The sequence below is a fragment of the Theropithecus gelada genome, chromosome X (genome assembly GCF_003255815.1).
Source record: "Theropithecus gelada isolate Dixy chromosome X, Tgel_1.0, whole genome shotgun sequence".
In the NCBI taxonomy this organism is placed as follows: Eukaryota; Metazoa; Chordata; class Mammalia; order Primates; family Cercopithecidae; genus Theropithecus; species Theropithecus gelada.
The window spans coordinates 23,161,167-23,215,848 of NC_037689.1; the positions used below are offsets into that span (position 1 = coordinate 23,161,167).

The following is a 54,682-nucleotide window of genomic DNA, read 5'->3' on the forward strand; positions in this document are numbered from 1 at the left end:
AGGGCCGGGGTTTTTTTTTTTTTTTTTTTTTTTTTTTTTTTTTTTGAGACAGAGTCTCGCTCTGTTGCCCAGGCTGGACTGCAGTGGTGCTATCTCGGTTCCCTGCAACCTCTGCCTCCCGGGTTCAGGCCATTCTCCCGCCTCAGGCTCCTGAGTAGCTGGGACTACAGGCGCCCGCCACCACCCCCAGCTAATTTTTTATATTTTTAGTAGAGACAGGGTTTCACCGTGTTAGCCAGGATGGTAAAAGAACGAGCTCTCACACGAACTCACAGAGTAGAGCTCACTCACTGTCTCATTACCTTAGGGCCTGAACCAAGCTATTTACTAGGGATTCACCCCGTGACCCAAACACCTACCACCAGACCCCACCCCTCAACGTTGGGGATCCCATTTCAACGTGAGATTTGGAGGGTACAAACATAAAAACTATCACCATCTCAATTTTTTTTTTTTTTTTAGAGGGAATCTCGCTCTGTTGCCAGGTTGGGGTGCAGTGGTGCGATCTCGGCTCGTTGCAACCTCCGCCTCCAGGGTTCAAGCAATTCTCCTGCCTCAGTGTCTTGAGTAGCTGGGACGACAGGGATTACAGCTGCACATCCACGGTGGGCTGTGGGATGGTGATGAAAGTAGGGACAGAGAAGTCTACATTCAGCCAAGGTGGAATCATGGAAACATGCTTTGCCCTTCCATCTGAAACAATCAAGCAAAACATAGAAAAATGCAACAGTGTTAGTTTCTTTTTTTTTTTTCTTATTTATATATTATTATTATTTGATTTTTTTTTTTTTTTTTTTTTTTTGAGATGGAGTCTCAGCCTATTGTCCAGGCTGGAGTGCAGTGGTGGGATCTCAGCTCACTACAACCTCCGCCTCCCAGGTTCAAGTGATCCTCCTGCCTCAGCCCCCCAGCAGCTGGGATTACAGGCGTGTGCCACCACATGTGGCTAATTTTTATATTTTTAGTAGAGACGGGATTTCACCATGTTGGCCAGGCTGGTCTCGAACTCCTGACCTCAGGTGATCCACCCGCCTCAGTCTCCCAAAGTACTGGGATTACAGGTGTGAGCTACCACAAGCGGCCTTATTATTATTATTTGAGACAGAGTTTCACTCTTGTCACCCAGGGTGGAGTGCAGTGGCACAATCTCAGCTCACTGCAACCTCTGTCTCCCGAGTTCAAGTGATTCTCCTGCTTCAGCCTCCCAAGTAGCTGGGATTACAGGCAGGCGCCACCACGCCCGGCTAATTTATTTATTTTTTTTTCCAAGACAGAGTCTCGCTCTGTCGTCCAGTCTGGAGTGCGGTGGTGTGATCTCGGCTCACTGCAAGCTCCGCCTCCTGGGTTCATGCCATTCTCCTGCCTCAGCCTCCCGAGTAGCTGGGACTACCGGCGCTCACCACCACGCCCAGCTAATTTTTTGTATTTTTAGTAGAGACGGGGTTTCACCGTGTTAGCCAGGATGGTCTCGATCACCTGACCTGGTAAGCCGCCCGCCTCAGCCTCCCAAAGTGCTGGGATTACAGGCGTGAGCCACCACATCTGGCCTAATTTTTGTATTTTTAGTACAGATGCGGTTTCCCTATGTTGGCCAGGCTGGTCTTGAACACCTGACCTCGTGATCTGCCCACCTCAGCCTCCCAAAGTGCTGGGATTACAGGCGTGAGCCACTGCGCCCAGCCTGATTTAACCATTTTCACAACACACGGACACTTTTGGAAAGGTTTTGCCTTTGTAAACCAAAAAATATTGTAACTGTCTTTGCAAGAATTCTTAACTGAGAGTCAGGCACGGTGGCTCACACCTAGAATCGCAGCCCTTTGGGAGGCTGAGGCAGGTCTGAGGTCAGGAGTTCGACACCAGCCTGACCAAAGTGGCAAACCCCGTCTCTACTAAGAAGACAAAAATTAGCCAGGCGTGATGGCGCATGCCTGTAATCCCAGCTACTCAGGAGGCTGAGGCCGGGCACAGTGGCTCACGCCTGTCATCCCAGCACGTTGGGAGGCCGAGGAGGGTGGATCACCTGAGGTCTGGAGTTCGAGAGCAGCCTGACCAACATGGTGAAACCCCGTCTCTACTAAAAATACAAAAATTATCCAGGCACAGTGGTGGGCATCTGTCATCCCAGCTATTCAGGAGGCTGAGGCAGGAGAATCATTTGAACCTGGGAGGCGAAGTTGCGGTGAGCTGAGGTTACACTACTGCACTCCAGCCTGGGCAACAGAGTGAGACCCTGTCTCAAAAATAAATAAATAAAGGCCAGGCGTGGTGGCTCATGACTGTCATCCCAGCACTTTGGGAGACCAAGGCGGGTGGATCACCTGAGGTTGGGAGTTCGAGAGCTGCCTGACCAACATGGTGAAACCCCGTCTCTACTAAAAATACAGAAATTAGCCGGGTGTGGTGGCGGGCGTCTGTAATCCCGTCTATTCAGGAGGCTGGGGCAGGAGAATCACTTGAAGCCAGGAGGTGGAGGTTGCAGTGAGCTGAGATTGCATTACTATTACACTCTAGCCTGGGCAACAGAGCAAGACTCTGTCTCAAAATTAATTAATGATCGATTAATAATTAATTAATATAATTAATGATAATCAATAATCAATTCATGATGGGTGGTAATAATAAATTGATATTAATGATAATTAATACTTAAAATCAATTAATAATTGATGGTAATAATAACCAATGGTAATTGATAATTAATATATTTGGCGGGTAGGTGCTTAGGAAGTGGGGAGTGCTGGTCAGTCAGGTCTGAGATGGAATCACAGTAGGTTATGATGGTATAGGGTTGGAGACCCAGGTTTTATCAAGCAGATGAGGCCTCCAGTTAGCAGGCTTGAGAGGGACTAGATTGTAAATGTGTCTCCTTTCTTTTCTTTTTCTCTTTTTTTTTGAAACAGAGTCTCACTCTGTCTCCCAGGCTGGAGTGCAGTGGCGTGATCTTGGCTCACCGCAACCTCCACCTCCCAGGTTCAAGCGATTCTCCTGCCTCAGTCTCCTGAGTAGCTGGGATTACAGGCGCCCGCCACCACACCCAGCCAATTGTAAATATTTCCTATTCCGACTTAAGATCTGTGTTGGGCCAGGCACAGTGGCTCATGCCTGTCATCCCAGCACTTCGGGAGGCCGAGGAGGGTGGATCACCTGAGGTCCGGAGTTCGAGACCGGCCTGGCCAACATGGTGAAACCCTGTCTCTACTAAAAATACAAAAATTAGCCAGGCGTGGTGGACGCCTGTAATCCTAACTACTTGGGAGGCTGAGGCAGGAGAATTGCTTGAACCCGGGAGGCAGAGGTTGCAGTGAGTTGACATCACGCCACTGCACTCCAGCCTGGGTGACAGAGCAACACTCCAGCTCAAAAATAAAATAAAATAAAATAAAATAAAATAAAAATAAATAGGCTGGGCGCGGTGGCTCACGCCTGTAATCCCAGCACTGTGGGAGCCCGAGGCGGGTGGATCACGAGGTCAGCAGATTGAGACCATCCTGGCCAACACGGTGAAACCCCGTCTCTACTAAAAATACAAAAAACTAGCCGGGCGAGGTGGTGGACGCCTGTAGTCCCAGCTACTCAGGAGTCTGAAGCAGGAGAATGGCATGAACCCGGGAGGCGGAGCTTGAAGTGAGCTGAGATCACGTCACTGCACTCCAGCCTGGGCCACAGAGCGAGACTCCGTCTCAATAAATAAATAAATAAATAAAAAGAGGACTCTCATTTTCCTTCCACTTCTCTCTGTAAAAACTGGCCGTAAGGAAATTCGTTCACCTCCCTTGTTCGACTGAAGATCCTAAGATTTCCATTCCTTTCTTCTGCCTCACACTCAGAAGAAGGGAGTTCTGCTCAGAGACACCAAGAAGAATCTAGAAAGACAGGCCTGGCTGGGTTTCCTCACTCATCCATTAGCCTTAGATCCACAGCTTCATCCACAGCCTTTTCCGCCAGTTCTGTTTCTACACAGCCATCCGAACTGTACTAAACGTAAGCTTAAAAATGAACAGTGTCACGCCTGACCCAGTGGCCCACGCTTGTCATTTTAGCACTTTGGGAGGCCGAGGCAGACAGATCGCTGGGGCCCAGGAGTTCGAGGCCAGCCTGGGCAACGTAGCGAGAGTTCGTGTGTACAAATAAGTATTTTAAAAAACTGCCCGGGCGTGGTGTGGTGGCTCACGCCTGTCATCCCAGCACTTTGGGAGGCCGAGGCAGGTGGATCACCTGAGGTCAGGAGATCGAGACCAGCCTGGCCAACATGATGAAACTATCTCTACTACAAATTACAAAAATTGCCAGGCACTGTGGCTCACGCCTGTAATCCCAGCACTTTGGAAGACTGAGGTGGGAGGATCACCTGAGGTCAGAAGTTCAAGACCAGCCTGGCCAACATGGTGAAACTTCCGTTTCTAATCAAAATACAAAAATGAGCCGGTAGTGGTGGCGGGCACCTGTAATCTCAGCTGCTCAGGAGGCTGAGGCAGGAGAATCACTTGAACCCAGAGGTGGAGGTTGCAGTGAGCCGAGATCATGCCACTGCACTCCAGCCTGGGCGACAGAGTGAGAGCCTGTCTCAAAACAAACAAACAAACCAAAAAAAAAAAAACAAGAGAAAAGAAGAGAAAAAACAGAGGTTTACAGCACCTTCACAGGCTCCTGTTATCACTAATGTAAACCACAAATAAAAATCTAATGCCCGCTCAAACATCTGAATGGATCCGTTCCCTCAGCTAAGGATATTCCACACTTATCCTGAAATAGTCTAGTTCAGGCCGTCATAGAGAGCGGGGCCGGACATGCCTCATTACAGCCTCCTGCCTTTAGAATTCAGGCACAGCTGACCAGCATTCACAGGAAAGCCAAGATCGTAAGATTGATGAAACAGGACGGGCACAGTGGCTCACGCCTGTCATCCCAGAACTTCGGGAGGTGGTGGCGGGCGGATCACCTGAGGTCCGGAGTTTGAGACCAGCCTGGCCAACGTGGTGAAACCCCATCTCTACTAAAAATACAAAAAAAAGAAAAAAAAATCATTTGAGTGTGATGGTGCATGCCTGTAATCCCAGCTACTCGGGAGGCTGAGGCAGGAGAATTGCTCGAACCCGGGAGGCGGAGGTTGCAGTGAGCCAAGATCGCGCCATTGCACCCCAGCCTGGGCGTTGCAGTGATACTATCTCAATTAAAAAAAAAAAAAAAAAAAACCAGAGATCATAAGGAAAAAAAAAAGAAAGAAAAAAACAGAGATCATAAGATTGACAAAACAGGTGAGGCATGGTGGCTCACACCTGTAATCCCAGCACTTTGGGAGTCCAAGGCGGACAGTTCGCCTAAGGTCGGGAATTTGAGACCAGCCTGGCCAGCATGGTGAAACCCCATCTCTACTAAAAATACACATATGAGCCAGGTGTGGTGGGTGGGCACCTGTAATCCCAACTACTCAGGAGGATGAGGCAGGAGAATTGCTTGAACCCCAGAGGCGGAGGTTGCAGTGAGCTCAGACCTCACCACTGCAATCCAGTCTGGGCGACAGAGTGAGACTCTGTCTCAAAAAAAAAAAAAAAAAAAAAAAAGACGAAACAGGCCTCTGGGTAGCAGCCTTCAGAGAGAATAGATTGCCAATGGTTTTTGCTCAAGTTAAGGTCATTGTTCATTTTAATGCTGAAGGGGTAGGCAGGCGCGGTGGTTCATGCCTGTCATCCCAGCACTTTGGGAGGCCGAGGCGGCCGGATCACGAGGTCAGGAGATCGAGACCATCCTGGCTAACACAGTGAAACCCCGTATCTACTGAAAATACAAAAAAACTGGCCGGGTGAGGTGGCGGGCACCTGTAGTCCCAGCTACTCAGGAGGCTGAGGCAGGAGAATGGTGTGAACCCGGGAGGTGGAGCTTGCCATGCCACTGCACTCCAGCCTGGGTGACAGGGCAAGACTCCGTCTCAAAAAAAAAAAAAAAAAAAAAAGAATGGTGTGAACCCGGGAGGCAGAGGTTGCGGTGAGCCAAGATTGCACCACTGCACTCCAGTCTGGGTGACAGAGCAAGACTCCGTCTCTAAAATACAAAATAAAATAAAATAAAACTGCTGAAGGGGTATCATGAGGCTTGTCCGACCTTCTCTTCCATCATAGTCTCCACCAGTTTTTCATGTTGTCGATGAAAAGAGTCAAACTCTGTGAAATATTTGAAGACATTTATTCTAAGCCAAATATGAGTGACCATGGCCCGTGACACAGCCCTGAGGAGATCCTGAGAACGTGTGTCCAAGGTGGTCGGGGCACAAACTAGTTTTATACATTTTAGGGAGGCATGAGACATCAATGAAATACATTTAAGAAATGCATTGGTGTGGGTCGGGCACGGTGGCTCACGCCTGTAATCTCAGCACTTTGGAAGGCCGAGGTGGGTGGATCACAAGGTCAGGAGTTCGAGACCAGCCTGGCCAACATGTGAAACCCCGTCTCTACTAAAATACAAAAAATTAGCCAGGCGTGGTGGCAGGTACCTGTAGTCCCAGCTACTGAGGAGGCTGAGACAGGAGAATCGCTTGAACCCAGGAGGCGGAGGTTGCCCTGAGCTGAGATCGCACCACTGCACTCCAGCCTGGGCGACAGAGCAAGACTCCATCTCAAAAAAAAAAAAAAAAAAGCATTGGTTTGGGCTGGGCACGGTAGCTCACGCCTGTAATCTCAGCACTTTGGGAGGCCAAGGCAGGCAGATCGCCTGAGGTCAGGAGTTCGAGACCAGCCTGAACAACATGGCGAAACCCCATCTCTACTAAAAACACAAAAATTAGCCGGGCATGAAGACGCACATCTATAATCCCAGCTACTCAGGAGGCTGAGGTGGGAGAATTTCTTGAACTCAGGAGGCTGAGGTTGCAGTGAGCCGAGATCATGCCATTGCACTCCAGCTCTGGCGAAAAGGCGAGACTGTGTCTCAAAAAAAAAAAAAAAGGTGGGGGTCGGGCACGGTGGCTCACGCCTATAATCCCAGCACTTTGGGAGGCCGAGGCGAACGGATCACCTGAAGTCAGGAGTTCGAGACCAGCCTGACCAACATGGAGAAACCCCGTCTCTACTAAAAATACTAAATTAGTTACGCGTGGTGGCGGGCACCTGTAATCCCAGCCACTCGGGAAGCTGAGGCAGGAGAATGGCTTGAACCCGGGAGGTGGAGGTTGCAGTGAGCTGAGATTGCACCACTGCACTCCAGCCTGGTGACAGAGCGAAACTCCATCTCAAAAAAAGAAAGAAGAAGAAAAAAAAAAAACCCATCTGATAAGAATTTAAGGTTCGTAGGCATGACTCCCCAGACCTCTTAGATAGGAATTTTGGGGAAGATAAAAAAAAAAAAAAAAATCAGAGCTTCATACTCAATGTTAACTCCAAAATGCCCTTGGCAGAGAGGAGGGGTGCAATTCGATGGTTGTGGGGGCTTAGAATTTTATTTTTGTTTAACGATAGTTGGCCGGGCACGGTGGCCCATGTTTGTCATCCCAGCACTTTGGGAGGCTGAGGCAGGTGGATCACCTGAGGTCAGGAGTTTGAGACCATCCTAGCCAACATGGCGAAACCCCGTCTCTGCTAAAAATACAAAAATTAGCCGGGTGTGGTGGTGGACGCCTGTAGTCCCAGCTACTCAGCTACTGAGGCAGGAGAATTGCTCGAACCCGGGAGGCGGAGGTTGCAGTGAGCCGAGATGGCGCCACCGCACTGCAGCCTGGGCGACAGAGCGAGACTCCGTCTCAAAACACAAAAAACAAAAGTAGCTGGTAAGTAGCCCCTGAAAAGGACCTCAGTTTGGGAGGTTTTGGTCCAAACCTGGGAGAAAACTAAGACCTGGGGAATTCTTTCTGTGGGCAGAAGAACATGCAGAGTGGGAAACCCAGAGTCTCATTTTCTTGGAAAGCCTGGTTGTCATCTGTTTCCAGAAGCTTCCCCTCAGCCACTAACCTTTAGGATAAGCTGCCAGACAAGGGAGGTTTGAAATCCTGCAACTCACAGTTTCTGGGTAACCCTCGGTCCTACAGAGCTAGAAACCAACCCCTCTGGGCCATGGGATTTTGGTTGTGGAAGTTCTGTGGGCTCCAGAAGAATGAGGGTTTTTTGGTTTTGGTTTCTGTCTTTGTGTTTTTTGAGACAGAGTCTCGCTCTGTCGCCCAGGCTGGAGCGCAGTGGTGCGATCTCGGCTCACTGTAACCTCCACCTCCCGGGTTCAAGGGATTCTCCTGCCTCAGCCTCCTGAGTAGCTGGGATGATAGGCATGTGCTACCACACCCAGCTAATTTTTGTATTTTTAGTAGAGACGGGGTTTCTCTATGTGGATCAGGCTGGTCTCAAACTCCTGACCTCAGGTGATCCACTCACCTCAGCCTCCCAAAGTGCGGGGATAACTTGTCTACATCAATGTCAACAAGAATGTATGAGCCATTGACAAGAAGATCCACCATGGGCCCAGTTCCAACAGCCTGGGTGAAACATCTTGTTAAGTTTTTGGGAAGATAAACTTCTCTACATCAGTGTCAACCAGAAGATATGAGCCTTTGACAAAAAGATCCAACAGCCTGGGTGAGCCATCTGGTTGAATTCTCGGGAAGATAAACTTCTCTACCTCCATGTCAGCAACAAGGTACAAGTCATTGACAAGTCATTGTCAAGGTACAAGTCATTGACAAGAAGATCCACCATGGTGCCCAGTTCCAGCANCCGTAGTAATGAGTGAGTTCTCATTCTCAGTTTCCAGGAGGACTGGTTGTTGAAAAGAACCTGGCACCTCCACACTTCTCTCTTGCTTCCCTTCTGCCCGTGTGGTCTCCACACACAATGTCTTCCCTTCACCTTCCGTCATGACTGGGAGCAGCCTGACGCCCTCACAACCAGCAGATCCAAACATCATGCTTCCCGGACCACCTGGAGAACCACCATGAGCCGAATAAATGACCTCTCGTTTTTGTTGTCGTTGTTGTTTTTTTGAGAAGCAGTCTGGCTCTGTCGCCAGGCTGGAGTACAGTGGCGTGATCTCAGTTCACTGCAACCTCCGCCTCCCTGGTTCAAGTGATTCTCCTGCCTCAGCTTCCCAAGTAGCTGGGATTACAGGTGCACAGGCCACCACGCCCAGGTAATTTTTGTATTTTTAGTAGAGATGGGGTTTCGCCACGTTGGCTAGGATGGTGTCGATCTCTTGATCTCATGATCCACCTGCCTCGCCCTCCCAACGTTCTGGGATTACAGGCCTGAGCCACAGCGCCCGGTCAATGATCTGTTGTTTATCAATTACCCAACCTCAGGTATTCCTTTACAGCAACATGAATGGACTGAGACACAGCTCCTGCAAGAGCAGGGAGGCTAAGACAGTAGAGGTGCAGCCTGTACAACCGTCTTTCACCTTGGCTGATGTTGCTATTCCAGCTGTCATTTTCCACTGCATTTGCAAGAAGCCCTATGCTTTGTTTAGGTGCCAACTGTTTGTATCGTAACACATCTCTAGTCTGCTTGGTTCTTTTTTTTTTTTTGAGACGGAGTTTTGCTCTTGTTGGCCAGGCTGGAGTGCAATGGCGCGATCTCGGCTCACTGCAACTTCCACCTCCCCGGGTTCAAGCGATTCTCCTGCCTCAGCCTCCTGAGTAGCTGGGATTTCAGGCACTCGCCACCACGCCCGGCTAATTTTTGTTTGTTGTTTTTTTTTTTTAGTGAACCACCGCCCCTGGCCTACTTGGTTTTTCTTATGATTTTGTAGACAGCACAGAAGGCATGTGTGTTTGTGTGTGCGCAAGTGTGTGTGCAGGTGTGTGCACGCCAATATGCTTGTTTGTGCAGAGGCGTGTGCAGATGTGTGTGTAGTTGTGTGTACGCACATGTGCACCGTGTGCAGGTGTGTGGGGATGTGTGTGTGCAGGTCTGTCTGTGCAAACATGCATGTGTACGCAGGTGTGTGCGTGGACACATGTGCATGCAGGGGTGTGTTTGCAGATGTGTGTGCAGATGTACGTGTGTAGTTGTGTGTATGCACATGTGCACTGTGTGCAGGCGTTTGTGTACAGATGTATGTGCAGGTGTGTGTGTGCAGATGTGCTTGTGTACAAATGTGTGTGTTGTGTGTACGTCCATGTGCACTGTGTGCAGGTGCGTGGGGATGTGTGTGTGCAGGTCTCTATGCAGATGTGCTTGTGTGCAGATGTGCATGTGTAGACAAGTGTGTGTGCAGGTGTGTGCCATTGTGCCTGTTTGTGCTGACATGTGTGCAGTTTGTGTGTAGTTGTGTGTACGCACATGGGCACTGTGGGCAAGTGTGTGGGGATGTGTTTGTGCAGGTCTGTGTACAGATGTGTGTGCAGACATGCATGTGTGTGCAGGTGTGTGTGCAGATGTATGTGAAGATGTGCGTAATTGTGTGTATTCACATGTGCACTGTGTGCAGGTGTATGTGTGCAGATATGTGTGCAGGTGTGTGTGGAGATGTATGTGTAGTGTGTACACCCACGTGCACTGTGTGCAGGTGTGTGGGGATGTGTGTGTGTGCAGGTCTCTGTGCAGATGTGCCTGTGTGCAGATGTGCATGTGTAGACAAGTGTGTGTGGAGGTGTGTGTGTGCCATTGTGCTTGTTTGTGCAGACGTGTGTGCAGGTGTGTGCGCATACAGATGTGTGTGTGTAGCTGTGTGTGCTAATGTGTTTGTGCAGATGTGTAGATGTGTGTGTAGCTGTGTGTACCTGCTGTGCACTGTGTGCAGGTGTGTAGGGATGTGTGTGTGCAGACATGCATGTGTGTGCAGGTGTATGTGCAGGTGTGTGTGTAGCTATGTGTATGCACATGTGACTGTGTGCAACTGTGTGGGGATGTGTGTGTGCACGTCTATGCAAACGTGCAGGTGTGTGTGTAGATGTGTATGTGTGTTGCTGTGTGTATGCACATGTGCACTGTGTGCAGGTGTGTGGGGATGTGTGTGTGCACGTCTGTGTGCAGACCTGCAGGTGCATGCAGGTGTGTGTGCAGATGTGTGTGAGGGTGTGTGGGGATGTGTGTGCATGCACGTCTGTGTGAGCAGATATGTGTGCAGACATGCATGTGTGTGCAGGTGTGTGTGTAACTGTGTGTACGCACATGTGCACTGTGTGCAAGTGTGTGAGGATGTGTGTGTGCACGTCTATGCAAACATGCATGTACATGCAGGAGTGTGTGCAGATGTGTGTGCAAGTGTGTGGGGATGTGTGTGCGTGCACGTCTGTGTGTGCAGATGTGTGTGCAGACATGCATGTGTGTGCAGGTGGGTGTGTAACTGTGTGTACGCACATGTGCACTGCATGCAGGTGTGTGGGGATGTGTGTGTGCACGTCTATGCAGACATGCATGTACATGCAGGAGTGTGTGCAGATGTGTGTACAAGTGTGTGCGTGCACGTCTGTATGTGCAGATGTGTGTGCAGATATGCATGTGTGTGCAGGAGTGTGTCTGTGTGCGCAGATGTGTGTGGGACTCACACCTGAGCTGTTCAACGGGGCCACTCTTTGGAGACGAGGTCAGGAGCCAATGAACTCACGGAGTAATTGCAAGTTTCCTAATCCTAAGAAATGAGGAAGCGGAGGAGGGAGGGGCAGGGAGGGCATGAGGAGACAGAGCAGCTCTGAAGGGAGCTACCCAGACACGGGAGTGTCCGAGAGAAGAAAAGCAAGTGAAAGGAAAGGAAGCGGATGCCGCGGGGTAAGCCGAGTTCTCTCATTCTGTGGTCTTTGAACATGTCGAGTCACCAGGGTGCATGTTTCTCCTGTGTCTGTCGATCTGAAAGAAAGAGACGGAGCCACAACCTAAGATTTCAAAGGTTGACTCGAGCCAAACGGGGGACAGGGGCCCGGAAGACCGAGAGACCCGAGGACACTCGGGATCTGAGTTGTATATTCTGCCTTTATTATAAGCAGGTTTTTAAAGGCCAAAAAAAAAAAAGAGGGAGGTGGTGTTGGGGGACAGGGAGGAGGTGTCTGTGAAACTGTGTGCTGGGAATTCTTGTTGGTTTACAGAAAAAAAAAATTGATTAATGACTGGCTATACATTGCTAAGGTCCAGGGAGTCAGGGTGTAGTGAGTACGGAATTATTACATTCATTCATAGCTATTTGTGGCATCCGGAAGCCGTCTCAAGAGATAAACATGGCCAGGCACAGTGGCTCACGCCTGTCATCCCAGCACTTTGGGAGGCTGAGGTGGGTGGATCACCTGAGGTCAGGAGTTCGAGACCAGCTTGGTCAACATGGAGAAACCCCGTCTCTACTAAAAATATAAAAATTAGCCAGGTGTGGTGGTGGTGGGCACCTGTCATCCCAGCTACTCGGGAGGCTGAGGCGGGAGAATCATTTGAACCCAGGAGGCAGATCTTGCAGTGAGCTGAGATTGCACCACTGCACTCCAGCCTGGGCAACAAGAGCGAGACTCTGTCTCGAAAAAAAAAAAAAAAAAAAGAGATGAAAGGAGATTAACATAGAGCTGAAAGCGGGAGGGGAGTGTGATGGTGTCACTGGTTACTAGAATATGGGGTCCTGATCCAGACTCCAAGAGACAGTTCTTCGATCTTGCACCAGAAATAATTTGAGGCAGGTTCATATTGCAAAGTGAAAGCAAAGCTTATAAAGATAGTAAAGGGGGGCCGGGTGTGGTGGCTCATGCCTGTCATCCCAGCACTTTGGGAGGCTGAGGCGGGCAGATCATCTGAACTCAGGAGTTCGAGACCAGCCTGGCCAACACGGCGAAACCACATCTTTATTAAAAATACAAAAAATTAGCCGGGCGTGGTGGCAGGTGCCTGTAGTCCCAGCTACTCGGGAGGCTGAGGCAGGAGAATCGCTTGAACCCAGGAGGTGGAGGTTGCAGTGAGCCAAGATTGTGCCACTGCACTCCAGCCTGGGGGACAGAGCAAGAAATACTCTGCCTCATAAAAAAATAAATAAATAAAAATAAATAAATAAAAATAAAAATAAAAGAAAGAAAGTAAAGGACTGAGAAAATGGCTAGACACTGGACAGACTAGGGGATTCGCTGAAGTCAGAAAAGGAAGGTGGATTTCCTTCTATATCCCAGCTACAATGTTTGTTTAGATATAAGATAAGTAAAAAGGCCAGGCGCAGTGGCTCACGCCTGTCATCCCAGCACTTTGGGAGGCCGAGGTGGGCGGATCACCTGAGGTCAGGAGTTCGAGACCGGCCTGGCCAACGTGGACAAACCCCATCTCTACTAAAAATACAAAATTAGCCAGGCGTGGTGGCTTATACATGCCTGTAATCCCAGCTACTCGGGAGTCTGAGGCAGGAGAATCGCTTGAACCCGGGAGGCGGAGGTTGCAGTGAGCTGAGATCGTACCACTGCGCTCCAGCCCTGGGCCACAAGAGCAAAACTCCATCTCAAAAAAAAAAAAAAAGATAACTAAAGAAAAAAATCACAGGGAGATATGCTCCACTACAAGGGTTTCTGATAAAGGGTTCATTTTTGTCATGTCTATCTTTTGCAATAACCAATATTATCTTTTCTTTTTTTTTTTTTTTTTTTTTTTTTTTTTTGAGGCCGTCTGGCTCTGTCACCCAAGCTGGAGGGCAGTGGTGCAATCACAGCTCACTGCTGTCTCGAATTCCTGGGCTCAAGCAATCCTCCCATCTCCGCCTCCCGAATAGCTGGGACAAAGGCAATGCCACCATTCCTGGCCGATATTTGTATTTTTGTAGGGACGAGGGTTTCACTGTGTTTCCCAGGCTGGTCTTGAACTCCTAGACTCAATCCGTCCTCCTGCCTCAGCCTCCTAAAGTGATGGGATGACTGGCGTGGGCCACCGCGCCTGGCCCAATATTATTATCATTTTTAAAGCGAACCGTATTCTTACACTAGGAAAGCTTTTGTTCTGAAGATACCAAGACATCAGGAGTTTCCTGTGTCGGTTCAGTCCTGGGTCTATTTAGTAAACAGTACTCATCTATTCACATGTCTTGTGTCGGGGAATGGCTGACCTCCGGGGAATGCCGCCCAGCCTGTCCCAGCCGCCTTTTTCCCAGCCCCCATTCAAGATGAAATCCTTCTAAGCCGGTAGGATGTGATCCCAGCACTCTGGGAGGCCGAGGCGGGTGGATCACCTGAGGTCGGGAGTTCGAGACCAGCCTGGCCAATATGGTGAAACCCCACGTCTACTAAAAATACCCAAAATTACCTGGGTGTGGTGGCAGGTGCCTGTCATCCCAGCTACTCGGGAGGCTGAGGCAGGAGAATAGCTTGGACCCGGGAGGTGGAGGTTGCAGTGAGCCGAGATTGCACCACTGCACCCCAGCCTGGGTGACAGAGTGAGACTCCATCTCAAAATAAACAAATAAATATACATTTAAGGCTAGGCATGGTGGCCCACGCCTGTAATCCCAAAATTGTGGAAGGCTGAAGTAAGAGGATTGCTTGAGACCAGGAATTGCAGACCAGCCTGGGCAACATAGTAAGATCCTCCACCCCGCGTGCATAAAAAGATTAAATTATTACACATTTTAAAAAGACAGAAATGAAGCATCTTAGATACCACCGAGATTGGGGTAGTAAGAATCTGGATTTGGACAGCTTGTTGGGTGCTTTATAGGTGTGCTAAATCAGATTTCACGCTTCTTGTTGAGACAGAATCTCGCTGTGTCGCCCAGGCTGGAGTGCAGTGGCGCGATCTCGGCTCACTGCAACCTCCGCTTCCCGGGTTCAAGTGATTCTCCTGCCTCAGCCTCTCCAGTACCTGGGACTACAGGCGTCCACCACCACGCCCGGCTAATTTTTGTATTTTTAGTAGAGACGGGGTTTCCATGTTGGTCAGGCTGGTCTTGAACTCCTGACCTCAGGTGATCCACCTGCCTCGGCCTCCCAATGTGGTGGGATGACAGGCGTGAACCACTGCACCTAGTCAGATTTACACATTTATATAATGTATATACACAAGATTCTTCAGAATGAGGACTCCATCCCACAATGAGGTTCAGAAGCTTGTACACCGCCACGTTGAGGCTACAGAAAGGATAGAGGATTGGATCTTGGTTAAAAAAAAAAAAAAAAGTTATAGGGTTGGGGGGAAAGAAGAATTTCTACTGAGGACTGAACTCTGATTTTTTTTGTTTGTTCTTTTCTTTCTTTTTTGAGATGGAGTCTCACTCTGTCGCCCAGGCTGGAGTGCAGTGGCGCAATCTCGGCTCACTACAACCTACACTTTCTGGGTTCAAGTGACTCTCCTGCCTCAGCCTCCTGAGTAGCTGGGACTACAGGCACCTGCCACCACGCCGCACTTATTTTGTTTGTATTTTTAGTAGAGATGGGGCTTTCGCCATGTTGGCCGGACTGGTCTCGAACTCCTGACCTCGTGATCCACCTGCCTCGGCCTCCCAAAGTGCTGGGATTATAGGCGTGAACCACTGTGCCCGGCTTCTTCTTCTCTGTCTTTTCTTTTCTTTATTTCTTTCCTTTTTTTTTTTTTTTTTTTCTGTGAGATGGAGTCTCACTCTGTCGCCCAGACTGGAGTGCAGCGGCGCAATGTCACCTGACCACAGTCTCCGCCTCCCAGGGTCAAACAGTTCTCCTGCCTCAGCCTCCCGAGTAGCTGAGATTACAGGCGCCCACCACTACTGCCTGGCTAATTTTTGTATTTTTAGTAGAGGCGACGTTTCACCATGTTGGCCAGGCTGGTCTTGAACTCCTGACCTCAAGTGATCCACCTGCCTCAGCCTCCCACAGTGCTGGGATTACAGGGGTGAGCCACCACACCGGGCCTCTGACTTTTTTTTTTTTTTTATGTTGCCCAAATTCGTATCTAAGGGGTCTGGCTGGGGAGGCATGCCCTACAGACCATAAATTCTCATCAAATGGGATTTATTTTACCCTGTATATTATATATATAAATATACCACTATATATATAAATATATTATATATATATATTGTGACTTACCTTCCAATCCCACTCTGGCAAACATTACAAGACAAAGAGAAAAAACAACATATTTTTCCCCAAAACATGTTTCTTACTCGTATTTCTTTTATTTTTTTTCTTTTGAGACAGTCTCATTCTGTTTTCAAGGCTGGAGTGCAGTGGTGCAATCTTGGCTCCCTGCAACCTCCGTCTTCCAGGTTCAAGAAGTTCTTCTGCCTCAGCCTTCCAAACAGCTGGGTTAATAGGCATGAGCCATCGTGCCCAGATAATTTTATTATTATTATTATTGTTATTATTATTTAGTAGAGATGGGATTTCACCGTGATGGCCAGGCTGGTCTCGCACTCCTGACCTCAGGTGATCCACCTGCCTCAACCTCCCAAAGTGCTGGGATTAGGGGCAAGAGCCACCATGCCCAGCCTTCTTTGCCGTACTTTGGAATGACCCCCCAAAGCTGTCCTTTGTTAGAGAAAATTTGCATCTGTAAAGAATCTCTGCTGGGGGTGATGGCTCACGCCTGTAATCCCAGCAGGCTGAGGCTAGCGGGCTACCTGAGGTCAGGCTTTCGAGACCAACCTGGCCAACATGGTGAAAACCCGTCTCTAGTAAAAACACAAAAAATACAAAAAATTAGCTGGACGTGGTGGCACGCGGCTGTAATCCCAGCTACTCAGGAGGCAGAGGCAGGAGAATCGCTTGAACCCAGGAAACAAAGGTTGCAGTGAGCTGAGATCTTGCCATCTTGTCAGAGTGAATCTATGTATAAATAATAATAATAATAATCTGTATTAACATAGCTGGACACAGCTGAATCTTTTTCTTCCAGACCCTCCCAATCCTTAAGAGATTAACTAAGATCTGAATATAAAACATTTGTCAGCCTGGCGCAGTGGCTCACGCCTGTAATCCCAGCACTTTGGGAGGCTGAGGTGGGTGGAGTCACCTGAGGCCAGGAGTTCGAGACCAGCCTCTGCAACATGGTGTAACCCTGTCTCTACTAAAAATACAAAATTAGCTGGGTGCAGTGGTGGGTGCATGTCTTCCCAGCTACGTGGGAGGCTGAGGCAGGAGAATGGCTTGAACCTGGGTGGCGGAAGTTGCAATGAGCCAAGATTGTGCCACTGCACTCCAGCCTGGGCGACAGTCCAAGACTCTGTCTCCAAAAAAAAAAAAAAAAGGAAAAAAGATCTTGGTCTTTTTTTCTATAACAGATAATGAGATAACAGGAAACAAACAAACAAACAAACAAACAAACAAGAACAATTGTTCTCCTTAGAAGGTCCGTCCTATTGTTATGGAGGTAGGAGAAAACGTCTTCCAGAGGTTGTTGATATCAAAGGGGGTTTTTTGTTGTTGTTTTGTTTTGCTCTTGTTTGTTTGTTTGTTTGTTTTGAGACGGAGTCTTGCTCTGTCGCCCAGGCTGGTGTGCAGTGGCGCGATCTCGGCTCACTGCAAGCTCCGCCTCCCGGGTTCAAGCGATTCTCGTGCCTCAGTTTCCCGAGTAGCTGGGAGTACAGGCACCTGCCACCACGCCCGGCTAATTTTTGTATTTTTAGTTATTTTTAGTAGAGACGGGGTTTCACCGTGTTGGCCAGGATAGTCTCGATCTCCTGACCTCGTGATCCACCCGCCCGGGTCTCCCAAAGTGCTGGGATTACAGGCGTGAGCCACTGTGCCCGGCACCAAAGGGTTTTTAATTAAAAATCCTCATTATACCACGGAGCCCTGTTTTGGGGTAAAATATCATGATTTCCCTCACTCTCCATCATTCTTGCTTTGAATCCGAGAAGGAAGCGAGGCAGCCTCTATTTTAGGATCAACCGAAAATTTCCAGAAAGGGGAAAGAAAACCCATTCTGTAAACACAAAAAAGAAGAAGAGAAAAAAAAAAGGATAAGCAGTACATATCAAACGTAAAAATATTGCATAATTTTCCATGAGCGCAAAACGTCCTGTTAAACCAAAAAACAGAAGGCGTATCAGAGACAGGTCTCAGTTCATTTAGAGAGCTTATTTTGCTGAGGTTAAGGACGTGGGCCTATGGCAGAGCCTCAGGAGTTCGTGATGACAGGTGCTCGGGGCACAATTTGCTTTCGTACTTTTTTGGGGGGGGATCCAGTCTTGCTCTGTCACCCCGGCTGCAGTGCAATGGCGCGATCTCGGCTCACTACAACCTCCACCTCCCGGGTTCAAGCGATTCTCCTGCCTCCTGCCTCAGCCTCCAGAGTAGCTGGGATTACAGGTACCTGTCACCACGCCTGGCTAATTTTTGTATTTTTAGCAGAGACAGGCTTTCACCATGTTGGCCAGGCTGGTCTCGAACTCCTGGCTTTAAGTGATCCACCAGCCTCGGCCTCCCAAAATGCTGGGATTATAGGAGTGAGCCACCGCGCCCGGCCCTGGTATGTAATTTTAAAAATCTTTGTAGTACCTTATTTACGAATAAAACGGGAGGCAGGTTTGCCTGAGCCAGTTTCCAGTATGACCTTTCCCTTGCCTTGGTGATGTTGGGGTCCTGAGATTTATTTACCTTTCACAGTTTACAGCAAGAAAAGCCGTGGAAACAGCCGATTCGAGAAGCGGAGATGCTTGCGTAGAACCCTGTACGTGCTTCCTTTGGGCTGTCGGTAATGTGCTTGGGGATTTTTTTTTTTAAGTGAAGTCTAAAGAACTGAAATGTTTGGCTCCGTAATGATGAACCAGGATAGAAGTGAGAACTCAGGGCAGAAGAATCTGAATGAGGAACTGTCTGACCTATGACAAATTTAACGTATCAGCGCACATCCTCCTGACAGTGCACATCCCCCTGAAGCAGCTGGACAGGGGTCTCCAGGCAGAAGAAACACATGAACCCGTCCAAAAAAAAAAAAAAGAGAGAGAGAGAGAGAGAGACGGCCGGGCACGGTGGCTCACGCCTGTCATCCCAGCACTTTGGGAGGCTGAGTTGGGAGGATCATGAGGTTGGGAGTTCGAGACCAGCCTGGCCAACATGGTGAAACCCCGTCTCTGCTAAAAATACAAAAATTAGCTGGGTGTAGTGGCGCGTTCCTCTCGTCCCTGCTACTCGGGAGGCCGAGGCAGGAGAATCGCTTGAACCCGGGAGGCGGAGGTCACAGTGAGCCGAGATCGCGCCACTGCACTCCAGCCTGGGCAACAAGACCGACAGTCCGTCTCAAAAGAATTTAAAAAAAAAAAAAAACCAGCCAAATACTGCAAAATATTTAAAGAGGTTTATTCTGAGCCAAATATGAGTGACCAAGTCCTGGGGAAAATAGTCTGAAGAGATCCTGAGAACACGTATCCAAGCTGGTTGGGCTGCAGCTTGCTTTTATACGTTTTTGTTTGTTTGTTTGTTTACTTATTTTACTTTTTATTTTATTTTATTTTTTTGAGAAGAAGCCTCGCTCAAGCTGTTAGGCTGGAGTGCAGTGGCGTGATCTCAGCTCACTGCAACCTCCGCCTCCCGGTTCAAGCAATTCTCCTGCCTCAGCCTCCCGAGTAGCTGGGACTACAGGCGCCCGCCACCATGCCTGGCTAATTTTTGTATTTTTAGTAGTGACAGGGTTTCACCATATTGGCTAGGATGGTCTGAAACTCGTGACCTCATGTGATCTGCTCACCTCGGCCTCCCAAAGTGCTGGAATTACAGGCGTGAGCCACCGTATCCGGCTATTTTATTTTATTAGTTTTATTTGTTGAGACAGAGCCTCACTCTGTCGCCTAGGCTGGAGTGCAGTGGAGCGATCTCAACTCACTGCAACCTCTGCCTCCGGAGTTGAAGCAATTCTCCTGCCTCAGCCTCCCGAGTAGCTGGGATGACAGAGGTACGCCACCACACCTGGCTAAATTTTGTTTGTCTGTTTTTGTTTTTCAGTGGACACGGGGTTTCACCATGTTGGCCAGGCTGGTCTCGAACTCTTGACCTCACATGATCTGCCTGCCTCAGCCTCCAAAAGTACTGAGATTACAGCTGTGAGCCACCACACCCGGCCAGTAGCTTGGTTTTATGTTTTGTTTTTTGTTTTGTATGTATGTATTTATTTATTTATTTATTTATTTTTAATTTTTGGAGACAGAGTCTCGCTCCGTTGCCCGGGCTGGTGTGCAGTGGCACGATCTCAGCTCACGGCAACCTCTGCCTCCTGGGTTTCAGTGATTCTCCTGCCCCAGCCTCCCGAGTACCTGGGAGTACAGGCACCCGCCACCGCACCCGGCTAAGTTTTGAATTTTTAGTAAAGATGGGGTTTCACCATATTGTCCAGGTTGGTCTTGAACTCCTGGCCTCCAGTGATCTGCCCATCTGAGGGTCTCAAAGTGCTGGGATGACAGGCACGAGCCACCGTGCCCGGCCAAGAGACAGGTCCATTTCAAAATATGTCAAATAAATATATTTTGGGGTGAAATGTATTTTGCGGTGGCATATACTCATCTCCTACAGACTTATTTGGGGAGGCATCTGCTGGCTTCCTAGAAAGCTTACAAGTAGCAGGTGGGTGTGGTGGCTCACGCCTGTAATCCCAGCACTTTGGGAGGCTGAGGCAGGAGGATCACTTGAGATCAGGAGTTTGAGACCAGCCTGGCCAACGTGGTGAAACCCCATCTCTACTAAAAAAACAAAAATAGCTGAGTGTGGTGGCAGGTGCCTGTCATCCCAGCTACTCAGGAGGCTGAGGCAGGAGAATCGCTTGAACCTGGGAGGCGGAGGTTGCAGTGAGCTGATATCGTGCCATTAGCACTCCAGCCTGGGCGACAGAGCAAGACTTTTCCAAAATAATAATAATAATAATAGTAACAATAATAATAATTAGTAGTAGTAGTAGTGGTAGTGCAAGAGAAGTTCGCAAATATCCCAAACATTTAGTGACTCAGCAGAGGGGGCCAGTCTCATAGAACAAGAGTTCTACACCTGTTAACACCACCTGGGGAATTGTATGTGAATCTCAAGGTCAGGCCCCACCCCAACAGAACGTGCATCTCTAAGGTGCCACAGGCGAGTCTGCCCAGCGCCGAGAAACAGTTGCAAGACCCCAGAGCAGGCTCCGAGAAGCGGGGTGCCGCAGTCCACTGGGGGAGGCAGCCACATGCCTATGTCTTGTGGGCTAGACATGAGCCGGGGGCAGGAGAAGAAGAAGCAGGTGCGGTCTCGAAGCTTTTACTTCCCCTTAGCAAGTGAGGTTCCTCTTGCAGAGGAACGGTCTGACACAATCATTTGGGTTTTTTTTTTTTTTTTTAAATTTTTGAGTTGCAATCTCGGCTCACTGCAAACTCCCGCCTCCCGGGATTCCAGCGATTCTTCTGCCTCAGCCTCCTGGGTAGCTGGGATGACAGGCACACGCCACCACGCCCGGCTAGTTTTTGTATTTTTAGTAGAGACGGGGTTTCACCATGTTGGCCAGGCTGGTCTCGAACTCCTGACCTCGTGATCCGCCCGCCTCGGCCTCCCAGAGTGCTGGGATGACAGGCGTGAGCCATTGCACCTGGCCGAGAGATGCAATCTTTGAAAGAGAAGGTTTGGAGCAGGAACCGCAGGATGGCCACGTGGTTTCCACCAGGCGCAGACGCTTGATCTAAAGATGCTACAAAGGCCAGGCGCAGTGGCTCACGCCTGTCATCCCAGCACTTTGAAAAGCTGAGGCAGGTGGATCACCTGAAGTCAGGAGTTCGAGCCCAGCCTGGCCAATATGGCAAAACCCCGTCTCTACTAAAAATACAGAATTAGCTGGGCATGATGGCACGCACCTGTAGTCCCAGCCACTCGGGAGGCTGAAGCAGGAGAATCACTTGAACCCTGGAGGCGGAGGTCGCAGTGAGCCGAGATTGCGCCGCTGCACTCCAGCCTGGAAACAAGAGTGAAAGAAAAAAAAAGAAAGAAAGAAATACATTAGTTTGGTCCATAAAAGGGGAACATCTCAAAATGGGGGCTTCCAGGTTATAAATGAATTTAAATATTTTCTGGTGAGAATTGGTTGAGTTTGTAGCTCCTCCTCCTCCTCCTCCTCTTCCTTCTACTTCTCCTCCTCCTCCTCCTCCTCCTTCTCTTCTTTCTTCTTCTTCTCCTTCCCCTTCTTTCTTCTTCTTCTTCCTCCTCCTCCTCCTCCCTTTTCTTCTTCGTCCTTATGGGCTTGGATAAAAGTATAATGACATGGATCCAACATTTGTAGAATCATACAGAGTAGCTTCTTTTCTCCTCCTTCCCCCCTTCTCCTCCTCCTCCTCCTGCTCCTTCTCCTTCTCCTCCTGCTCCTTCTCCTCCTGCTCCTTCTCTTCCTGCTCCTTCTCCTCCTCCTCCTTCTCCTCCTCCTCCTGCTCCTTCTCCTCCTGCTCCTTCTCCTCCTGCTCCTTCTCCTCCTGCTCCTCCTCCTCCTGCTCCTTCTCCTCCTTCTCCTCCTGCTCCTCCTCCTGCTCCTCCTCCTCCTGCTCCTCCTCCTCCTGCTCCTTCTCCTCCTTCTTCTCCTGCTCCTTCTCCTCCTGCTCCTCCTCCTCCTGCTCCTCCTGCTCCTCCTCCTCCTGCTCCTTCTCCTCCTTCTCCTCCTGCTCCTCCTCCTCCTGCTCCTCCTCCTCCTGCTCCTTCTCCTCCTGCTCCTTCTCCTCCTGCTCCTTCTCCTCCTCCTTCTTCTTCCTCTTATTCTTCTTCTTCTTCCTTTTTCTGCATAAAGAAGTATCAAGACTAGTTTCACTGCCCTAAAAATCCTCTGACGTCCATGTATTCATCCCTCCCTCTCCCCAACGCCTACCAACTCCTGATCTTTTTACTATTTCCATGATTTTGTCTTTTCCACAGTGTCCAAGTGTCAGCATGACTCAGTCTGCAGCCATCTCAACGTGGCTTCTCTCACTTAGTCATAAGTATTTAAAATTCATTCATGTCGTTTTATGTACTCACTCTTTTTTTCTTCCTCTTTTTTTTTCTTTTTTTTTCACTTGCCTTTTATAGCTGTTGCAAAAGCCAAGATTTTTTAAAAAGCATAAAAGAGCAGGGCCGGGCGCGGTGGCTCACGCCTGTCATCCCAGCACTTTGGGGGGCCGAGGCAGGTGGATCATGAGGTCAGGAGAACGAGACCATCCTGGCTAACACGGTGAAACCCCATCTCTAGTAAAAATACAAAAAAAAAAAATTAGCCAGGCGTGGTGGCGGGCACCTGTAGTCCCAGCTACTCGGGAGGCTGAGGCAGGAGAATGGCATGAACCTGGGAGGTGGAGCTTGCAGTGAGCCGAGATCCGGCCACTGCACTCCAGCCTGGGTGACAGAGCATGACTCCGTCTCAAAAAAAAAAAAAAAAAAAAAAAAAGTACAAAAGAGCAAAACAAGAAAAAAAGAGTTATCAAAATGAAAACCTGAGCCATCCTTTCTTGTTTTGTTCCCCCAAATCCACTAATTATTAACAGAAAGTAAAAGCTATGAGAAATGAATAAAAGTCACTGCAATTTCCTTGAAGAGTGTCAGAACCTGCCTTTAGTGTCAGCCGTGGGTTCCCTCGTGAAGGTCAGCTGAGCCATGACCCACGAAACATGGCAGCTTGACACTAGATTGACCCTCTTGAGACACCAAAGATGTCCACATCCTAATCCCCATGTGGGAGACAGAATAATGGCCCCAAAGATGTCCACGTCCTAATCCCATGTGGGAGACAGAATAATGGCCCCAAAGATGTCCACGTCCTAATTCCCATGTGGCAGACGAATAATGACCCCCAAAGATGACCACATCCTAATTCCCATGTGGTAGACAGAATAATAGCCTCAAAGATGTCCACGTCCTAATCCCCATGTGGGGGACAGAATAATGGCCCCAAAGACGTCCACGTCCTAATCCCATGTGGGAGACAGAATAATGGCCCCAAAGACGTCCACGTCCTAATCCCATGTGGTAGACAGAGCAATGGCCCCAAAGATGTCCACATCCTAATCCCATGTGGTAGACAGAGCAATGGCCCCAAAGATGTCCACATCCTAATCCCCATGTGGGAGACAAAATAATGGCCCCAAAGATGTCCATGTCCTAATTCCCATGTGGCAGACGACTAATGACCCCCAAAGATGTCCACATCCTAATCCCATGTGGGAGACAGAATAATGGCCCCAAAGACGTCCACGTCCTAATCCCATGTGGGAGACAGAATAATGGCCCCAAAGGTGTCCACATCCTAATCCCATGTGGGAGACAGAATAATGGCCTCAAAGGTGTCCACATCCTAATCCCATGTGGGAGACAGAATAATGGCCCCAAAGGTGTCCACATCCTAATCCCATGTGGGAGACAGAATAATGGCCCCAAAGACGTCCACATCCTAATCCCATGTGGGAGACAGAACAATGGCCATGCAGACCTTCCACAGCTGGCCACGACCCCCCATTTGACCAGGTCAGCAGCTGGCCACCATCCTGGGTTTGTTTCCCCAGATCACCTCCCTGGGGTCCCCTGCCAGGAATGTCCTGGGAGAGCCACGCTTCTCACTGTGTGACGCTTTCTGTCCTGCAGCTCTTCCCTTCTCTCCGGCCAGCACCATGTTTGTCCTGGTCACAAGCCTTGTACTGTGTGAGCTGCTGCAGCCAGCATTCCTCCTGGTCCCAGAGAAACCGGGTAAGTACGGAAACCTGTGGCTGGACCTTCTCTGCGGCCCTCGTTTAGACGTCTCGCGTCTGGAGACCTACGTGGATACCTGCGCCCATTTGCGTTTCATCTCTAATGTTTATGAGGGACCCAGTAAGCACCAGCCGAGCCACCAGAAACTCAGAATTCCTCTTGTCCTCACCTCCTTTTCCGCTGTTAATGTCCATCCACCCATTCTACAGATGAGAAAACAGAGGCTCAGAGACCTCCACGGTGTAACCCAAAGACCATCCAAGTAGTGATGGGGCCAAGATGAGGACCCAGGTCTCCTCGGGGCCAAAGTGTTTCTTCCTTCCTTCCTTCGTTCTTTGCTTCCTTCCTTCATTCTTTGCTTCCTTCCTTTTTCCTTCCTCCCTTCTTCGCTCTCTTGCTTCCTTCTCTTCCTCCTACCCTCCCTCCTTCCATCCTCCCTTCTCTCCTTCCTTCCATCCTTCTCTCCCTCCTGATTCAATTCTTTTCTTTCTTTCTTTCTTTTTTCTTTCTCTTTCCTTCCTTCCCTCCTTCCCTCTCTCTCTTCCTTCCTTCCATTGTTTCTTTGCTTCCTTCTTTCCTTCCTTCTTTCTTTCCTTCCTTCCTTCATTCCTTCCTTCCCTCCTTCCCTCTCTCTCTTCCTTCCATTGCTTCTTTCTTCCTTCTTTCTTTCCTTCCTTCTTTCCTTCCTTCCTTCTTTTCTTCCTTCCTTCTTTCCTTCCTTCCCTCCCTCCCTCCCTCCTTCCTTCCTTCCTTCATTCCCTCCTTCCCTCTCTCTTTCTTCCTTCCATTGTTTCTTTCTTTCCTTCCTTCTTTCCTTCCTTCCTTCCTTCTCTCCCTCCCTTCTTTCTCTCTCTTTTTCTTTCTTTCTCTCCTTCTTTCTTTCTCTCTTTCTTTCTTTCTCTCTTTCCTTCTTTCTTTCCTTCCTTCTTTCCTTCCTTCCTTCCTTCTCTCCCTCCCTTCTTTCTCTCTCTTTCTTTCTTTCTTTCTCTCCTTCTTTCTTTCTCTCTTTCTTTCTTTCTCTCTTTCCTTCTTTCTTTCCTTCCTTCTTTCCTTCCTTCCTTCCTTCTCTCCCTCCCTTCTTTCTCTCTCTTTTTCTTTCTTTCTCTCTTTCTTTCTTTCTCTCTTTCTTTCTTTCTCTCTTTCCTTCTTTCTTTCCTTCCTTCTTTCCTTCCTTCTTTCCTTCCCTCCCTCCCTTCTTTCTCTCTCTTTCTTTCTTTCCCTTTCTTTCTTTCCCTTTCTTTCTTTCTCTTTCTTTTTCTTTCTTTCTTTCTTTCTTTCTTTCTTTCTTTCTTTCTTTCTTTCCTTCTTTCTTTCTCTCTTCCTTTCTTTCTTTCTTTCTCTTTCTTTTCAGAGTCTCACTCTTGTTGCCCAGGCTGGAGTGCAGTGGCTCAATCTCGGCTCACTGCAAATTCATCCTCCTGGGTTCAAGCGATTCTCCTGCCTCAGCCTCCCGAGTAGCTGGGACTACAGGCGCACACCACCACGCCCAGCTAATTTTTGTATTTTTAGGAGAGATGGGGTTTTGTCATGTTGACCTGGCTGGTCTCAAATTCCTGGCCTCATGTGATCCACCTGCCTCGGCCTCCCAAAGTGCTGGGATTACAGGCGTGAGCCACCGCGCCCGGCCTCTTGTTTTTTGACTTTTTAATAATAGCCATTGTGACTGGTGTGGAATGATATCTCGTTGTGGTTTTGATTTGCATTTCAGAGAGGGACCCTCTGGACTGAGGGTGTCAGGGTCTGCTTCAGGAAAATATTGGCAGATATTTTGTGACCTGGTTCAGGGAAGACAGACAAAGACAGCTTCCTGTGTCTGCAATTTTCTCAAATTCCGTCAGTTTTATTTTAAACTGCCAAGGTTCCATAATTTGGGAACCGTGTTCTGAGCCTCATCACTCTGGATAAAGAGCCTTTGCCTGTTCTCATTCAGGTGGTTTTCTTTCTCTCTCTCTCTCTTTTTTTTTTTTTGTTTTTGTTTTTGTTTTTGTTTTTGTTTTTGTTTTCTTGAGACAAGGTCTCGCTCTGTCACCCAGTCTGGAGTGCAGTGGCGCGATCTCGGCTGGCTGCAGCCTCAACTTTCTGGGATCAAGAGAACCTGCCCCTTCGGCCTCCCGAGTAGCTGGGACTGCAGACATGCACCACCACGCCAAGCTAATTTAATCTTTTATTTTTATTTTTATTCTGTAGAGATGGAGTCTTGCTATGTTGCGAAGACTGGTTTTTTTTTGTTTGTTTGTTTGTTTTTTTTGGGGGGGACGGAGTCTCGCTCTGTCGCCCAGGCTGGAGTGCAATAGCGCGATCTCGGCTCACTGCAAGCTCCGCCTCCCGGGTTCACGCCATTCTCCTGCCTCAGCCTCCCGAGCAGGTGGGACTACAGGCACCTGCTACCACACCCGGCTAATTTTTTTGTATTTTTAGTAGAGACGGGGTTTCACTATGTCGGCCAGGCTGGTCTCGAACTCCTGACCTCAGGTGATCCGCCCACCTCGGCCTCCCAAAGGGCTAGGATTGCGGGTGTGAGCCACCGTGCCCGGCCGGTTTTTGATGATTTCTGCCGTAAACATCTCCATGTGGAAAGACAGCGAGCTGGGACTGCTGATGTGCAGCACCACGCCTGCCTAATTTAAATTTGTAAAAAACTGTGTTTTTTTCAGAGATGCAGTCTTGCTGTGTTGCCCAGGCTGATCTCAATCTACTGGGCTTAAGCCAGTTTTTTGCCTCAGCCTCCCAAAATGCTGGGATTGGAGGCGTGAGCCATCGCCCCCACTGTTCAGGTGGTTTTTGAGTATTTCTGCAGTAAACATCTCCTTTTTTCAGGAACAGCAAAGGGGGCTGAGAAAAGGAGGGAAGATGGACAAGGGAGGAACAGATTCCTGAGGATGTGGGATGTCCTGGGGCCATGTGGGTGACAAAGGAAAGTCAGCAGGCCCCAGCCCTGAACTTCACCTCCTAGAGCCAGGTGGGAAGAGAAAAAACAGGAAATGCCGGGCACGGTGGCTCCCGCCTGTAATCCCGGAATCTTGGGAGGCCGAGGCGGGCGGATCACCTGAGGTCGCGAGTTCGAGACCAGCCTGACCAACATGGTGAAACCCCGTCTCTACTAAAAATACAAAAATTAGCCAGGCATGGTGGTCGGTGCCTGTCATCCCAGCTACTCGGGAGGCTGAGGCAGGAGAATCACTTGAACCCTGGGGGCAGAGGTTGCAGTGAGCAGAGATTGTGCTATTGCACTCCAGCCTGGGTGACAGAGCGCGACTCGGTTGAAAGAAAGAAAAGAGAGACAGAGGCCGGGCGCGGTGGCTCAAGCCTGTAATCCCAGCACTTTGGGAGGCCGAGACGGGCGGATCACGAGGTCAGGAGATCGAGACCATCCTGGCTAACACGGTGAAACCCCGTCTCTACTAAAAAATACAAAAAACTAGCCGGGCGAGGTGGCAGGTGCCTGTAGTCCCAGCTACTCGGGAGGCTGAGGCAGGAGAATGGCGTGAACCCGGGAGGCGGAGCTTGCAGTGAGCCGAGATCCGGCCACTGCACCCCAGCCTGGGTGATAGAGCGAGACTCCATCTCAAAAAAAAAAAAAAAAAAAAAAAAAAAAAAAAAGAAAAGAGAGAGAGAGAGGAGAGAGAGAGAGACCGAGGAGAGAGAGAGAGAGAGAAGAGAAAGAAAGAAAAGAAAGAGAGAAAGAAAAGAAAGAAAGGAGGGAGGGAGGGAGGGAGGGATTGAAGGATGGAAGGGAGGGAGGGAGGGAGGGAGGGAAAAGAAAAAGAAAACAGGAAAAGAGGAAATTCTGAATTCAGGGCCCACTCCTTGTAGCCTCTAGCCTCAATGTGAGGTTCGACGCCAGGACGATGAATTTAACCTGGGACTGCCAAGAAAACACAACCTTCAACAGGTGTTTCCTAACTGACAAGAAGAACAGAGTCGTGGAACCCAGGGTGAGACCAATTTCCCATGCTCAACCCCTGTCCTTTACACAGCCCTTTCTGACTTAAAAGCAACAGGACCGGCCGGGTGCGGTGGCTCACGCCTGTCACCCCAGCACTTTGGGAGGCCGAGGCGGGCGGATCACCTGAGGTCGGGAGCTGGAGACCAGCCTGGCCAACATGGTGAAACCCTGTCTCTACTACAAATACAAAATTAGCCGGGCGTGGTGGTGCGCACCTGTCATCCCAGCTACTCCGGAGGCTGAGGCAGGAGAATCGCTTGAACCTGGGAGGCGGAGGTTGTGGTGAGCCGAGATGGTGCCACAGCACTGCAGCCTGGGCGACAAGAGCGAAACTCATTATGTTTCCATCTCGAAACATAATGATCATAATAAATTAAATTAAATTAAAGCGAGAGGGCCACGGACACAGACAGCACAAGTGCGGTATTTGGAGAAACGTGGGAGCCATAATCTCAAGTAGGCTGGGAAGGTCCTGTTAGTTCACGTCCACAGTGTGTGTCACAGGCTGATTCTCTGGGGTGAACGTGCTCCACCGTATTTTAGCCCGAGAAATCCTGGTAAGTGCAGTTGGAGGTGAGTCTGGGTCTGTGGTCGAAGAAGGTTGGAGAAAAGTAAACTGTCTGGGATTTCGTCAGTGTTTCACCGTCGTGGCCTCCCAAGGGATTAAGGTCAGGGATTTTGAAACACAAGAGACAGAGACAGAAGAGCGGGGAGAGGGGAGGGAAGGAGGGAGAAACACAGAGACAAAAAATAGAGAGGAAGGAGAGGAACAGAGAAATATAGACGATCGATGGGTAGGTGATAGATAATTTTTTGACTAATAGATAGGTGATAATACATGATCGGTAGATTGATAATTGTATACATATTAGACGGATGGATGGTTGATCTTCCTATGTTACCCCAGATGACATATATATATAGATATATAGAGATAGATATAGATAGATATATAGATAGATAGACATAGACAGATATATATAGATATAGATAGATATAGATATAGATAGATATATATAGATAGACATAGACAGATATATATAGATATAGATAGATATAGATATAGATAGATATAGATAGACATAGACAGATATATATAGATATAGATAGATATAGATATAGATAGATATATATAGATAGACATAGACAGATATATATAGATATAGATAGATATATATAGATAGACATAGACAGATATATATAGATATAGATAGATATAGATAGATATAGATATAGATAGATATATATAGATAGACATAGATATATATAGATATAGATAGATATAGATAGATATAGATATATAGATATAGATAGACATATAGATATAGATAGATATAGATAGATATATAGATATATAGATATAGATAGATAGATAGATAGATAGATAGATAGATAGATAGATATTTTTTTGGAGATGGAGTTTCGCTCTGTCACCCAGGCTGGAGTGCAGTGGTGTGATCTCGGCTCACTGCAACCTCCATCTCCTGGGTTCAAGGGATTCTCCTGCCTCAGCCTCCCGAATAACTGTGATTGCAGGCACCCACCACCATGCGTGGCTACTTTTTGTATTTTTAGTAGAGATGGGGTTTCACCATGTTGGTCAGGCTGGTCTCGAACTCCTGACCTCGTGATCCGCGCCCGCCTCAGCCTCCCAAAGTGCTGGCATTACAGGTGTGAGGCACTGCGCGCGGCCTTTTTTTTTGGGGGGTTGGAGTCTTGCTGTATCACCCAGGCTGGAGTGCAGTGGTACAATCTCAGCTCACTGCAACCTGTGCTTCCCGGGTTCAAGAGATTCTCCTGCCTCAGCCTTCCGAGTAGCTGGGATTAAAGGCGTTCGTCACCACGCCCGGCTAATTTTTTTTATTTTTAGTAGAGACCAGGTTTCACCATGTTGGCCAGGGTGGTCTCGAACTCCTGACCTCAGGTGATCCACCTGCCTTGGCCTCCCAAAGTGTGGGATTACAGGCGTGAGCTACCGCACCCAGCCTCTAGTTTGATATTTTCAGCATTACTTGAACATAACATTGAGTTTTCACCTGCAAGACCTCAGAGCCCTCAGAGGAAGCTTAGGCGGACGATTTCACAAAGGGAGGCAGGGGGGTGTCGCCAAATCCAGGTAAAAACCAATACCATGGCCGGGCGCGGCGGCTCACACCTGTCATCCCAGCACTTTGGGAGGCCGAGGCAGGTGGATCATGAGGTCAGGAGTTCGAGACCAGCCTGACCAACATGGTGAAACCCCGTCTCTACTAAAAATCTAAAAATTAGCCGGGCGTGGTGGCAGGTGCCTGTCATCCCAGCTACTCAGGGAGGCTGAGGCAGAGAATGGCTTGAACCCGGGAGGCAGACCTTGCAGTGAGCTGAGATCGTGCCACTGCGCTCCAGCCCGGGCGACAGAGCCAGACTCCGTCTCAAAACAAAGAACTAAAGAGAGAGAGCGTTGTTTGGTCATCGGCTCTGTCTGCTTGCAACTCTTCAGGTCACTAAGAAAGAATGTTCGTGCACGTTTCATGAAGTTTGTCTGCATGGAGGGGTCACGTTTGAGGTTCACGTGAACACCAGCCAGAGAGCGTTTCAACAGAAACTGCTGTATCCAAACTCAGGTAAGGACAACGGTTCAGGGATCGGTTCTCAGCACTAACCCCCCTGACCACCACCACCCTCCCAGCATCAACTGACACATCCCACTGAACTTCATTCTGAACATTATCCTGCTTGTGCCTCTTCCCAGGGAGGGAGGGCACCGCGGCCCAGAATTTCTCCTGCTTCATCTACAATGTGGATTTCATGAACTGCACCTGGGCGAGGGGTCCCACGGCCCCCCGTGACGTCCAGTATTTTCTGTACATACAAAACTCCAAGTAAGTGTTCGCCTCACGTGCGGAATTATGAGGAATGCAGGGATGGGAGGAAAATCATGCTGTTTTCTTTTTTTCTTTCTTTCTTTCTCTTTCTTCTTTCTTTCTTTCCTTCCTTCCTTCCTTCCTTTCTTTCTTTCCTTCCTTCCTTCTTTTCTTCCTTTATTTCTTTCTTTCCTTTCCCTTCCTTTCCCTTCCTTTCCCTTCCTTTCCTTTCCTTTCCCGTCCTTTCCTTTTCCTTCCTTCCTTCCTTCCCTCCCTCCCTCCTTCTTTCTTTCTTTCTTTCTTTCTCTTTCTTTCTTTCTTTCTTTCTTTCTTTCTTTCTTTCTTTCTTTCTTTCTTTCTTCCTTCCTTCCTTCCTTCCTTCCTTCCTTCCTTCCTTTCTTTCTTTCCTTTCCCTTCCTTTCCCTTTCCTTCCTTCCTTCCTTTCTTCCTTCCCTCCCTCCCTCTTTCTTTCTTTCTTTCCTTCCTTCCTTCCTTTCTTTCCTTTCCCTTCCCCCCCGTGACGTCCAGTATTTTCTGTACATACAAAACTCAAAGTAAGTGTTCGCCTCATGTGCAGAATTATGAGGAATGCGGGGATGGGAGAAAAATCATGTTGTTTTCTCTCTCTCTTTCTTTCTTTCTTTCCTTCCTTCCTTCCTTCCCTCTTCCTTCCTTTCCTTCCTTCCTTTCTTTCTTTCCTTTCCCTTCCTTTCCCTTCCTTTCCTTTTCCTTCTTTCTTTCTTTCTTTCTTTCTTTCTTTCTTTCTTTCTTTCTTTCTTTCTTTCCTTCTTTCCTTCCTTTCTTTCTTTCCTTTCCCTCCCTTTCTCCTTCCTTCCTTCCTTTCTTCCTTCCTTCCTTCCTTCCTTCCTTCCTTCCTTCCTTCCTTCCTTCCTTTCTTTCTTTATCTCTTTCTGAGACATGATCTCGCTCTGTTGCCCAGGCTGGAGTGCAACGGTACCAACTCGGGTCACTGCAACCTCGGCCTCCTGGGTTCAAACAATTTTCCTGCCTCAGCTTCCCAAGTAGCTGGGATGACAGGCGCCCGCCGCCACATCCGGCTAATTTTTGTATTTTTAGTAGAGACGGGGTTTCACCATGTTGGCCAGGCTGGTCTCGAACTCCTGACCTCAGGTGATCCGCCCGCCTTGGCCTCCCGAAGTGCTGGGATGACAGGTGCGAGCCAGTGCACTGAGCCTGTTTTTTATTTTGTTTTGTTTTGTGCTGTTTCCTTGTGTTTTCTTTTGTGTTTCTTTTTGTTTTGTTTTGTGGTTTTGTGGTTTTTTTCTTTTGTTTTTTGTGTGTGTTTTTGTGTTTTTCTTTTGTGTTTTTGTGTTTTTTTGTTTCATGTTTTTGTGTGTTTGTTTTGTTTTGTGCTTGTTTCTGTTTTGTGTTTGTGTTTTGTGTTTTTTTGTTTTATGTTTTTGTGTTTTCTTTTGTGTTGTTTTTCTGTTTTGTGTTTTTGTGTTTTGTGTTTGTTTTTGTTTTGTTTTGTGTTTTGTGTTTTGTTTTGTTTCGTGTTTTTGTGTTTTTGTTTTGTGTTTTTGCGTTGTTTTGTGTTGTGTTTGTGTGTTTTTGTTTTGTGCTTGTTTCTGTTTTGTTTTGTGTTTGTGTTTTTGTGTTTTTTTGTTTCACGTTTTGCTCTTTTTGTTTTGTGTTTTTGTTTTGTTTTGTGTTTTTGTTTTGTTTTGTGTTTGTTTTCATTTGTTTTGTGTTTTTGTGTTTCGTGTTTTGCTGTTTTTGTTTTGTGTTGTTGTTTTGTGTTTGTGTTTGTTTTGTTTTGTGTCTTTGTGTTTTGTTTTGTTTTCCTGGTTGCTCTGTGAACACTTTTTAATCTTGCAGGAGAAGGAGGGAGATCCAGTGTCCTTACTACATAGAAGACTCAGGAACCCACGTGGGATGCCACCTGGGTAACCTGTCAGGATTAACGTCTCGCAATTACTTCCTGGTTAACGGAACCAGCCAAGAAATTGGCATCCAATTCTTCGATTCGCTTTTGGACACAAAGAAAATAGGTGAGAATAACACATATGATTTTCCCATTGTTTATAAGTGAAACGGAATTTGCCTGAAAATCTGTGTAACTGAGGCCGGGCGCGATGGCTCACACCTGTCATCCCAGCACTTTGGGAGGCCGAGGCAGGCCGATCACCTGAGATCGGGTGTTCCAGACCGGCCGGGCCAACATGGGGAAACCCCGTCTCTACTAAAAATTCAAAAATTAGCCAGGTGTGGTGGCAGGTGCCTGTAACCCCAGCTACTCGGGAGGCTGAGAAGAGTCACTTTGAGATTGTGCCATTGCACTCCAGCTTGAGCGACAGAGCAAGACTTTGTCTCAAAAAAAAAATATATATATATATATATATATATGCGTAACTTTGGTGCTGTAACAAATTACAACTGAGCTGATTTAACTTCCCTTGTTTTGAGACACAGTCTCGCTCTGTCACCCAGGCTGGAGGAGTGCAGTGGTGAAGTCTCAGCCCACGGCAACCTCTGCCTCCCAGGTTCAAGCGATTCTCCTGTCTCAGCCTCCCGAGTAGCTGGGATGACAGGCGCCGCCACCTCGCCCGGTTAATTTTTGTGTTTTTAGTAGAGACGGGGTTTCACCATCTTGGCCAGACTGGTCTCGAACTCCTGGTCTCAGATGATCCACCCGCCTCAGCCTCCCAAAGTGCTGGGATTACAGGTGTCAGCCACCGCACCTGGCCTCTCTCTTTCTCTCCTTCTTTCTTTCCTTCTTTCCTGCCTGTGTTTCTTCTTTCCTTCCTTCCTCCCTTCCTTCCTTCCTTCCTTCTTTCCCTTCCTTCCTTCCTTGTTTCCCTTACTCCCTCCCTCCGTCCCTTCCTTCCTTCCTTCCTTCTTTCCCTTCCTCCCTCCCTCCCTTCCTTCTCCCCTCCCTCTTTCCTTCCCTCCCTTCTTCCTTCTTTCCTTCTTCCTCTCCTCCCTTCTCCTTCACTCCTTTCCTCCTTCCTTCCTCTTTTTCTTCATTTTTTCCTCACCAGCATTTCTTCGTGTCCCAGTGCCCCACTCCTGGCTGGCCTCTTGGAGCCAGCTCCATATGCCCACACACTCTCGTCTTCCCAAGCCCATCGCATCCCACCCATGGACTCCTTCATCCCATTGGAGGTTCCCAGCCTCTTCAGGCTCAGAACTGTCACAGAAGTGTGACTCCTGCTCCCCGAGCCCATCCCCACCTCCCACCGTGGACCCCCTGCCCCAGTGGGTATGTCTCCTGTACATGGTAGCTGCCCCACCTCCCCCGGACCCAGTGTAGACAGGAGGAGACCCTGCCCCACCTCCACCTGGACCCAGTGTAGACAAACAGGTGTCCCTACTCCACCTCCACCTGGACCCAGTGTAGACACACAGGTGTCCCTACTCCACCTCCACCTGGACCCAGTGTAGACAAACAGGTGTCCCTACTCCACGTCCACCTGGACCCAGTGTAGACGGGAGGAGACCCTGCCCCACCTCCACCTGGACCCAGTGTAGACAAAGAGATGTCCCCACTCCACCTCCACCTGAACCCAGTGTAGACGGGAGGAGACTCTGCCCCACCTCCACCTGGACCCAGTGTAGACAAAGAGGTGTCCCTACTCCACATCCACCTGGACCCAGTGTACACAGGAGGAGACCCTGCCCCACCTCCACCTGGACCCAGTGTAGACAGGACCTCTGGGGTTCAGGGGTGTATCCTGTGCCCTCGTTCCAGAACGATTTAACCCGCCCGGTAACGTCACTGTACGCTGCAACACGACGCACTGCCTGGTACGGTGGAAACAGCCCAGGACCTATCAGAAGCTGTCGTACCTGGACTTTCAGTACCAGCTGGACGTCCACAGAAAGGTCGGTGAGAGCTCCCCGGGCCTGGGCATCAGGAGGGAGGCGCACGGGGCGCGCCCACAGAGGAGCCTGGGAATCCGGGGGACGTGGCCTGGGGGAAGGATGGGTGGATGGTAAGCGGTGATCCGACCCCAACCCCACCTATACCCAGTGTAGACAGGAGGAGACCCTGCCCCATTCTACCTGGACCCAGTGTAGACAGGAGGACACCCGACCCCAACCCCACCTACGCCCAGTGTAGACAGGAGGAGACCCGACCCCAACCCCACCTATACCCAGTGTAGACAGGAGGAGACCCTGCCCCACTTCCACGTAGACCCAGTGTAGACAGGAGGAGACCCGACCCCAACCCCACCTACGCCCAGTGTAGACAGGAGGAGACCCTGCCCCACTTCCACGTAGACCCAGTGTAGACAGGAGGAGACCCGACCCCACCCCCACCTATACCCAGTGTAGACAGGAGGAGACCCTGCCCCATTCTACCTGGACCCAGTGTAGACAAGAGGAGACCCGACCCCAACCCCACCTACGCCCAGTGTAGACAGGAGGAGACCCGACCCCAACCCCACCTATACCCAGTGTAGACAGGAGGAGACCTGACCCCACCCCCACCTATACCCAGTGTAGACAGGAGGAGACCCTGCCACATTCTACCTGGACCCAGTGTAGACAAGAGGAGACCCGGCCCCAACCCCACCTACGCCCAGTGTAGACAGGAGGAGACCCTGCCCCACTTCCACCTATACCCAGTGTAGACAGGAGGAGACCCTGCCCCATTCTACCTGGACCCAGTGTAGACAAGAGGAGATCTTGTCCCACAACCACCTGGACCCAGTGTAGACAGGAAGACACCTGCCCCACGTCCACCTCCATCCAGTGTAGACAAGAGGAGATCTTGTCCCTCAACCACCTGGACCCAGTGTAGGCAAGGAGAGCCTACTTCATGTGTACCTGGATGCAGTGTAGACAGAACACCCTGCCCCAAGGCCAGTGGGACCTTTCTGGATGGATTACAGGAGGATACCTGGCCAGGAAGAATTCTGTGTTTGCAGCTCCTCATCCTACCTGTCTTGTAGATTGGGGGTTTGTGGAGGGAGCCCTGCCTGCCACTGCACAGGGAATCTTTCTCCATTCGGTGCCCACACCAAGGGAGACACTGTGTGAACCATGTAAAGTGTTTTAGAAATGGGAACAGTGAGCCTTGTATTGTGTTTTGTTTTGTTTCTAGAATACGCAGCCTGGCACTGAAAACCTACCGGTAAGTGAAACCACGGACCCTACGGACGACCCTCCGTGTAACCCTACAATCCCCTACTCACCACCCCTATTGTAACCCTACAGTCCCCTACTCACCACACCTAGTGTAACCCTACAGTCCCCTACTCACCACACCTAGTGTAACCCTACAGTCCCCTACTCACCACACCTAGTGTAACCCTACAGTCCCCTACTCACCACACCTAGTGTAACCTACAGTCCCCTACTCACCACACCTAGTGTAACCCTACAGTCCCCTACTCACCACACCTAGTGTAACCTACAGTCCTCTATTCACGACCCCTACAGTCCCCTACTGATGACCTCCAGCGTAACCCTACAGTCCCCTACTCACCACACTTGGTGTAATCCTATAGTCCCCTACTCACGACCCCTGCAGTCCCCTACCTATGACCCCTGGCATAACCCTACAGTCCCCTACTCACCACCCTGGCGGAACCCTACAGTCCCCTACTCACGACCTGTACAGTCCCCTACCTACCACACCTAGCGTAACCGTACAGTCCCCTACTTACCACACCTAGCGTAACCGTACAGTCCCCTACCCATGACCTGTGGCGTAACCCTACAGTCCCCTACTCACAACCCCTACTGTCCCCTACTTATGACCCCTGGCGTAACCCTACAGTTTCCTACTCACCACTCTGGCGGAACTGTACAGTCCCCTACTCATGACCCGTACAGTCCCCTACTTACCACACCTAGTGTAACCGTACAGTCCCCTACCCATGACCTCTGGCGGAACCCTACAGTCCCCTACTCATGACCCCTAGTGTAACACTGTACAGTCCCCTGCCCATGACCTCTGGCGTAACCCTACTGTCTCCTACTCATGATCCCTAGCATAACCCTACAGGACCCCCGGCGTAACCCTACGGTCTACCCACGACCTATGTCTGCCTGGACCCAGTGTAGACAGGAGAAGACCCCGCCCCACCTCCACCTAGACCCAGTGTAGACAAGAAGGAGAGCCTGCCCCACGTCTACCTGGATCCAGTGTAGACAGGAGAATACTCTGTCCCACATAACGGTTGAACCACTCACAACCCTAGTGTCACCCTACAGTCCCCTATTCACGAACCCAGCGTGACCCTACAGTGTAGGTTTACGGGACTCTTACTGCCAGTGTTACCCAGGGGTGGACAGGATGGGGCGTGACCCTGAACCAGAGGACGCAGATCTCACATGGGTGAGGGCCCTCTCAAAGTTCTTACTGGGCGGGATCCGCTCTTGGCCTCAACCTTCATGTCCCAACGGTTGGAATATTAATGCTCAGCCCGTTCTACTGATTTTCCCATTTTATTCCTCTTTCTTCTGAATGGGTTAAGAATATATTCCAGTGACTGTCTAAGGAGACTATGTCTCCCTCTAAAATGTTTTTAGACTGAGTTCTGTTGCCGGATATTTACCAAGTCTCCTGGCCACTCTGACCCTCAGTATCCTCCTCTGTCCAACGACTATGCTGGACTTGGGGATCTTAACATCCCTTGCTAAACTATCCGTCTGAAGGTCTGTTAAGTTCCTGAATCATTTATTTATGTGTGTATTTACTTTTGAGACGGAGTCTCGCTCTGTCTCCCAGGCTGGAGTGCAGTGGTGCAATCTTGGCTCACTGCAACCTCCACCTCCCAGGTTCAAGCGATTCTCCTGCCTCAGTGTCCCTAGTAGCTGGGACTACAGGCACCCGCCACCACACCTGGCCAACAATTTTTGCTTCAAAAAATAAAATTTTAGCCGGTCACGGTGGCTCATGCCTGTCATCCCAGCATCTTGGGAGGCTGAGGCGTGCAAATCACTTGAGGTCAGGAGTTCAAGACCAGCCTGGCCAACATGGAGAAATCCTGTCTCTACTAAAAATACAAAAATTACCCATGCCTGGTGGCAGGCGCCTGTAATCCCAGCTACACGGGAGGCTGAGGCAGGAGAATGGCTTGAACCCAGGAGGTGGAGGCAGGAGAATCGCTTGAACCCAGTAGGCGGAGGTTGCGGTGAGCCCAGATCATGCCATTGCACTCCAGCCTGGGTTACAGAGCACGAGTCTGTCTAGAATACAATAGAATAGAATAGAATAGAATAGGATAGAATAGAATAGAATAGACTGGACTAGACTAGACTAGACTAGACTAGACTAGACTAGAATAGAATAGACTAGACTAGACTAGAATAGAATAGAATGGACTAGACTAGACTAGAATAGACTAGAATAGACTAGACTAGACTAGAATAGACTAGAGTAGACTAGACTAGAATAGACTAGACTAGACTAGAATAGACTAGAATAGACTAGAATGGACTGGACTAGACTAGAATAGAATAGACTAGAATAGACTAGACTAGAATAGACTAGAATAGACTAGACTAGACTAGACTAGACTAGACTAGGCTAGGCTAGGCTAGACTAGACTAGACTAGACTAGACTAGAATAGACTAGAATGGACTGGACTAGACTAGACTAGAATAGACTAGAATAGACTAGACTAGACTAGACTAGACTAGACTAGACTAGACTAGAATAGACTAGAGTAGACTAGACTAGACTAGACTAGAGTAGACTAGACTAGACTAGACTAGAATAGGCTAGACTAGACTAGACTAGACTAGAATAGGCTAGACTAGACTAGACTAGAATAGAATAGACTAGACTAGACTAGAATAGACTAGAATAGACTAGACTAGAATAGACTAGACTAGACTAGACTAGAATAGAATAGACTAGAATAGAATAGACTAGACTAGAATAGAATAGAATAAACTAGAATAGACTAGACTAGAATAGACTAGACTAGACTAGACTAGACTAGAAAAATAAAATACCTACATCACCCAAATTTTCCCAAGTTGTCTCCCATCCAAATACTAACGAGGCTTGACTCTGGTTAGCTTCCAAGACTCAATCAGAGCAGGTGCATTCAAAATGGTAGGAAAAAAAAGAAAAAAAAGGAGAAAAAATTTAAAAGACAAAAGAACGAAAAAAGACAACCTTTTCCTCCACGTGAAGACACCGATCTCTAACTTTCTTTTTTCCTCCCAAGATCAATGTTTCTGGTGATCTGGAAAATAGATACAACTTTCCAAGCTCTGAACCCAGGGCAAAACATGCTGTGAAGATCAGAGCTGCAGACGTCCGCATCCTGAACTGGAGTTCGTGGAGTGAAGCCGCTGAATTTGGTAAGCGCTGGGCGGAGGTAAGGGATGTCTGTGCCATTTGCCACCACGTTGGAGCAGGCACAGAGGTCAGCGGCTCTGCCCTGGGCGCTGAGATTGAGTTGAGAACATCGCTAAGAATAGGGTGAGGCTCTGAGTTTATCGCTGAGGCTCGAGAGAAGGAGGGGATCTCGTGCTTGGTCATGCAACATTGCTTTGCTGATGTTTTATCAGGATGGATGAGCTACGCTCCCTTAATAACCAGAGAAGAGCCGGGCATGGTGGCTCACGCCTGTCATCCCAGCACTTTGGGAGGCCGAGGCAGGTGGATCACTGGAGGTCGGGAGTTTGAGACCAGCCTGGCCAACATGGTGAAACTCCATCTCTACTAAAAATACAGAAACTCGGCCAGGCACGGTGGCTCACACCTGTCATCCCAGCGCTTTGGGAGGCTGAGGCGGGCGGATCACCGGAGGTCAGGAATTTGAGACCAGCCTGACCAACATGGTGAAACTCCATCTCTACTAAAAACACAAAAAATTAGCCAGATGGGCCAGGCGCGGTGGCTCACCCCTGTCATCCCAGCACTTTGGGAGGCCGAGGCAGGCGGATCACGAGGTCAGGAGTTCGAGACCAGCCTGGCCAACATGGTGAAACCCCATCTCTACTAAAAATACAAAATTAACTGGGTGTGGTGGTGCACACATGTAATCCCAGCACTTTGGGAGGCCGAGGTGGGCGGATTACCAGAGGTCAGGAGTTTGAGACCAGCCTGGCCAACATGGTGAAACCCCGTCTCTACTAAAAATACAAAATTAGCCAGGAGTGGTGGTGGGTGCCTGTAGTCCCAGCTACTCGGGAGGCTGAGGCAGGAGAATGGCGTGAACTCAAGAGACGGAGTTTGCAGTGAGCCGAGATCGCACCACTGCGCTCCAGCCTGGGCGACAGAGCGAGACTCTGTCTCAAAAAAGAAAAAAAGAAGGAGGTGGTCTCATACTCATACACGGTCATGCAATATTGCTTTGCTGGTGTTTTTTTTTTTTTTTCAGGACGAATGAGCTAGGCTCCCTTCAGAGCCAGAGGACAACCCCACTGACAGCCCTCCTAAAGCCCCCCTCCCTCTGCCCCACTGGGAAATAGTCAGTCTTCGTCCACTCAAACCATCACCATTCTGGCTCCCTGGCCATGGGGAAGCTCTCTCCCTCTTTTTTTTTTTTTTTTTTTTTTTTTTTGTGCGTGTTTTTTTCTTTTTTTCCCCGCTGGGGTGCAATGGCGTGGTCTCGGCCACTGCAATCTCCACCTCCCAGGTGCAAGCGATTCTCCTGCCTCAGTNGGTCTCAGCTCACTGCAATCTCCACCTCCCAGGTGCAAGCGATTCTCCTGCCTCAGTCTCCCGAGTAGCTGGGATGACAGGCACCCACCACCACACCAGGCTAATTTTGTATTTTTAGTAGAGATGGGGTTTCTCCATGTTGGTCAAGCTGGTCTCGAACTCCCGACCTCAGGTGATCCGCCCGCCTCGGCCTCCCAAAGTGCTGGCATGGCAGGCGTGAGCCACCGCACCCGGCCAGGGAACCTCTCTTCAAAGCCAGGTCTGGGCTGCCCGGGAGACAGGGCTATGCTTTTCTCTGAAGATGATTTTGAGGGCTCCAAATTGCAAACGGAAGAGGCAGGATATTGATAAGTACACGGTTTTCACCTCAACAAAGGGGACGGAGGAAAAATCTGGGGAATCGGCATTTTACATCAGATGACACAGACAAAACGGGATACAGGGGTGATCAGAGGTGTGTCTGGTGGGCAGGGCTGACTGCACCTGTAAGAAATGTGTGTGTTTGTTTACTTTTTGGTTTTTGAGGTGGAGTCTCACTCTGTTACCCAGCCCAGAGTACAGTGGCGTGATCTCGGCTCACTGCAGCCTCCACCTCCCAGGTTCCAGCGATTCTCCTGCCTCAGCCTCCCGAGTAGCTAGGATTACAGACGTGTATCACGCTTGGCCAATTTTTGTATTTTTATTTTTATTTGTTTATTGATTTTGAGATGGAGTTTCGCGCTGTCACCCAGGCTGGAGTGCAATGGCAGGATCTCAGTTCACTGCAGCCTCCATCTCCTGGGTTCAAGCGGTTCTCCTGCCTCAGCCTCCCGAGTAGCTGGGATTGCAAGTGTGTATCTCGCTTGGCTAATTTTCGTATTTTGATTTATTTATTTTGAGACGGAGTTTCTCTCTGTCACCCAGGCTGGAATGCAATGGCGTGATCTCAGCTCACCGCAACCTTCTGCCTCCTGGGTTCAAGCGATTCTCCTGCCTCAGACTCCTGAGTGGATGGGATTACAGGCACCTGCCACCACGCCTGCCTAATTTTGTATTTTTTTTTTAGTAGAGACGGGGTTTCGCCCTGTTGGTCAAGCTGGTCTTGAACTCCTGGCCTCAGATGATCCGCCTGCCTCGGTCTCCCAAAGTGCTGGGATGACAGGCGTGAGCCACGGCACCTGGCCCAATTTTTGTATTTTTATTTTATTTTATTTTATTTTATTTTATTTTTATTTTTATTTTATTTTATTTTATTTTATTTTTTTTTTTTTTGAGACGGAGTCTCACTCTTTCGCCCAGCCCAGAGTACAGTGGCGCGATCTCGGCTCACTGCAAGCCTCGCCTCCCGGGTTCCCGCCATTCTCCTGCCTCAGCCTCCCGAGTAGCTGGGACTACAGGCGCCCCCCACCTCGCCCGGCTAGTTTTTTGTATTTTTTAGTAGAGACGGGGTTTCACCTTGTTAGCCAGGATGGTCTCGAACTCCTGACCTAGTGATTCGCCCGTCTCGGCCTCCCAAAGTGCTGGGATTACAGGCTTGAGCCACCGCGCCCGGCCATTTTTTGTATTTTTAGTAGAGACGGGGTTTCACCGTGTTAGCCAGGCTGGTCTCGAACCCCTGACCTCAAGTGATCCGCCCGCCTCGGCCTCCCAAAGTGCTGGGATGACAGGTGTGAGCCACCGCGCCCGGCCCATGGTGGTGAAGTTTGAACAACTCACCACAAATTTCCCTGTGGGCAAAACATGACACAGGCGGCTGGCCTTTCATCTCAGAGCCATCTTGTTTAGGAACCATAAAAAAAGGTGGAGGCAGGTTTGCTCCACCCAGTTCTCAGCTTCACTGTTCCCTGTGGCTAAATGCATCTGGAGTCGCGAAGAAATTTAATTTCCTTTCACACGTCCATCAGCCATTCACCGTGGACGCGTACGTGTGTGTCTCTCTAGGCTCCGACGACCGAAACCCCAGCTCTGTGCACATTTACGTGCTCCTGATCCTGGGAACCCTTGTCTGTGGCCTTCTCTTCGGCTTCCTCTTTAAAAGGTAACGTGTGAAACCCCTGGGCATCCCCCAGGCAACCATGCCACGCCGGGAGAAAAGCGCTTTCTCCAAAGTCGGTCTCTGTCTCTGAGAAAGAGAAACACAGCCTTGGCCGGGTGCGGGGGCTCACGCCTGTCATCCCAGCACTTTGGGAGGCCGAGGTGGGCGGANGCAGAGCTTGCAGTGAGCTGAGATCGCACCACCGCACTCCAGCCTGGGCGACAGAGCGAGACTCCGTCTCAAAACAAACACACACAGAGTAACCCACCTCCAACCCGGGAACCATGCTCTTCAAGGCTGGTGGGATCAAGGTAGGCATTTCCCCTCTGGAGCTCAGCCCTTCAACACCAGGGACCTCAGAGTCCCTGAAGCTGCCCACAGCTGACTGCCTGTTCCATTCCCATCCCTGTGCCTGAGGGGCTGGGGAAGATTCTAGAAAGATTCCCTATGAGCATCACTGTGTATTCTTCTAGGATCTCCTGTTTCCTCAGTTCCTTTTTTGTTTGTTTGTTTGTTTGTTTGTTTGAGGCAGAGTCTTGCTCTGTCGCCCAGGCTGGAGTGCAGTGACATGATCTCGGTTCACTGCAACCTCCGCCTCCCGGGTTCAAGCGATTCTCCTGCCTCAGTCTCCCGAGTAGCTGGGATGACCGGTGTGCGCCACAATACTCAGCTAATTTTTGTATTTGGAATAGACACGGGGTTTCACCATGTTGGTCAGGCTGGTCTCAAACTCCGGACCTCAAGTGATCCACCCGCCTCGGCCTCCCGAAGTGCTGGGATGACAGGCGTGAGCCACCGCGCCCGGCCTGGTTCCTTAAGATCGTTGTCATTTGGTGATTCTTTCTCTTCTTTTCTTTTCTTTTCTTTGTTTCTCTCTTTCTTTTCTTTCCTTCTTCCTTTCTTTCCTTCCTTCCTTCCTTCCTTTCTTTCTCTCTCTCTCTCTCTCTCTTTCTTCTTTTCTTTTCTTTCTTTTTCTTGAGATGGAGTCTCACTCTGTCGCCCAGGCTGGAGTGCAGTGGTGCAATCTCGGCTCACTGCAACCTCCACCTCCCAGGTTCAAGCGATTCTCCTGCCTCAGCCTCCTGAGTAGCTGGAATTACAGGTGTGCACCACCACGCCCGGCTAATTTTTCTATTTTTAGTAGAAACGGGGTTTCACCATGTTGGCCAGGATGGTCTCAAATGCTTGACCTCAAGTGATCCACCTGCCTCAGCCTCCCAAAGTGCTGGGAATACAGGTGTGAGCCACCACACCTGGCCTAGTTCCTGAAGATTTTCACCATTTGGTTATTCTTTCTATTTTTAATTTTTTTTCTTGAGATGGAGTCTCACTCTGTCGCCCAGGCTGGAGTGCAGTGGTGCAGTCTCGGCTCACTGCAACCTCCACCTCCCAGGTTCAAGCGATTCTCCTGCCTCAGCCCCCTGAGTAACTGGGATTACAGGTGTGCAGCATGATAACCAGCTAATTTTTGTATCTTTAGTAGAGACGGGGTTTGAGCATGTTGGCCAGGCTGGTCTCAAACGCTTGACCTCAAGTGATCCACCCGCCTCAGCCTCCCAAAGTGCTGGGATGATAGGCGTGAACCACCGCGCCCGGCCTAGTTCCTTAAGATCCGCACGCGGCATCCCTCGGCACGCGGCGTCGATGCAAGGAACTCTGGTACCCTGGCGTTCTCTTCACACTTTCTCTCTGTGTCTCAGGTTCTTTAGGATACAGAGACTGTTCCCGCCAGTCCCACAGATCAAAGACAAACTGAATGATAACCATGAAGTGGAAGACGAGGTAGGTAGAGGGCGGGCAGAGCGGTGACCTGGGATGGAAAGTGGGGAACGGGGAGGATGGGACATGGCCTCTGAATGTCGACTGTGTTGCTTCTCCACCAGCTTCGCCACGGGTGAGGTTGGAATCTGTATCCTGCTCCTGGGACTTCTCCCAGGTCAGGATCAGGGTCTTCTCCCGGGTTGGAGTCAGGGTCCCCTCTGTGAGCTCCATCAGAAGAAATTGAGTCAGGCTGGTGGTCAAAACAAGGAAGAGAAGATGGTAGAGATGAGCCGGGCGCAGTGGCTCACGCCTGTCATCCCAGCACTTGGGGAGGTTGAGGCAGGTGGATCATGTGAGGTCAGAAGTTCGAGACCATCCTGGCCAACATGGTGAAACCGTGTCTCTGCTAAAAATACAAAAATTAGCCGGGCGTGGTGGCACACGCCTGTAATCCCAGCTACTCGGGAGACTGAGGCAGGAGAATGACTCGAACCCAGGAGGCGGAGGTTGCAGTGAGCCGAGATCGCACCACCGCACTCCAGCCTGGGTGAGAGAGTGAGACTCCGTCTCAAAAGAAAAAAGAAGGTAGAGAGGAGAGGCAGAAATAAAGAGACAAGAGACAGAGGCAGAGAAAGATGGAGAGAGACGGAGGAGAGAGAGAGGAACAAAGAAGGGAATGAGAAGGAGACACAAAAGAGAGGGAAGTCCAGGCAGACAGACTGACAGAGAAACAAAGGCAGACACACAGAGAGAGAAACAGAGAGAGGGAGGGAGAAAAGGGAGAAGGAAAGAGAGAGAGACACAGAGAGGAACACAGAGACATACGAAGAGAAAAAGACAATCAGAGAGACAGAGATGGAGAAACAGAGACAGACAAACAAAGAACAGGCCCACCCTTCCCCGGGCGCAGTGGCTCACACCTGTCATCCCAGCTCTTTGGGAGGCCGAGGCGGGCAGATCACTTGAGGTCGGGAGTTCGAGACCAGCCTGGCCAACATGGAGAAACCTCATCTCTACTAAAATTATAAAAACTAGCTGGGTGTGGTGGCGCACGCCTGTAATCCCAGCTACTCAGGAGGCTGAGGCAGGAGAATCACTTGAACCCAGGAGGTGGAGCTTGCAGTGAGCTGAGATTACACCATTGCACTCCAACCTGGGTGACAAGAGCGAAACTTTATATCAAGAAACAAAAAAACAAAAACAAACAAACAAAAAAACCCACCAACCCCAGCAGGGAGAGGAGAGAGACAGAGAGGAACAGAGGCACAGAGAGGGGAGAGAGACAAAGACAGAGAGACACAGAGACAGAAAACAGAGAGAGAGGGAGAGGGACAGATAGAGACAGGGACAAAGAGAAAAAGAGAAACAGAGACAGAGGCATAGATGGACTCGGAGAGCAGAGAGACAGCGAGAGACACACACAAAGGGAGACCAAGGGGTGGGAGTGGAAGAGAGTGACATACGGAGGAAAGAGACAGAGAGGGAGACAGAGAAAAGAGACACAGAGACCGAGAGACACAGGGAAGACAGAGAAGTGGGACCCGGTCTCAACGAGAGCCCAGAGAGGGTGAACAAGGGCAGGGAACTGTGTGACGTGCACCCCGAAACCCCATGAACCGTCCTCTCCCACCTGCCTCTCTCTGGCTCAGGGACTGCGTCTCATGTTGCGGTAAAAGCCGGCAGGCTGGAAAGTCAGGCCAGGGCTGATGCTGCATTCCAGAGGCAGAACCTTCCTGCATTCTCAGAGTAGATGTCATTTTTAAAAAGGAAATAAAACTCTTGTCCAGGGAACCCCAGCTTTGATCCTTTAGACCTTGGGCGAGTTAGATGAGGCCCACCCTGCTCATTTAGACCTTCGACTGATTAGATGAGGCGTGCCCTTCCCCAATATACCTTCAGCTGATTAGATGAGGCCCACCCGTCCCCCTTTAGGCTTTCGACTAATTAGATGAGGCCCACCCTTCCCTTCAGACCCTCGACTGATTAGATGAGGCCCACCTTTCCCCTTTAGACCCTCGACTGATTAGATGAGGCCTATGCTTCTCCTTTAGACCTTCAGCTTATTAATTAGATGAGGCCCGCCCTTCCCCTTTAGACCTTCGACTTATTAGATAAGGCCCACCCTTCCCCCTTTATACCTTCAACTGATTAGATGAGGCCCACCCTTCCCTTTTTAGACCTTCNCTTTTTAGAACTTCAACTGATTAGATGAGGCCCACCTGTCCCACCTTCAATTGATTAGATGAGGCCCACCCTTCCCCTTTAGACCTTCAACTGATTAGATGAGGCCTACCCTTCTCGTTTAGACCTTCAGCTTATTAATTAGATGAGACCCGCCCTTCCCCTTTAGACTTTCGACTTATTAGATGAGGCCCACCCTTCCCCCTTTAAGCCTTCAACTGCTTAGATGAGGCCCACCCTTCCCCCTTTAGACCTTCAACTGATTAAATGAGGCCCACCCCTCCCGTTTAGACCTTCCACTGATTAATTGAGGCCCACCCTGCCCCTTTAGACCTTCAACTGATTAGACCATGCCCACCCTTCCCCTTTAGACCTTTCACTGATTAGATGAGGCCCACCCTTCTCCTTTAGACCTTCAGCTTATTAATTAGATAAGGCCCACCCTTCCCCCTTTAGACCTTCAACTGATTAGATGAGGCCCACCCACATTCTCTAGTCCAATCTTTTTTCCTGGGAATCAGCTGACTGTGAACTTCACATCTACAAAGCACCTTCGTCGCAGCCCCTGAGGCAGCGTTTGATTCAATAACTGGGGATTGTAGCCTAGTCCCCGAGTCACAGGAACATGTCACTGGTGCCAGGTATCCGAGACAGAGACCAAGAGATGAAAGAGAAACAGAGAGACTAAGCCCAACAGAGGCAGACACACAGGAAGATGGAAATAGAGAGAGACTCAGAGATGGGGGTGGAAGATGGTGAGAGGGGGAGGAAAGAGAGACAGAGAGGGAGACAGAGAAAAGAGGCAAAGAGACAGACTCAACAGCAAGGCTCCAGGGAGGGTGACTAAGGGTGAGGGACCTGTGTGACCCACATCCCAAGAGCCCAGGGGCGTCCCTCTCCCACCCACCTCTCTCCACCTCAGGGGCTGTGTCTTCCTCCCATGGGGAACTCCAGATCAAGCCCAGGGCTGCCCCCAGCGCCCTCTTTCCTGCCATATGGGTAACACCCTTCCAGTTGCCACTTGCACACCCCCGTCCTAGACCCAGCCATCTGTCATTCTGTTACCTTCCACCCCCACGCCAGCCTCCTCCCCAGCCCCCGCTTTCCACTGACCCCCAGGGGTCCCCCACATCGAGGTGCCAGGATAACAGCTTCAGGCTTCAACCTTCCCTTCTCCGAGCTCCACTGGCCCCAGGGCCTTAGCACCTGCTGCACCCTGCCCAGGTCTCACGCTCACAAGCTCTTCCGAAGGCCACCCTGTTCATTGTCAACTATGAGGCTGCATGGGTGGGTCCGTCTCAGATCTTTATCCCAGGAAAAACCCCTGGCCGGGTGCAGTGGCTCACGCCTGTCATCCCAGCACTTTGGGAGGCCGAGGCGAGTGGATCACCTCGAGGTCAGGAGTTTGAGATCAGCCTGGCCAACATGGTGAAAGCCCATCTGTACTAAAAATACAAAAATTAGCCGGGCGTGGCAGTGCACGCCTATAATCCTGAGGAGGCTGAGGCAGGAGAATGGCTTGAACTCAGGAGGTGGAGGTTGCAGTGAGCTGAGGTCGCGCCACTGCACTCCAGCCTGGGCGTCAGAGCGAGACTCCGTCTCGAGGGGGGAAGATAAAAGTAAACACCGCCTTCCGAGTCCCAGGCTCAGCTGTGAAGATCTGACAGCCTGAATCCTCCTTCTTTTTCTCAGATCATCTGGGAGGAATTCACCCCAGAGGAAGGTAAAGGTTACCGCGAAGAGGTGTTGACCGTGAAGGAAATTACCTGAGGCCCGGAGGGTGTAGGAATGGCGTGGACATCTCCGCCTCCGAGACACTGGGGAACTGTTTTCTTGTTGATGATGCCGTGAGCCTTTATATCATTTTCTACGTTTTTATTTAAAGACATGATGTTTGGGTCCAGGCACGGTAGCTCACGCCTGTCATCCCGGCACTTTGGGAGGCCAAGGCGGGCGGATCACCTGAGGCCAGGAGTTCCAGACCAGCCTGGCCAACATGCTGAAACCCCATCTCAACTAAAAATGCAGAAATTTACCCAGCCGTGGTGGCGTACACCTGTCATCCCACCTACACGGGAGGCTGAGGCAGGAGAATCACTTAAACCCGGGAGGCGGAGGTTGCAGTGAGCCGAGATCACGGCATTGCACACCAACCCGGGTGACAGACCAAGATTGCATCTCAAAATAATAATAATAATAATAAATAAAAACGTGATCTTTGGCTGGGCGCTGTGGCTCATGCCTGTATTTCTAACACTTTGGGAGGCCAAAGTAGGAGGATTGCTTGAGACAGGAGTTTAAGACCTGGGCAACAGAGCGAGACCCCATCTCTACAAAAAAAATGCAAAAGTTAGCTGGGCGTGGTGGCTTGTGCCTGTAGTCCCAGCTATCTGGGAGGCTGAGGTGGGGGGATCACTAGAGTTCAAGGTAACAGTAACCTGTGATTGCACCACTGCACTCCAGCCTGGTGACAAAGTAAGACCCCATCTCTCTTTCTCAAAAAAAGTGATATTTAGCAAAGATGCTTAGACTCTAAGAAGCTTGTGCATCTCCTTCCAACCCAACTACGGAGGCACTGTCTAGCCTCCTCCTTAAATCACTGACCGGGAGAGCTGAGATTGCACCATTGCACTCCAGCCGGGCCACAAGAGCGAAACTCCAACTCATTTAAAAAAAAAAAAAAAAAAAAAAAATTCATGGTCGGACGCAGCAGCTCACGCCTGAAATCCCAGTACTTTGGGAAGCCGAGGCGGGCAGATCATGAGGTCAGGAGATCGAGACCATCCTGGCCAACATGGTGAAACCCCGTCTCTACTAAAAATACAAAAAACTAGCCGGGCGCGGTGGCGGGCGCCTGTAGTCCCAGCTACTTGGGAGGCTGAGGCAGGAGAATGGCTTGAACCCGGGAGGCAGAGGTTGCAATGAGCCAAGATCGCGCCACTGCACTCCAGCCTGGGCGACAGAGTGAGACTCTGTCTCCAAAAGAAAAAAAAAAGTAGAAAGAGAAAGAGGCTGGTACCTCCTTCCCCACCTCTTGCCACCTCTCCCACCATGTAACGCCAGCTCCCCTTGCTGTCCCCCCAGGAGTGGAAGTTGCTGAGGTTCTCACCAGCAGCAGACACTGAAACCATGATTCCTGTACACTCTGCAGAATTATGAGCCAAATAAACCTTATTTGTTGTTTTTTTTTTTTTTTTTTTTTGAGGTGGAGTCTCACTTTGTCACCAGGCTAGAGTGCAGTGGTGCAATCTCAGCTCACTGCAACCTCCACCTCCCCGGTTCAAGCAGTTCCCCTGCCTCAGCCTCCCAAGTAGCTGGGATTACGGGCGTCTGCCACCATGCCCACAGAATTAGGACATGGACGTCTTTGGGGCCACTATTCTGTCTCCCACATGCGGTTAGGATGTGGACATCTTTGGGGCCATTATTCTGTCTCCCACATGGGGATTAGGATGTGGACATCTTTGGGGCCATTATTCTGTCTCCCACATGGGGATTAGGACGTGGACATCTTTGGGGCCATTATTCTGTCTCCCTCGTGGGAATTAGGATGTGGTCATATTTGGGGCCATTATTCTGTCTCCCACATGGGATTAGGACGTGGACATCTTTGGGGCCATTATTCTGTCTCCCTCGTGGGAATTAGGATGTGGACATGTTTAGGGCCATTATTCTGTCTCCCACATGGGATTAGGACGTGGACATCTTTGGGGCCATTATTCTCTCTACCACATGGGGATCAGGATGTGGACATCTTTGGGGCCATTGTTCTGTCTCCCACATGGGATTAGGATGTGGACATCTTTGGGGCCATTATTCTGTCTCCCACATGGGATTAAGACATGGACATCTTTGTGGGACATTATTTTGTCTCCCACTATCAGTGAGGGATTCCATCACCACAGATGCTTAAACGTCAACTGAGATGGTGGCTGACAGGTGGTCTAGAGCGTACAGGGGACTTCAGGGCTTGGAGCCGAGAGACAGCTGAGTCTGGAATGGATCTGACGATGAGATGGCAACTCTCTCCTTCGTCATGGGCGTTCCATATCCCTCCTGCAAACCCCGGCCAGCCCCCTGCTTCGGAGTTTCAGGGGAGATTTGATGATGGAGCCGAGGCAACCTTCTGGAACCTTCCACCCCTGATCTTTTGATTCACAGGTCAAAGCTTGGGGAGGAGATGGGGCCAGGCTCTTGGTGGGGAGAAGCGTCTAAAACACAGCAAGGAAGAAAAAGCGTGGAATCCCCTGGGCCCGCTAGAAGTGAGAGCAGGAAACCCCCACGGACCACCCCAGGAAGCAGGTTCACCTCCCCAAGGAGGCACCACATCCCTGGGTAGGAACCTGTGGGTTTCAGAGACCTCAGGTCCCACTTAGCTCAGAAGCAGAGGCCTCGGGTGTCAAACACACAGCAGAGGCCGGGCGCGGTGGCCGTGCCTCCCAGCACTTTGCCAGGCCAAAGCAGGCGGATCACTCGAGGTCAGGAGTTCAAAACCAACCTGGCCAATATGGCGAAACCCCGTCTGTACTAAAAATAACAAAAAAAAGCTGGGCATGGTGGCGGGCGCCTGTAATCCCAGCGACTCAGGAGACTGAGGCAGGAGAATCGCTTGAACCAGGAAGGCAAAGGTTGCCGTGAGCCGAGATTGCATCATTGCACTCCAATCCGGGCGACAGAGAGGAGCTGTGGCCGGCGTGGTGGCTCATGCCTGTAATCCCAGCACTTTGCGAGGCCACGGCAGGCAGATCACTTGAGGTCAGAAATTCAAAGCCAGCATGGCCAACATGGCAAAATCTCATCTCTGCTAAAAATACAAAAAAAAAAAAGTCAGGTGTGGTGACAGGCACCTATAATCCCAGCTATTTGGGAGCCTGCAGCAGGAGAATCACTTGAACCCAGGAGGCGGAGGTTGCCGTGAGCCAAGATTGCGCCATTGCACTGCAGCCTGGGTGACAGAGCGAGACTCCATCTCAAAAAAAAAAAAAAAAAGAAAGAAAAAGAAGAAAAAAGAGGTGTGGCCGGGTGTGGTGGCTCCTTCCTGTAATCCCAGCACTTTGGGAGGCCAAGGCGGGCGGATCATGAGGTCAGGAGTTCGAGGCCAGCCTGGCTAACACGGCGAAACCCCGTCTCTGCTAAAGATACAACATCTTAGCTGGGCGTGGTGGCGGCGCCTGTAATTGCAGGTGCTGTACTCAGGAGGCTGAGGCAGGAGAATCGCTTGAACCTGGGAGGTGGAGGTTGTAGTGAGCCGAGATCATGCGCAAGACTCCATCTAAAATAAAAAGGAAAAAGAAAAGCATTTGGACAGGTTTGCAGACGTCTGGGTAGAAGCACCTTCCCATTGCAAAGCTTCCTTCGCCCCCTGGTGATGGTGAACCTTTAGTTTTTTATTTTATTTTATTTATTTTTTGAGACTGAGTCTCTGTCTGTCACCCAGGCTGGAGTGCAGTGGTGCGATCTCGGCTCACTGCAACCTCCGCCTCCCGGGTTCAAGCGATTCTCCTGCCTCAGCCTCCCGAGTAGCTGGGATTACAGGCGCCCGCCACCACGCTCAGTTTTTTTATTTTTATTTTTATTTTTTTTGAGAACGAGTTTTGCTCATCAGCCAGGTTGGAGTTCAGTGACCTGATCTCGGCTCACTGCAACCTCCGCCTCCTGGGTTCAAGCGATTCTCCTGTCAAACTGCCGGGATTACAGGCATGAGCCACCGTGCCCAACCTTTTTATTTTATTTTATTTTATTTATTTGAGATGGAGCCTCTCTCTGTCACCCAGGCTAGAGTGCAATGGCGTGATCTTGGCTCACCGCAACCTCCGCCTACTGGGTTCAAGCGATTCTCCTGCCTCAGCCTCCCGAGTAGCTGGGATTACAGGTGCCTGTCACCACGCCCAGCTAATTTTTGTATTTTTAGTAGAGACGGGTTTCACCATCTTGCCCAGGCTGGTCTCGAACTCCTGACCTCATGATCCACCCACTTTGGCCTCCCAAAGTTCTGGAATTACAGCCATTCTTTATGCCTTTATTCTTTTTTTTTTTTTTTTTTTTGAGACAGAGTCTCACTCTGTCACCCAGGCTGGAGTGCAGTGGCACCATCTCAGCTCACTGCAACCTCCGCCTCCCGGGTTCACGCCATTCTCCTGCCTCAGTCTCCCAAGTAGCTGGGATTACCAGTGTGAGCCACTACGCCCAGCTAATTTTTGTATTTTTAGTAGAGACGGGGTTTCACCATATTGGTCAGGCTGGTCTCGATCTCCTGACCTCGTGATCCACCCGCGTCGCCCTCACAAAGTGCTGAGATTACAGGCGTGAGCCATTGTGCCCGGCCGGAAGATTTCTTTCTGTCTTGCAATCCCTTTATTAGATTCCCTGACGTGTTCATCCCATTCAGGCTTCATGCCACTTCAGTAATAAAATAACTACCTTTTTTGTTTGTTTGTTTGAGATGGAATTTTTGCTCTTGTCGCCCAGGCTGGAGTGCGGTGGCACGATCTTGGCTCACTGCAACCTCCGCCTCCCGGGTTCAAGCGATTCTCCTGCCTCAGCCTCGCGAGTAGCTAGGATAACGGGCACCTGCCACCATGCCTGGCTAATTTTGTATTTTTCGTAGAGACAGGGTTTCACCATGTTGGCCAGGCTGGCCTCGAACTCCTAACCTCAGGTGATCCACCTGCCTCGGCCTCCCGAAGTGCTGGGATGACGGACGTGAGCCACCGCGCCTGGCTAATGCCGGCTTCTTCGCGGCCATAAAACTTTCCCGGAGAGAGAATTTACAACACTCCTTATTTCTCAGCGGTTTCTGCTTTTCGTCAGAAAAGGGAAGCTCTAAGAAGCTTCTTTCTAGATCGGTTGATCCTCAAATGCCTCAGTTCAAAAGAATTTATATGACAATGTGGCTTTTGTTTTGTTTTGTTTTCCGAGACGGAGTGTCACTCTGTCACGCAGGCTGGCGTGCGGTGGCGTGGTCTCGGCTCACGGCAAACTCTGCCTCCGCAGTTCAAGCAATTCCCTTGCCTCAGCCTCCCGAGTAGCTGGGATTACAGGTGCCTGCTATCAGGCCCAGCTAATTTTTTTTTTTTTCTTTTTTCTTTTCTATTTTAGTAGAGACAGGGTTTCGCTATGTTGGCCAGACTGGTCTTGATCTCCTGAACTTGTGATGCACCCGCCTCGGCCTCCCAAAGTGCTGGGATGACAGGCATGAGCCACCGCACCCAGCTTGTTTTGTCAACCTTATAATATCTGTTTTTTGTTTTTTGTTTTTTGAGACAGGGTCTCGCTCTGTCACCCAGGTTCGAGTACAGTGGCATGATCTCAGCTCACTGCAACCTCCGCCTCCCAGGTTCAAGTGATTCTCCTGCCTCAGCCTCCCGAGTAGCTGGGACGACAGGCATGTGCCACCACATCTGGCTAATACTGTATTTTTAGTAGAGACGGGGTTTCACCATGTTGGCCAGGCTGGTCTCGAACTCCTGACCTCAGGTGATCCGCCCGTCTGGGCCTCCCGAAGTGCTGGGATGATGGGCGTGAGCCGCCGCACCTGGCCCCAATTCCTGTTATTTTATTTTATTTTTTTTTGAGACGGAGTCTGGCTCTGTCGCCCAGGCTGGAGTGCAGTGGCGCGATCTCGGCTCACTGCAAGCTCCGCCTCCCAGGTTCAGGCCATTCTCCTGCCTCAGCCTCCGAGTAGCTGGGACTACAGGCGCCCGCCACCTCGCCCGGCTAGTTTTTTGTATTTTTAGTAGAGACGGGGTTTCACCGTGTTAGCCAGGATGGTCTCGATCTCCTGACCTCGTGATCCACCCGCCTCGGCCTCCCAAAGTGCTGGGATTACAGGCTTGAGCCACCGCGCCCGGC

The 54,682-nt window shown here is 49.9% G+C and overlaps 1 protein-coding gene across 1 annotated transcript; it reads left to right on the plus strand.

Annotated features, from left to right (window-relative positions):
- The first annotated feature begins 11,614 nt into the window (after positions 1-11,614).
- CSF2RA (colony stimulating factor 2 receptor alpha subunit) lies at positions 11,615-49,058 on the plus strand. The gene is made up of 13 exons (XM_025372876.1): positions 11,615-11,687; positions 18,443-18,506; positions 24,383-24,484; positions 28,301-28,422; positions 30,913-31,036; positions 31,165-31,294; positions 33,116-33,288; positions 34,989-35,122; positions 36,348-36,377; positions 39,431-39,566; positions 42,796-42,892; positions 44,590-44,671; positions 48,524-49,058. Exons 3-13 carry the CDS (start codon positions 24,409-24,411, stop codon positions 48,599-48,601), a joined length of 1,182 nt encoding a protein of 393 aa, XP_025228661.1. The 5' UTR covers positions 11,615-11,687; positions 18,443-18,506; positions 24,383-24,408; the 3' UTR covers positions 48,602-49,058.
- Positions 49,059-54,682: the final 5,624 nt, after the last annotated feature.

Excerpts from the sequence above, each read along its gene's own strand:
- CSF2RA (XM_025372876.1), top strand. The coding sequence starts at position 24,409 with ATGTTTGTCCTGGTCACAAGCCTTGTACTGTGTGAGCTGCTGCAGCCA. Across the intron at positions 35,123-36,347 it reads AGCTGGACGTCCACAGAAAG|AATACGCAGCCTGGCACTGA; the intron begins GTCGGTGAGAGC and ends TTTTGTTTCTAG. Across the intron at positions 36,378-39,430 it reads CTGGCACTGAAAACCTACCG|ATCAATGTTTCTGGTGATCT; the intron begins GTAAGTGAAACC and ends TTTCCTCCCAAG.